At 35.4% G+C, this 72,089-nt stretch overlaps 2 pseudogenes; both read left to right on the top strand.

Annotated features, from left to right (window-relative positions):
• Positions 1-39,553: 39,553 nt before the first annotated feature.
• On the top strand, positions 39,554-39,659 carry LOC120361856 (U2 spliceosomal RNA; annotated as a pseudogene).
• Positions 39,660-44,247: 4,588 nt separating this feature from the next.
• On the top strand, positions 44,248-45,439 carry LOC120367932 (NADH-ubiquinone oxidoreductase chain 5-like; annotated as a pseudogene).
• Positions 45,440-72,089: the final 26,650 nt, after the last annotated feature.

Here is a 72,089-nt window from a genome sequence, read left to right as displayed (position 1 = left end):
ATGGCAGTTAAGAAGCAGGGCTAACATGCAGCTCCCACTTGGACAGATAGACCAACGTATGGAGATTCACACTATGGACTTTTGCTCCAAGAGCCACTGCAGAAATGTACCCGAAAACCTAAATAATTCACAGATCCTTGAAAGAAGCAGCACACTGCTGTAAGTTCTCTGTGAAATAAGCCAAGCACAGAGGAGAAAATACGGCATGATCCCACCCATATGTGAAATCTAAAGAAGCTGAGCTCATAGAAGCAGAAAGTTAATGGTGGTTACTAGAGGACAGCCTAAGAGGGGAAAATGTGGGTTAAAATCTTAGTTCTGGAGATCTTTTAAACAGCATAGTTACTATAGTGAATAGTGACATATTGCACACTTAAAAATTGTTAAGAGGGAGAATATTAAATATTCTCACCCCAAATAAATATGTGAAGTGATGGATATGGTTTATAAGTTGATTTAATCATTTCACAATGTATACATATATCAAAACACTACATTTTATACCATAAAGATATAACATTTTTGTCATTTAAATCTTACAAAATTATATGTGTTTAGGAGGGAGGAGAGTTCTCAGCATATAACAGAGTCAAAATAACTATGTTCAATTTATGTCTAACTATCTTCTTAACAGAAATTAGTTCTTCATATGTGTAAGAAAACACTTTACTGGTCCATTTTAAAGGCATGATAGGTCAAAATACTAGCCACCAGCCTGTGGATGTGACAAACCACGTGGCTCATGCACCTAGAAAGTCATGATAAACAAACAGGAGGTATAGGAAGGGTCAGCTCATGAAAGGCAATAAAGTTTTATTCTTGGAAAAGTGAAACTTAAGCAGAAAAGGGAACCAGGGTATGAACTTATAGGGGACAGTGAAACTTAGTCCATGGCCAGGAAGATTGTAATCCTATAGTATTTGACCAATGAGGAACTGGAGGAAGGACTTGCATACAAGGAAATAAATTGCCTGCTGTAACTGCCCTGGGTGTATGCCTGCCTACCAGACACCCAGTCTTGCGAGACTGCCATTAAAAGTCTGACTTTCACTGTTCTCTGTATTTCCGAGTCCATTCTTTGGGTTTGGACAGGTGAACGTGCTTCCCACAAACTTGGGCACTCATCTGGGATCTCTGTGCCTGGAATGGGACTCCAGCTGACAGTGCAGATATTTCCTACCCAATTCTAGGTGTCTTGCTCTGTTTGGGCATCCCAGCTCCCTGCAGAGGCCATAGACAAACACAAGACTATAATTTAGGAGGCAGCAGAGGTGACACAGGGAGAAAAAGCAGGCACCACAGCAACCAGGCAACCTCACGCACAAGCCATTATAGGAAAATGGGACTGTAAGTACTTCTTTGGTGGTTGGGAATTTTTGGAATGCAAGGGGTGTGAATGAGATGTATCCTAGGAATGAATGCAGAGTTCCAATCTGCGGTTTTGTTTTCCTATGAGGAAAATGGCTGAGACTGACGAAGCGATTCTCAGGGTGTGCAGAAAACCTTCAGTAGTGGGTGTTGAGTACATAGGGAAAATTCAGACACAGAGAAAAACTGAAAATGGGAAACAAATTCTAGGCCTAGAGAACAAAGAAAAGAGGGAGCCAAAGAGACTCCCTCTGACATTCCCCTGTAGTCCCTTGGTGAAAATGTTGCAGGTTTGGAGGGACAACCCTCAAACTAGAAACAAAGAAAGAAAAGTTGACAAAGTATTGTTGTTTCATTTGGCCCAACGACCCCATTTGTAAGCCTTCAGTCTTTTGGCCTAAGTTTGGCCCTGATGAGGATTGAGTGTGCCAAGCTTTATCATCTCTATGAATGATAAAACCCCATCCTCACAAGAAGAGATAGGTTGCACTCTCTATTGAATGAAAAAATTAGCCCCCATGATCCCCCTCAAAAAAGAAAAAGAGCTTAGTAAAAAGCCCTTGCCCAGTGAAAAGTCCTGGGAGTCCCTATCATGTTTGTGCCTTTCATATGTCTCTCAAGATAGGGGACAGGAAAATCAAGAAGCAGTAGGAGGATTTGAGGAAGAAAGACCTGGAAACCATGGGGGAGCCAAACCAACTTCTCCTTTAGATCCCTATCCAAATTCAAGAAAAGAATTAGAACACTTTATGAGGGATATTGAGACCTTCCCCATCTCTTTAAACAGCAGACAGGTTCCTCCTTAGGGAAGTTCCCATGGGACAGGAAGAGATTGGCTTTGTAAATGCTCCTCTTACAAGTACAAAAGTTAGGAATTTCAAAAAGGTGATGAACCCACTACAGGGAAGGTCCCCTTGGTTTAGCAAATCATCTGGACAAATTCCTAGGGCCCAGATTTTATACCTGGGCTGAAATGATGTCTATTACAAATATTCTGCTCACAGGAGAAGAAAAGAGAATGATTAGGAGAGCAGCCATAAGTATCTGGGAGACTCTCATGGGCAAGGAATACAACCAACTGAACAAAAACTTCCAAATGTTAGTTCTGAATGAGATAATAATGACCCCAGGGATCAGGCCCCAATCAAGGATCTCAGGGAATTAATAACTAAAAGGATTAAAGAGTCCACTCCTAGGACACAAAATGTCTCAAAGGAATTTGAGATTCATCAAGACAAAGAAGAAACCTCCTCTGCATTTTTGCAGATGCTCAAAGATCAAATGAGGAAATACTCGGATTAGATCCAGAGGACCCAGTAGGACAAGGCCTTTTGAAGGTCAACTTTGTAACTAAAAGTTGATTTGACATTACTAAGAAATTACAAAAAGTTGATGAACAAAATGAGAAATCAATTGAGGTATTACTGAGGAAAGCTCAGAATGTCTTTGTACGGAGAGAGGAAGAAAAGCATAAACAGTGAAAATCATAGTTTCCACTGTGGAAGAGGTAGTCAGAAAAAGGTTAGATAAATATCTCCCTTGAAAGAGATGAAGGAATGATACATTTCAACACAGAGAGAGAAGGGAAATGCAAGGAAAAGCTCCTAAAACTGTAAATGGGTGTTACAGTGTGCAAAGCCAGGGCATTTTAAAAGAGAACGTCCTGAATAGAAAAACGAAGAAAAGGTGATCTCCCTTATTACCTTTGATGAAGATTACAAGGGCCAGGGGTTCCTTCTGAGTATGTTTCTTGATAAATTTGAGGGTGACACAGAAGGGGGAAGAAGTAACATTTTTGGTTGACACTGGGGCAGCTCGCTCCTCCCTAATTTACCAACCGAGGGGTACAGAACTCTCTAAGGAAAAATTGACAGTGTCGGGAGTAAAAGCAGAGGGATTTCAAGTTCATATTCGAGAAAATGCTATTTAGACTGGGACCAGAAAAAAATTGAGGAATCACTTCTATATGTTCCTGAAGCAGAAACTAACCTTCTCAGTCAAGACCTGATTATGAGACTGGGTTTAGGATTAGGAATAGAGGAGGGACAAATAAAAGTCATGATGGGCCTCCTAAAAGAAGAAGAGGAAAGAAAAATTGACCCCTTGTGTGGTTTAGGGAAAGCAACAGTGGGTGGTTAAAAATCATGCTCTTACAGACTGAACTAAAACAACCAGGAGAAAACAATATCTTATTCCCATTGAAGGGAGAAAAGGTCTCCAACCAGTAATAGATGGATTGATTCGAGATGGAGTATTGGAAACTTGCAAGATATGATACAATATCCCAGTTCTCCCAGTTAAGAAGCCTGATGGGTCATATAGATTACTGCAAAATCTAAGGGCTAGAAATCAAATTGTCCAAACCCACCACTCTGTGATGTCTAATTCCTACACCCTCCTTCGTAAGATATCCTAAGAACATAAGTAGTTCAGTGTGGTGGATGTAAAAGACACATTCTGGGCATGTCCATTAGACTTTAGGAGTAGGGACCTCTTTGCATTTGCTTGGGAAAATCCCATAAGAGGGAGAAAACAACAGTACTGCTGGACTGGGCTGCCACAAGGTTTCATGGAAGCCCCAGACTTATTTAGTCCAGTCTTAGAAAAAGTCCTAGAGGAATTTTCATCTTCCAGGGGAAACCAATTATTACAATACTATCTTTTAATTTCTGGAGAGAGGAGGGTTGAAGTATCAGAAACTGCCGTATGCTTGCTCAATTTCCTAAGAGAAAGGGGATTGAAAGTCTCCAATAATAGATTGCAATTTGTAGAGAAACAAGCTAAATATTTAGGACACCTGATTAGTGAAGGGAAGCAGAGAATAAACCCAGAAAGAATATTGAGAACAGTGGATCTGCCTTTTCCAAAGCAAAGAAAGAACTCCAAAGATTTTTAGGTTTCACTGGCTACTATAGGTTATGGATTGGCTCACATGCTCAGAAGACAAAGGTTCTGTGTCACAAGTTACTGGAAGTGGAACTCAATCCCTTGCAATGGTTCCCAGAGGAAATTCAGGCAGTGGAAGAGTTAAAGCAGCCCCTCATTGCAGCCCCAGCCTTAGCCATCCCATCTTAAGAGAAACCATTCTATCTGTTTGTAACAGTAGACCAGGTGTAATCCTTGGGGCACTCACTCAAACCTGGGGAGGGAAGAGTAACCTGTTGCTTTTGTCTCCAAGTATATCAATCTTTTCTCTTGAGGGTGGCCTGAACGTGTGCAAGCAGTAGCTGCCACAACCCAGTTGGTAGAGGAAAGTTGAAAGCTAACCTTTGGTGGGGCCCTAATAGTGAGCACCATAGATCAGGTTTGGAATATATTAAATAAAAAAGCCGGGAGATGGTTAACAGATTCTTAGATTCTAAAATATAAAGTCAAATTACTAGAAAAATATAATTTGATTATAAGAACAGATGCTTCCCTGAATCCAGCCAGTTTCCTATGGAAAGAAGAGAAGGAAAAAAGGCATCAGACCATTACTGCTAAGATATAATAGAATACCAAGCCAAAGTTAGACCAGACCTTAGAGAAGCTCCACTACATGATGAGATAAGGCTGTTTGTGAATGGGTCTGCCTGACTGATAGACGGCAAGTGACAATCATTATGCTATCATTGATGGAAACAAACATTCTTTATGTGAGAAAGGTAGATTTCTTAATGGCTGTTTGGCCCAAACCTGCAAATTATATGCTCTTAACCAGGCTGTACAGCTCCTTGAAGGCCAAGAAAGCACTATATGTACTGACTGTAAATGTGCCTATGTGGCAATACACAGTTTTGGGAAAATCTGGACAGAACAGGGCTTAATAAATAGCAACAGAATGAAATTGATACATGGAGAACTAGTCAAACAGATCTTAAAGAGCTTTCTGCTTCCAGCAGAGAAAGCCATAGTTCATATAAGTGGCCATTAGAAAGGGAGCACTATGGAAGCTGTAGGGAACAGGCTTGCTGATGAAGCTACCAGACAAGCCTCTCTGGAGGAAGAAATTAGATTATTTAACCTAATCCCACACATCTATAATGTAATATTTATCCAGGTCACCACCTGAGAATGGGTCTGTCCTGCAGACCTTGACTCAGCAATGGATGAATAAAGTACACTGACACATGGATATTATGTTTTGCCAGTTTGGCTGAGGGTCTGTGCCCACTTGCAGGCAACCTGGAGAGTGCTGTAAAGAGACAGGAGCGACTGGCCCTCACCCACCAGAGAAACTTGCATTTAATTAGTAATGTTTAATTGACAAAGGCTTGAGTCAACACCACTAGAGTGAAGAGATTAAACGAAATTTTCCAAAGCCCAAAGCAAACACCATTAGTGGGTAATATCCCTTGTCAAGCTCCCCCCGAGAGGACCATCAGGCTGAAAGGTTAGTTTTAAGACACATGAGTAAACAAGTTAGTTAGGTAAACTCCCCCATATACCCTAGCTATTTGCTTTACTTATTAACTAAATGTAAAGGGGATTTAGGCTGCCTTCAGCCAAGAACTATAGAAAAAACCCTTAGGTCTTCCAAAAGCGTTTGAGACTATATTCTATAACTTTCTCTAATATTTTTCCCTTAATATTTTTGCCACCACCCTCAGTAAATTCCTACAAATATTAAGGCTTGAATTCACCAGAAAAGAGGAAGAGGAACTAGGCTAGATAGGGGCCACTCAGACTGAAGATGAAAGTTGGGTACTTCCTGCTGGAAGACAAATGATAAGTAAACCCCTGATGAAAGAACACATGCCTATATTACACAAAAAGAGTCATTGAGGACCCAGGCTCTGTGTGATGCAATACTTAGGAATTATGAGTACACAGTGATTTAAATCCTTGCTAAACAAGTATGTGAAAGCTGTGTAACATGCCAAAGGATAAACAAAAAAGTGATTAGAAAAGAGGCCATAGGAGGAAGTCCTACCAAACTAACATCATTTCAGAGCATTCAAGTAGACTTCACAGAAATACCCAAAGTAGGAAGACTAAAGTATTTGCTGGTGATCATAGATCACCTATATAGCTGTGTGGAAGCCTTTCTCCTTCCAATAGCCGCTGCCAGGAATGTGGTCAAAATAATATTAGAACAGATTGTACCTAGATTTGGCCTGGTGGAAAATATTGATTTGGACAATGGAAGCCACTTTACCTCAAGGGTGCTAAGGGGAATTATGGAAGGTTTACACAGTAGATGGAATTATCACACCTCTTGGCATCCCCCTTCCTCTGGAAAGGTAAAGAGAATGAATCAAACACTCAAACAGTGTATTATCAAACTAATCTTAGAAACTAAAATTCCCAGGACCAAATATCTCCCAATAGTACTCCTTAGGATTAGGACAGTCCCAAGAACAGACTTGGGATTGTCCCTCTGTGAGTTATTATACAGGGTCCTCTATTTGGAAAGGACCACAGATCTTCCTGCTATGGAAACCAAGGACCAATTCTTAAGAAACCATATACTGGCCATATCCTCTACCCTATTATCCCTTAGGTTAAAAGGACTTCTGACTTAAACTTTGCCTTTTGAGTTAGCAGTTCACTCCTTTCAGCATGGTGACTTGGAAAGAAGGTAAGCTCCACCCAAGCTGGGAAGGTCTCCATCAAGTGTTCCTGATCACTGAGATGACAGTGTGAACAACTGAATTGGGGTGAATTTACTATACTGAATGCAAGAAACTGGTAAAAGAGACCTTGGAAAGGAGGAAAAAGACCAATGGAAAGTGTACAGGTCAACTGAGGAACCCTTAAAGTTTACTCTAAGAAAAACCCAAAAAGAAAATATTGGCTGGCCCCATCTCTGGAAGTTAATATGGCTGGGATGGGTTATATACAAGGACTAGAAGTTTGAAATGAAAATTAGCAGGGGACTTTTTCTTACCCAATCAGGTTGGCGATTAATGTTAGCAAGACAATAGCACCCCAGACTATAAGATTTAATGCCTGCCAGGTTTTATCTTGTGGGAATTTAGAAAATTAGAGACAGTTCTCACAGATAGATAAACATCTTTGCCCTGAACCAGATATAGGTAACAGTAGGGCATCACCCTGCCCCAGATGGGATGATGTATGGTGGGCCACCCAATTTCAGGGTTGGACAGTAAACATGGGGTGGGTAACTCCAAGCTGGTGACTCTTGAAGAATGGCCTGCAACTGTTCAAGGACTCACCACAGAATAACTGCCAGAATTTCAAATGCAAGCCTATAGACATCACCATTGGCAATCCAGCCATTCTAGCCCAAGAACCAAAAGTAGCATCTCTGGTATATGTGTTAGGGGAAGAAATCACAGGGAAAGACCCCCAAGGAAATTTGTTCTCAAACTTTTCAAGAACTTGACCTCTCATTTGCCTGCAACTACTCAAACCCCAGAACCCAACAAATATTCTAGGTAACCAAATAATGACACTAAAAGAATAGAAATAATTGAAGTAAAGGATTTAAGGCAAACCTTAGACATTGAGACAGGGTACTTAGATGTGAATACCTGAGTGGAATGGGTTAATTTTCAGTACAAACCCTCAAAAAGAGTAACAGCTACCTGTGTGCTGTGGGGCAACCTCAGGTGCGGGTGGATCTGTTTCCCCTAGGGTGAGATACTGATCCTGAAGGAATGCATTGCATGTTGGTTTTATACCAGGACAAAGATGCATGGTAAAATGAGACCTGTAAGAGTCTGTCATTGCTCTTTCCTGCATTGTGGAGGTCAGATCCAAGAGCATACCCTTGTTCTCCGTAGTGAATATGAACCACTCCTCTTGCCTCTCTAAGCAGGGGGCAGAGTTCAATAGGCCCGTGAAGAACTCTCAACTTCAACACACATCCTAAATGTAACTGATGAGTCAGGCAATGGCAATTGCTCAGCTCTCCATATACCCTAGACTGATGTCTGGTGGTATTGCAGGAAGTAGAAACTCCATTACCTTTACCATCCAATCAGACTGGGACTTGTGCTTTAATTCACCTGGCCATTTCCTTCACCCTGGCATTCCATACAATACCCCAAAATACACATGGTCATCAAAACTGGAGAAACTTGACAAATTATTTTGATCACAATATATATATTGACTCAATAGGAGTTTCTAGCAGGGTGCCTAATGAATTTAAGGCCCAAAACCAAATAGATGCTGGGTTTGAGTCAGCACTTTTCTGGTGGTCAATTATTAATAAAAATATAGATTGGATTAATTATATTTATTATAATCAACAGAGATTCATCATTTATACTCAGGATGCCCTCAAAGGAGTGGCTAGCCAGTTAGATATCACTAGCCAAATGGTCTGGGAAAACAGGCTTGCACAAGACATGATCCTGAAAGAAAAAGGGGGCATATGTGTTACGCTGGTTGGGAAATGTACATTCATTCCCAAAAATACTGTCCCAGATAGAACCATTACAAAAGCATTACAAGGACTGACACTCTTGTCATCGAACTGGCAGAATATGCTGGGATTGATGACCGATTGACTGGTTGACCGGAAGGTTAGTTTGGGAAATGGAAAGACATGGTAGCTTCAGCCCTTACATCTCTCATAATTGTAGCAGGGGTCTTAATGGCAGGGGGATGCTGTACTATCCCTTGTTTAAGGAAACTAGCACAATGTTTAATTGAAACAGCTATTAACAAACAAATGCCCATGACCCACCAGCAAAATAACTTACTGCTTTTAGACACCAAACCAGACTGTGAAGAAGAAGGTAAACTAGTTCTAAAACAATCTGAGAACCAAAGGACCCAAAGATTAAAGTGAACATAAGACCAAAAGATCCAAAAAAAAAAAAATAGGTGGGAACTTGTGAGAAAACATTTTAATGGTCCGTTTTCAAGGCATAATAGATCTAAGTCCTGGCAGCCAGTCTTCATACGTGACAAACCACATGGCTTATGCACCTAGAAAGTCATGATAAGCAAACAGAATGTAGACAAGGGGTCAGCCAATAAAAGGGACTAAAGATTTGTTATTGGGAAATTGAAACTTAAGCAGGAGAAGGGACCTGGGTATAACCTTGTAAGGGGATAATGAAATGTAAGCAATGTCCAGGAAGATTGTAACTCCATAGTATGTGATCAATGATGAACTGAAGGAGGGATTTGCATGCTAGGAAATAAATTACCTGCTGTAACCACCCCGGGTGTGCCTGCCTACCAGAAACCCGACCCTGCAAGACCACCATTAAAGGCCTTGCTTCTCCTGTTCTTTTTATCTCTGAGTCCATTCTTTGGGTTTGGATGGGTGAATGTGTTTCTCACCATATGTTTTAAGAAAATATCTGTTATGCTAAACAGAGACATTATTCTTAATGAAGAATGAGACATAGTTTTAAGAAGTTTGGGGCATTCTGAACAATTTGAGAAATTTTATTTAGTAGGATAACGTAATTATTTTTCTAGAAATAAAGCAGTGGAAAATTCCAAGGCCCTAATTTCTTTTTTATATATTTAAATAAGCTTTTTATTTTAGAATAGTTTTAGATTTATACAAAAGTTGCAGATATTGTACCGAGTTTCTGTATATCTCACAGCTAGGTCCTCCTACTATTAATGTCTTACTTTACTGTGATACATTTGTCACAATTAATGAACGAATATGGATACATTATTGTTAACTAAAGCTTGTACTTTATATAGGTTTTCTTAGTTTTTTACCAACATCCTTTTCTATTCTGGAGTCCAATACAAAATTAACACTTTACATTTAGTTGTCATATTTCTTAGTCTCCCCAGGCCTCTGATGGTTTTTCAGACTTGTTCTGGTTTCAATGACATTGGAAATTTGTAATAAGATTGGTCAGGTATTTTGTAGAATACCTCTTAAATGAAATGTATTTGATATTTTTCTTATGGTTAAAAAAGTTATAGGTTTCTGGAAGGAAGATCACAGAGGTAAAATCCCATTTCAGTCAGATTATTTGAAAGATAAGGGTACACACTATCAATATGACTAGCTACTGGTGATGCTGACATTGGTAACGTCACTGAAGTAGTTTTTATAAGTTTTCACCACTGTAAAGTCACTGCCCCTTTTTTTATATGGTAGCCTACGAAGGAAGCCTCTATGTGTAGCTGATGCTTGTGGAATGATAACTATGTTCCACTTCCTCGAAGGCAGAATATCTACACAATTATTTGAAATTCAGTACAGGAGATTTGTTCCTTCTTTCATACACACATACAGACACACACACACACACACACACACACACAGTACATTTATATGTATTACTGATATATATACCTGTGAGTTTTACTCATGAATATTGTTTTACATATAGGTATAGATATAGCCATAATAACTCATGGGTATTTATTTTATATTTTAGATTATAATCTGATGCTATGCTATTGTTATTATTTTTATTTTGCTCAAAGTTTTCAAACTTTGGTCATTGGGAGATTTTAACTGTATGTCTTGTCTTGTATATTTCCTCACCCAACCCTGGAATCAGCCATTTCTCCCAGAAGAGTCTAATTTTAAAATGAGTATTTTACAATGACGTAGTAGATGCACTAATTTATACCATTTCTGAAAAGAATTAATTATATTTTTGAAAGTTTTGAAATTCTAAGTTCTCCAACATTTGTTAACAATTACTTTGCTGCAATTTAGAGAAAGCTACATGAGTTTATATGCATTTATTTTATTCTCTGCTATTTCATTCTTACCAATATCATTTTATCATCTTCAATTATTTTTTCTTTTATTCAAGTTGCTTCCATTTTTCTATTAAATAAAAAAGTACCGAATGTGCTTTAAAGTCTTTGTATAAATGACATTTCTAGTTCTCCATTGCTCAAGTGTTCTGTCAAAGATATTGGCATGGTGATGCAATTTTCATAGTCTAGAAATGCAAATGGCTTGGTTTAAGGCATATTACATTTGCTTTTCAGATAGATGTCTTCTATTCAAAACGAATGGAACTAGAGTGTATTAGAAATCACAGAATTACAGGCAACCGTCTTTCTACTACTTTCAGACTAAATACAATTATTGCAAGAAGTGTACATAGAATGTCATGCTAATTTTTCTCCCAACATGAAAAAAATATTGTTGACAATGCACTGCAACTTTCTGTGATGTTCTACATCAATGACGGCTTCATTTATTTCCCCATAGCTTACCAAGATTCTATTCAAATGAATCAACCTCATTTCACCTGATAATAGGAAACAAGGAGATAACTGATTATTTAAAATTCAAAGATCATCCTATAGTTACAATGTATACAATTTGCAAATCTCCTTCATATCAACCATTTGCTTTTTATCAAAGTATTTATCAGACTTGTTAACTTCTAGGAGAAATGTGTTAGAAGTGAATTACTCCTTCTTCCCCCTGCACTAAAATGTGAAAATTAGGAAAATCAAGAATCCTGGATCTTTCAGAATTGAACCAGCACTTAGGAATCATTCCAGACTTTACAATCATCTCTTCTTAAAGGGATCGTTAATAAGAAAGAATTCATTCTAGCCCTATTATGCCTTTCTAAATTTGAGGCCTAATGCTCACAGTAATCTAATTGAAAGGTGACATGATAATGTCTTCTATTTTTATCAGAGTCACTGCAAATAGAAGAGTTTCATTCTCATTTATCCAAAGCATGATGAAATTTACAATAAAGGAAAACCTAATTCTTGAATAAAAATAAATATAAATATGACTACAAAAAATACAGTCAGCTGACATCTCAGTGAACACTAGGTTTCAATCTTCACTGCTCTATGTTGATGACAAACTTTACATATTTTAAAATCTTCTTTCCTTAACTAAACAGTGAAGTTTTCAAACAGATTTAATGACTTATTTTAACATAAAAAATGAATATGTTGAGTATTAGACAATTTTTTTATTAATTAGCATACTTTCTTGAGACTTTTAATATTCATCATACAGATTTACAAACATTTCCTTCAGAGATTGCCCTCATCAGAGCTACATACTTTCATAACTTATTATAGTATCCATTTGCTGTAGAAATGTACAAGGAAAGTCCTTTTTTCTTTCTCCATCTCTCTCTTTAACATATACTTTGGTTTTCCAAATATCCTTTTTTCTAAAGTACACATTGCCTAAAATATCATATTGTCATGCTTTTTTCCTTGAAAGAGACCATTATTCTCTGAAATCATCTTGTTTGTTTATTTGCTTGCAATTTATTGTCTGCCTCACTTCATTAGATCTTTAATTACATAGGGAAAGTCTTTCCACTTTGGTTATAAATGTAGTCACAATATCTAGAACAATTTATTATGTGTAGTAGACATTCAGTAAATAATTTTATATCAACTTATGAACTAAGGGACCCAGCAAGCAAGCAAACACTATCAGAGATTATAATTCTGGAAAAGTAAAAGGAGGTTACTCACAAAAGCTAACACATTTTACATATTAATTCCTGCTTGATGTCGTTTCATTAATAGTTATGTTGGATACACTGTCATTGCAGTATATAAGAATTCTAGGCACCAGGAAAAGAATTATGAATTCAATCAACAAATATTAACACTTGTTTTCTGACCTGAATTTAGCGAGGCATTTACAATTAAGACATGGAAACAAGTGTTTTACTTTTATTGAATTCAAAATCTAAGCAGAGAAGAGACAGAAGTAAATAGACTATTATAAAAAAAATGGAAAGAAGCACTGTGTGAATAGTAAGCTTAGGGTGTTATGAGAGGAAAAGTTCAGAAAACAGGATGAAGGTGGGATTGAAGTGTATTCTCAAAAGGAGTATTGTATTAGATGGTTCTTGCATTGTTACAGAGAAATACTTGAGACTGGGTAATTCATAAGCAAAAGAGGTTTAGTTGTTTCACAGTTCTGCAGACTGCACAGGAAGTACGATGCTGAAATCTACTGATGTTCTGGGGAGGCCTCAGGAAAGTTACAATAATGGCAGAAGACAAACAGGAAGCAGGCAGATCACACGGCCAGAGTAGGAGCAAGAGAGATGAGCGAGGAGGTGCCACACACCTTTAACAACTACTTCTCTCAAGAAGTCACTCATTATTGCAAAGGTGGGACTGAAGGGATGGTGCAAAACCATTAGTGAGAAACACATCCTCATGATCCAACCACCTCCCACCAGGCCACACTGCCAATACTAGAAATCACAATTCAACATGAGATTTAGGTGGGGACACACCTGCAAACCATATCAAGTATTTTACATATTAATTCCAGCTTGATGTCATTTCATTAATAGTTATAGGTACTCAGTTGTTATTGCCTCAAAAATTCTTCAGCTCTATATTCTTTCTCTAAAATGCATATCTAACATATATTGGACACTCCCTTCTGAAATACCTGGTCTTTATATATACAGATATCATTTATATGTGGGTGTATGTGTTTAAAGAATGTATATAAAGGATTCTGTATATATAAAGTATATCTGTGTGTGTGTATATATATATACACACACACTCATAATTTATATATACATATAGACTTTATGTGTATAATTTACATATATATACATATACATACATACATATGTGTATGTATGTATATACCTTTAATCCTTTATTCTCTGTATGCTGTATTCTGAGTAATTTAATGCAGTGTTCTAGTTCATTAATTCTTCCTATTCCAATCTGTTTTCTCAATCCACTTCCAATATGACCTTTAAGGCTTTCAATTTTGATTATTGTATTCTGATCTTCCAAATGACTTGACTTAATCAGTTATTTTACTTTTTATACTATTCTATTTCCTGTAATTAATTTCAGTTTGGTTTTAAACATGAAAAGCACAGTTGCTTCGAAATCTGTTAATCCTTACATGTAAAGTTTATGCCAGTGTGTTTATAAAGATTCTTGTTTATAAGACTTTATGTCACAAACCATGAGCCTGGTAAACATTGATAGTTGATGATCCCTGACCTAGATAAAAAATCCAGAAGAAAATCATAAGAGTCTGCCTCAAAACACACTTTAAGGCTTACACATCCAATGCCAACACAGACTGCATATACTCAGAGTCACATCTGTGTAAAAGCTACATTTGAGACCACGATTTATCAGGAACAGCTTCTTCCCATTTTAATGTTCTCTTTCCTTTTCCTTCTCTTGCTTGGCTTAATCTCTTCTGTAAAGCAATTTTGGATTAATGTAAAAAGATATATTTAGTGCTGGTATTCTCTTTTCCTGAGGATATAGCTCTTTTGAGAAAGCTTAATGTTAAAAATATTCTATAAGACTTTTCATGTTGAGTTTTGCCCCAGACACTGCTGACTTGAAGCCTATGTCTGTGTATATCACTGAAAATTATATTTCTATATAGTCACATTGTGACAATAGAAATATTATATAGGAATAATTGCTAAATAATAAGGGCCTCAAATGAATTATATTTCACAGACAATATTAATGTTCATAAATTGGCCAATAATCCTTCAGTGCCATTATCTAGTCTTGAAGATGCTGCAGTAAGTTGCAGGTCCTTTCAATCATATAAAGTTGCCAAAACTTAGAGACAGCTTGAAACCCTAAACCTTTTCCTCATATAATTTTTGATGATTAGAAAAAGGTAATGGAGACAAAGAAGAGGAGAAAGGGAGAAGAGGAGAGGAGGGGAGAGAGAGGGATGGGAGGAAAGAGAGAGATAGGAGGAGAGGGGAGGGACATGGGGAGGAGGCAGGGAGGTGTAAGGGGGAAGAGGCAGGGAGGGTGAAGGGGAGGAGAAGGGAAGGGGAAGTAGGATTGGGAGGGAAGAGAGGTGGAAGGCAGGGGAGGGGAGGGGAGGGAAGAAAGGAAGGGAAGGATGGGGGAGAGGAGGGGAGGGAAGAAAGAAAAGGAAGGAGAGGGGAGGGGAGGGGAGAGGAGGGGAGGGGAGAGGAGGGGAGAGGAGGGAAGGGGAGGGGAAGGGAGGGGAGGGGAGGGAAGGGAAGGGAGACTCAGTGATAAACATATGATTGACCTCATAGAGGGGTCATAAATGTGGAGTTAAAAATTTGGTTTTCTCTATAGAATGCATCATTATCTATCATCAATTTCTAAATGTTCTGTTTATTTAAAATAGATTGTATTTTCTTTTTACAAAATAAACTATTATCATTACACGTTTAGGGTCATCTTATAAATAAATGATAAGTAAGTACATTATGAAAATAAATGCATCTTTTTGTTCTGGTCCAATTGATTGCAAGTGTATTCTTTATATTTTCCGGGAGGTTTTACAATGTAAAAGCTATAGTGAATGTAAAATATATGAAGAAAATTGTTATGTCATCTTTTGAAAAAAGGGATAATAGTTCCTGTCAATGGGGAAAAAAATCTTCAGTGAATAATTAACCCTTTCCTTTATTTCTATTCCTTTACTTCTGAGAAACCATATCTACTTGAACAAAAAAAAAAGAACTGTGCTTTTTTCCAACTAGTGTGTGTCACTTCAGTAACAAATATTAAAAGGCTCTATGAAAAAAAAGTTGGTATTTTGATAGATGTTGCATCTGTAGATATAATCCGAAATCCACATGAAAGCAAAAAAAGAGCCCAAATAGCCGAAGCAACCCTAAGCAAAAAGAACAAAACTTAAGGCATCACTTCACCTGCTATCAAATTGTATTACAAGGCTATAGTAACCCAAAGAGCATGGTACTGGTATAAAAACAGACACATGGATTCATGGAATAGAATAGAGAATTCAGAAGTAAAGCCACTTATCTACATCTAACTGAACTTTGACAAAGTCAACAAAAACATACGCTGGGGAAAAGACACACCCTTTTCACTAAATGATGCTTTCAAAATTGGATTGTCATATGAAGAAGACTAAAATTAGATATGTACCATTTTTTGCTGTTTGTTTTTTGTTTTGTTTTTAGATGGAGTCTTGCTCTGTCACCCAGGCTGGAGTATAGTGGTGCAATCTCTGCAATCTCCACCCCCTAAGTTCAAGAGATTCTCCTGTCTCAGTCCCCTGAGTAGCTGGGACTACAAGCTCCTGCCACCATGCCCAGCTAAATTTTTGTATTTTTAGTAGAGACAGGGTTTCACTGTGTTAGCCAGGATGGTCTCAACATCCTGACCTCATGTTCTGCCTGCCTTGGCCTCCCAAAGTGCTGGAATTACAGATGCCAGCCACTGCACTTGGCTGACCAGTATCTCCTATATATAAAAATAAATTCAAGATGAATCAAACACTTAAACTTAAGACCTGAAATTATAAAAACACCAGGGAAAAACCTAGAGAACCTCCCTTGAACATTGAACATTGGTCTAGGCAAATAATTCATGGCAAAGACTTCAAAAGCGCAAGCAACAAAAACAATAGAGAAATGGGACTTAATTAATTGAAAAGGCTTTTGCACAGCAAAAGAAATAATAAGCAGAGTAAACACCCTGCTGAATGGGAGAAAATATTTGCAAACTTGAATCTGACAGAAGACTCATATCCAGAATTTATAAGGAAATCAAACGATGGAAACAATAACAACAAAAATAACATCAATAAAAAGTAGGCAAAGGAAATGAATAGACATTTATCAAAAGAAGACATACAAATGGCCAAGAAGCATTTAAAAAGCGTTCAACATCTCTAATGCAAAATGCAAATTAAAATCACAATAATATATGATCTCACACTGCTCAGCCTAGCTATTATTAAATTGTTAAAAAATAACAAATGTTAGTAAGGATATGGAGAAAAGGGAACAAGTATACACTGTTGATGGGAATTTAAATAAGTGCAACCTGTATGTAAAACCGTATGGAGATTTCTCAAAGAACTAAAAATAGTACTACCATTTGACCCAGCAGTCATATTACCGGGTACACACCCAAAGGAAAAGAAATTATTTTATCAAGAAATACATACACTTGTATGTTTATCACAGCACTATTCATAATAAAAAAGAGATAGAATCAACCTACATGTCTATTAAGGGATGACTGGCTAAACAAAACATGGTGTATATGTATGTACCAAGAAATGCCATTTAGCTATTGTAGCTGAATGCTATTTAACTAAAAATGTAATGAAATCATATCTTTTGCACCAACACAGATAAAACTAGAGGACATTATCTTAAGTGAAACAACTCAAAAACAAAACGTCAAACACTACATGCTCTCACACGTAAGTGGGAACTAATTAATGGTACATATGGACATAGAGTGTGGAATAACAGTCATTGATGACTTGGAAGAATGAGAAGTGAAAGAGGGATGAGAAATTACTAAATAAGTGCAATGCTCACTACTTGTTCACAATGCTTACATAAAAAAACCCAGGCTTCATCAGGATGCCATATACCCAAGTAATAAAACTACATTTGTACCCCTAAAATTTGTACAAATAAAAAATGTAGTAAATAAAACGTCTCTGTATAGTTGCTATTATTTCTGTACAGTAGAATGGTTGCAATACTGCAGAGAAAAAGAATTGCACTAATTTGAAATGAATAGACATTTACCTGCTATCAAATTGTATTACAAGGCTATAGTAACCCAAACAGCATGCTACTGGCATTATTCCTTTAAAAATACAATTGCTTTACTGTTACTGTCTAGAAAGTTATGTAGCAGATTATGAATCCATATCAGAAATCAAGAAAGAGAGAACAAACAAGTAAATTTGCAAGTTAGGTTGTGAGAACACTCTAAGAATGGCAGGAGGCATGAATACTTTGACAACATTAAATGCATAAGCTGATTGAAGCTAGACTCATGCCTTATTAATCTCGTCATCCCTAACAGAGTGCCAGACACTTGGTAACAACAAAAACAAAAACAAAAAGTGCCAGACACTTGCTAAAAACGGATATTCGAAGATACTCTGGGCAATTGAAAGAAGGAATTAATGAGCACCTTTGATAAGCACTTCATAGGCTGTAAGAGACAATCACATGCCTTTTATCATTTGTAATTTATAACAATGTTAGGGTATATACATTTTATCTGTGTTTTGTTATCATCATTATTTTAATACATACAGCAAGAAATAGGTTGGAATAGTCACAAAGCAGGATATCTTTTTTTTTTTTTTTTTTTTTTTTACTGGGAAATGTTGCAGATAGTATGTGCGATTGAAATGGCATAACACCACCCTTCTAAGGATTCCACTCTATTTGGGAAAACAGGAAGATCCAACCCAGCCTTAAGAGGTAATTCCATATAGGTGCCTAAGTAGTATAGAAGATAGAAATAGAAAGGCAAATTTTTGAGTTGACTTTATTGTCTAGGGAGGGGGCAATAAATTTGGGTTAGAGGGGAAAGCCCATGTTTATGTTGCTGACAGCTGATGAACACACATTTTCTCAGTTTTTAATTCTAAAACTATTGAGAAGAAGTGATGAAGCAGTGTTTTGAAACAAAACTAAAAGTGATTCCAGGAGGCAGTTTCAATGACTAATCATCAAAGTTAAGGCTCAGATGCAGTTTTCTCTCAAAAACAATATCATAACCTCCAGAGATAAATCATCATTTATTGTAAAGTTGGCAAATAACAGTGCATACTGGGAGATAACAAAGAGATTAACTTTGCCTTTTCATTCAGTAACTGGAGGCAAATATAAATCACAGTGTTTCAATAACAGAGTGGCTCAACAGATACTATTGGAGCAATAGCAAATACCCATCCCCATCCCTCCCCTCTCTCGCCCTTCAACACACATATATGCTGGTAGTGGACTATGGAATCACATGAATGTTCACTTTCCAATCAAAAACCAACATTGAAATTCTTGCCTTTAGAAAGCCTTTCCAGAAGCTTCCCTTTCTCAGTACTAAGGAAAATTTTCTGTAAGTGTATCTAAATAAAATGTGTATGTGTTCTCAAATCCATAATTTGTTTTGGCCTCAGACTTAGAAATTTGAATATTAGTTGAGAAATTTTGCTTCTGAAGCAGGTTATTTCCCTCACTGCCTTCCTGGACTCATGAGAGGGATGCTTTGTTTAGTCAGCCTGCCATTCTAAACTTCTCACAGGAGGGAATGCATGAGCGAACAAGGCAGGAACTAGAATGCATGAGCGCTGGAACCAGCTAGCCACTTCAGTGCTGGCATGAGCGAACTCCATGTGGGACCTCCAGCAGCATCCCGGTGGGGTGCCTGTGCCTCCCCAAAGCCCCAGGGAGCATGCTATAGTGCCCTTTTGTTCTACTATCTGTGGCAGCTTAAGTGTTAACAGCTCAGTGGGCCCTTTGATTCATCATGTGAGGTGGCTGCCCTCTGCCAGTGAGAGCAAAGGTCCAGTGTGACAGCCTTTTGTATGCACACTAGTGGCTCCGGAGCTCTTGTCTGGCATCCAGGAAAAATAAGGTCATACAAACAAATTGAAGGATGGTAATCTCAGTGGGAAGGGAAGCAGAAAATGGGATGAGGACAGGGGTATGTAATTTTCTTTTGAAGAACCTGGTCTCTACTGGATTCTTCTACAGAGTTATGCCATCAAGCTGTCCCTTGGAAGTCAAGCCACTTTTCTCTGACATGTAGCTGCTTCTTCATTCCTCTCTGACTGAGTCTGGGGATTTTATAGGCACAGCATGGGAGGTGTGGCAGGAATGGGTAATTTATGAAAAGCCAACATTTAAGCAGGAAAACAGGGATATAAGATCTCATTTTGGTCTGTGGTTTCAGGCTTTTCAACTTGAGGGTGGGGCTTTCACCAGGGACCCACTCTTTTCTACCTGGAATTTCTCTGCCTCCTATTCCTATCACTTTCATCCAATTTCCTGGAAAACAGAATGCAATTTTTAATGTGGATAAATTTGTTCTGCTTTTCCAAAAAGGAATACTATTTTGAAAAGAAGAGTAGTCTCTTTCTTTAGTGATAGATGTAGATAAGAATTAGATATGCATATATAAATTTATATATTATTAAAACAGCATGTTCCATAGACTTTTGAAAATGTACAATATTCTGTATTTTATAAAAAGCTGTAGTCTTAAAAAGACAAAAAATATGTAATATCAGCATTGAATAAAAAAGTAGGGCTGGGTACAGTGGCTCATGTCTGTAATCCTAGCACTTTGGGAGGCTGAGGCGGGCAGATCGCCTGAGGTCAGGAGTTCGAGATCAGCCTGGTCAACATGGTGAAACCACGTCTCTACTAAAATACAAATAAATAAATAAATAAAAAATTAGTGGGTGTAGTGGTATGTGCCTATAATCGCAACTACTTGGGAGGCTGAGGCAGGAGAATTGCCTGAACCTGGAAGATGGAGGTTGCAGTGAGCCAAGATTGCACCATGGCACTCCAGTCTGGGTAACAGAGCATGACTCTGTCTTAAAAAAAAAAAAAAAAAAAAAAAGAGAGAGAGAGAGAAGAGAAGTTCTGCAGTTCTCCAGCTCATAGAAAAGAAGCTCCATTGCAATGTTGTGCTAAATTTTTCATACAAGCCTATTTTAATTTAAAATTACCTTTTTCCTTCCTGAACCCACCCCCGACTCAATCCTGCAATAATCATTTAATCAATGTAAAACACAACATTTTTTTCAGACATAATAGCAACAAATTCATACCGTACCTAGTAATAAATCTGATATAATATCTGCAAGAGATACATGGGAAAAACTATATAAAGAAAATAAGACTATACAAATATGTGTAAAAAATATATTGTATTTCCTGGTAGAAAACCTAGGATATCAAAGATATCAGTTCTTCATGAATTAATGCAATCATGGTGATGATTCTATCCTATCTTGAAACAGAAAAGTATATAGGTGTAAGAATAATGCAGTATTGATAGACAGTTGATTGGAAGGTTTTTAGCAGCTTTTTAAAAATCTAAAATTAACACATAATAAATGCATATGTGCAAAGTGTAAAACCTGATAAAATTTAACACACATGAAAAACTGTGAAACCATCACCACAATTAAGATAGTAGACATATCTATTATCAAATTTCCAGAAGTTTCCTGCAGACATTAGTGTTTCCAGAATTAACAGATAAATGACATTGGGCAACTCATTTTAGAAATATTTTCTTCCCTGAAAAATCGAGATATTGTTCATCAAATAGTATGTGTGTGAGTGTGTGCATGTGTGTCTTAAGTGATTAATATACATCAAGTGCTTAATGCAGTAATTCTAATATTTTCAACATTTATTATCATTATTGTAATCAAATGTTGTTTTTGTTTTTCATTACTCTGAAATTTGTCTTTAATAATTCATTTCATTGTAGATGCTGCATTTCCCTAGTTTCTAGTTACTGTAATTATGTCTAAAGTTACTTCCCCAACACATACTTTACCCACTAAGAACTACAAAATATCCTCTGTCATGTTAAGATAGGATATAGAGAGTAAATGCCCACTTTTAAATTTTGAGAAATGAAATTCAAATGAGAAATGCAAGTGTGTATAGTCTTAGAAGGATATGCACCCTTATCTATGTCACATTGTAGGTTAATCCCTGTGACTTTTTGACATTATTGAGAAGAAAAGACCACTCCGATATTTTGGAGCCCAGCTCCAAAAAAGTTTGGGCATAGTGTGCTTGACACCTCCAAGTCTCATGTTGAAATTTGATCCCCAATGTTCGAAGTGGAGCCTAGTGGGAAGTGTTTGGGTTGAGGGTCCAGATCTCTCATGGAAACACTTGCTGCCATGCTTGTGGTAATGAATGAATTACATATATCTGCTCTGTTGGTTCCCAGAGTGCTGGTTGCTAGAGAGAGCCTGGTCATCTCCCCAACACTCCTTTCCTCTCTTACTATGTGATTTCTCCGAGTCAGTTCCCCTTCATCTTTCTCCTAGGTTGAGAAGACCCTGAAGCCTTCACCAGAAGCAGATATTGGCACTGTGTTTCTTGTACAGCATGCAGAACCATGAGCTAATAAAATCTCTTTCCTTTATAAATTACCCAGCCTCAGGTATTCCTTTATAGTCACACCAATGGCCTAAGATACCACCCTTCTTTTTCTTTCCTTTCTTCTTGACATAAACCTTTTAAAGACTTGCCAACAGAGCTATGGCTCTTTAATAATACAAAAACGGGAATTGTCAAATTGGAGCACAGATTTCCAGTGACAGTTTGTTTAACACCAGTATTTCATTCCCTAGAGATGGTATAAACCAGAAAATTAGAGGGTCCTTTCCCTTCAAAATATGTTGGAGGTTAACCTGATTACTTATAAAAGAGAGAAGTAATGTTATCCTTAGTTATTAATCCTGGTAAGTCTGTCTGCCACAGCTTTGAAAGTAGGTTACCTTGAGATATTTTTATTGTGATGTGTATATATGTGTGTGCATATGTTTTAATGTCAACTATTTAGTCAATCATGTTTTTGCTATCCAATAGAGGTCAGCTGTCCTTAACTACATAAACCACGACTTATCAATCCACAATGTTTTTGACCTTGACAACAGTGTTCCATATGTGTAAAGAGAAGATCACCTTACCTGAAAGAGAAATTTTATTTTTGTGTTAGAAAATATGCATATCCAAAGGTATATTCATATATCTAAAATTCAAAGTGTAGAAAGAGCCAATTTGGTGGGGTACATTTACTGATGAAAAGCAATTTCCCGTTTATCTCCTCTTAGAAATTTGTGCTTCATTCTTACTTTCTGCTGATTCTCCTCTATCAGAGATTTAGCCTCTATTTATGTTGCTTAGTTCTCTGCAGTAAATTTCTCTGCATATTTTACAAATTGACTTCCTTTTTCCTTCTTACCACTGAGGGTTCTATAAAGCATTGGATGTAGTGCAAATCCAATTAAAGCCAAAGTAATTAACTATGATTTTTTTTTTTATATTCTATACAAATTGCACTTGTCTTTGGTGAAAAAGGCACTGTGTGAATTCTCTTGGACCTTCATTATTTTGTGGCATGCACTTTCTGTCTACTAGAATGTGGGTACTAATATTTTCAGTCTTTTTCAGATTCTTTTTGTTTGCATACAATACATGACTCTATGCCATGCTTCTTGGCCATAGAAAGCAAAGAATCTGCTTTGTAATGAAAATACAGCCCTCTTTAAAAGGGTTCAAGAAAATGCTTTTTATAGCAAATGAATAAATAACCTGTGAAATTCTTCATGATTGGATATTATCAAGTTGAACAGGCTTATTAAGATTCATAAAGCAATTAGAAGCATTAGGCTAAATTCTCTTGTCAGTTTCTTGTGCCTGTCCTCACATTAAAGCCAATGGAAACTGTATGCTTTTGGCCGTGGGCAAAATGTAGCCCGTTTTGAATAAGAATAGCATCTGCAATTATACTAGCTGAGATAAAAATTAAAAGGTTCATCAATTCTCATGCTTCAGAGCATAAGATTATAACCAGATGGTGCCAGAAAGTTTCTGCTGGGCATGAGGACTCACTAATGGACAGGTGCATGACGACAATTTTCCTTTGGCCTCCCTCCTCATAATGTCTCTCACACACACAGATGTGCCAAACACAAGACATCAAAACAAATGGGACATTTGCATTTTACCAAGATGAAATCCTCCCATGGCCTAACAATACTGAGACTCAAATCCTAGCAGGTGTAGAACATTTCAGTGCGAATATTTTAGAATTAAATTCAGCTCAACACCAATAACTTATCTTCTGCTTCTAGACTGGCTGGTTTTGTCTTTACAAGTGCCCTCTTAATTTTTGTTAAACTAAATTTACCTCAGGGCATAAAAATATAGGAAAATATTATAGCTAAATACATAAAACAAGAGAAGGTGAGAGTTTATGGTATACTCTATATGTTTAATAGGAGTCCTAAAAGATAATGTGTAATGAAGCAATCAGGGAAGTTCTTGATTTAAATATTATATATTTAAATATATATAATAAATATATATATTTATATATATATATACACACACATATATACATACACATATGCACATATAAATCAATGTATCGCATTTACACCTGTAATTGTGTAATTGTGGAAGACTGCTAAAATGCCAGGGGATTAATATTTGCTCCTAAATTTTTTTTGACTATCCAAAGCACTACAGCCATTTATTTTTATTTGTTAAAGCTCTATAAAAATTTCCAGTGTATATTTTCTTTACTTGAATAGTGTTATCATATATTTGCAAAATGTTATAGTGAAAAATTAATTTGAAACATTGTTTCATGTGAATATTCTCTAGACCCCCAATGAATGGTATATTATATTTTGAGGAGTTTATTTGAACCTCCTGAATTGGAGAGAAGTGCTAATCTTATTTTAATAAACCGATTGTGTATTAAAGAAAGTCAGTCATAGATACTTTACTTTTACTCCTCACAAAACCTTTCATTAGAACATATAAGTTCAACTATCTGTGCAAGTTTTGTTTCTTTCTTTAATTTCATAATCTATGTTGCCATATTTGTAGTAAATTACTGTGTTCTATGAATGCAGATAATTTTGAACAGATAGTAGAAATTCAGCACAAATTTATTGTCTAATAGTTAAAAAAATAAAAGAAAATTATAATTAGCCTGTGAGACAAAAATTCATGCTCAATGAAATAGTCTAGGCATTGAAGGATGACTAATGGGCACTGGCTTTCCTGGGGTATGTGTGAACAAGAGGTCATGAACATATTTATGTGAGTTATGTGCAATCTTTATTCATAGAAGCTATGTTCTTACATATAAAATTTAATCATATAAAAACAATATCAACAACAATCACAAAAGTTTTAAATTGTAATTGTGGTTTAAAATAACTTTAAAAAATTGTCAAAATATTCTTCTTTAAATAACTCTTTTCTATCCAGGACAGCTGTAATTACTTGAAGATTTTCCCTTGTAAAGGAAAGGATTAATAGTGAATTTCACTTAGTCCTACTGTTCCTCTTAGAGAAATACTAGAGAAAATTACCTTCTTGTCCACAATAGCAGTTCTTTGAATATGAATAAACATATTTGAACATTTATTTAAATATTTTTATGTCACTCAATCATAATGGCCAGATTTATCTGGACAAATGTCCTTTTGTTCTTTGTAAGTGGAGACTATTTAATTGGAAACCACTTATTACTTTTTTTTAATCACTGTGATGTATAATTACTTTCTGTCATAAAAACATTTTGATTTTTATTAATGCAGCTTATGTTTGGCTTTGGTTTTACATATCCAGAAGTTACTACATTTTTTAGGTGTTCAGTGTCCCAACATTGATGTTTTCCACTGGAGTCATCCTAATCTCCTTCATAGACAATGATACAACAAATTTGATTTTTTATTAAAATCTTTACATTTATTTCTGTAAATTTTACCTTGTTGATTTTATTTTGCTATTGGGATTCATCAGGTTTATTTTAAATCTTGATTAGCAATTTATCATACAGCTATTGGATTAGTTCCAGGATTCCTGCAAATAGGAAAATCTGTGGATGCTCAAGTCGCTTATATAAAATGGCATGATATTTGCATTTAATATGCATCCTCCCACATACATTAAATCCTTTCTAGATTACTTACAATAACTAATACAATGTAAATTCTATGTTAATAGCTGTTACTCTGTAGCTTTAAATCACTTGTATTATTTCTTAATGTTTTACTACTATTATCTTATTTTTAGAATTTAAAAAATTTTTTTTTATCTATTGTTGCTTGAATCCATGGATTGAGGCACAGTCTTCAATACAAGTGAAAGTGTGCTTTCTGAAGAAAAAAGGGAGGATCTGGCTTACACAGAGCAAGTTCTGTTTCAGATTCTTGATCAGGTCTATTTATGCACATGAAGTATTCAAATTGTTTAGTTTTGATTGGTCAAAATCGTTGAGCCCTGATTGTGTTGTTTCCAAGGCCCAAAACAGAAGTCCAGAAATCTCTGACAGTTGTCCAGTGGAAAGGAGCAGTGGGGATGAGAAGAGACACACATGTTTCCAGCTAGTTTATCTTGGCACCTTGGCACTAACAATAGAAACTGTTTGGCTTGATGGTGGAAAGGGAGGTTCTGTGACACTTCCACAACATTTTTCTGATCACACAGAGTACATAATCTCCCCCTCATTCAGCCATTGCTGCCTGGTTATATTTTAACTTTGAGCACCAGGTAGTCCATCTTACATGCTGGTAAAGGGAATAACTTAATATAACAACAAGGTGACTGAAAACATACTAGGTAATCTATGCTCATTTAACCTTAATACAAAGTCAATTTTCTTGAATTTTTGAAGAATATTTTCTTTTATTTTGACAGGAGCAGAAATAAACCAGGCAAGTATAAAAAAAATTCACTGAAGTTTTAATATTTTGAGTCTATAAATAAACTTATAATACACAGATTAACAGAGTAAAAAGGCATACAGATTTTATTACATGCACATGTGTGTATGGAAGTAATAGAAACTATAAAAACCTCGAAGAAAGGCAGGATGGTTTAGCTTTTATACTGTCTTGAGGCTACAAAAGAATTGGGCTTTGGGAACCTGGAAAAACAGGTTTAAACAGGTTAAAGAATCGAGAAGAGGAAAGGCCTGGCTAGCAAAAAGAGGCTTGTCATGAAGATGAAACCTCACAGGTAGCAGCCCTCAGAAAGAATAGATGCTAGCCACTAGCAAATTTTTCTGTAAGATTTTGAAAGGTGTCGAACTCTTAGTTAATCTTTCTTAGATATGGAAAGAGATGCTGGAGGCAGGGGTTCAAAGAAAGACTGTTTGCATTTATTGTTTACTGCACTTTATTTCTTCTTCATATGTAAATCTCCATTACGAAAGAAAACTAATATGTTTAAAAAGTATATTGTAGTGTGAAATGTTTTGATTTACTTGCCAAGCAATTTGTCAGTTTATTAGTACATTCTCACATGGCTATAAAGAAATGTCTGAGACTGGGTAATTCATAAAGCAAGCAGTTTAATTGGCTCATGGTTCTTCAGGGTGTACAGGAAGCAGCATGCTAGATCTGTTTGGCTTCTAAGGAGGCCTCAGGAAACTTACAATCATAGGGGAAGGTGAAGGGGGAGCAGGTAAGTTACACGGCCAGAGCAGGAGCAAGGGAGGGAGAGGAGAGGTGCTACACACTTTTCAACAACCAGATCTCGTGAGAATTCACTATTGCAAGGACAGTACTAAGGAGATGGTACTGAACCATTTATGAGAAATCTATGCCCAGGAAACAGTCATCACCCACCAGGCCCCACCTCCAACACCGGGGTTACAATTTGTCATGAAATTTGGTAGGGATACAGATCCAAACCATATCACTAAGTTACATGTAAATTTAAATAGTTAATCTCCATTATTCTGAATAATAAAAGTGTCAAATATTAAGAAAAAGTCAATTCTCACTATATTTAAATTTTCAAATATCTGACATACTTAAATTATTAAACTCTATTTCACTAAATTAAATCTCAATACTAGTATCATGTAAATATGATCTTAAAATAAATGTAAGATATTCTTCTTACATGGTTTTGTTCCCAGACCAAACTGAGGGTTGGGTTGCTATTTCTTGTGGCGCAATAATGAGATGCAGGTGAACTGAGGAGTAAGAGGGTTTTTATTTCTGTAACCAGTTACAGGGCGAAGGCCTGGAAATTATCATGAAACCAGGTTAAAAATCACAGTTTTCCAGAGCTTATATACCTCCTAAGCTATATGTCTATGTCTAAATGTGCATTTATCTAAATACATTAGTGATTAACTTCTTTGAATCTATAACTAAAATCTGAGTCCTGGAGACCTCCCTCTGATGCCTCAGGAAATTTACGCAGTCTAAATGGGTCCAGGTGCTGGAGTGATTACCTTTATCTTGTCTCCCACTAAATTACAGAGGTTTGGAGAGTTCCTTTAGAACCTCAATGAACTTGTTTGTGGAGGCCTGGGAAATTTCTCAGACCCAAATAAAAAATGTTTAATCCTAAATGGGTCCTGTTAAGTATTTCTTCATTAATTTGTCATGCTTTAAGACCGAGGAAAGGCATAGGCAAAATATTTTCTGGGCATTTGTTACATGCCAGCCTTTGTATAAGGGCACTGTTTTTTAATATTTAACTTAACCATTCAGTACTGAAGCAGTTGTTATGGAGGCCTGTGTTAGTGAGACTTGGTCTGCCATAGTTTGAGTAGATCCATAGTAGTCTCCATGGTATAAATTATAGAAAATTACTAAAAATGTATTGTTATTAAGAAGATAGTAGCATATTATTTTGTTTGTGGATCTAAAATGGTTATTAGCAGGACTGCAATAAATTCTCTCTTTATCAGAGGTCTGGAGGAATGCCCCATGAGGCATAAAAGGAAGTTGGCTTGCTCATAGCTTATTTTGAAATCTATAAGAGCATATATTTATATATATATACATGTAATAGCATATATTTTGATATATGCTATCATTTTTAATAGCATATATTTTGATATATGCTATCATTTTTAATAGCATTTATTCTGGATAAAAAGAGGTTTTAATCTGTGGAATAATTTTAGCAGGATACACCTGGGCTACTTGGGACTACCTACAGTAAGAAACCCAGTACTCTATGATTTATAAACATACTTCTTAAAAAACATTGAGTTTGTAACAATATGAATATGAAGCTGAGACATTTTGTGACAAACATCTGTTTCTTTTTGCATAAGCAATGTAGCTACATATAGGACTCAGATAGCACAAATGTTAAACTGCCTCACTTGATGCCATGAGAAAAGGTGGAGAGCTGTATTAGCATTATCAGATCTCACATTATTTATTTGTGCCTCAGTATTACTCGTATCCTTAAAATTATTAGTAAATTATATGGAAAATCTCTGATTTTTGTGAACATGATTTGACAACACAATTATCTGTTATGCCACTGGTTTTCCAAAAGAATGCATTGACCATAAGTCAATAGGGACTTTTGTAATGAGCATTCAAATAATCATTTGGTGAACTTAAATCATGAACCTCAAATTAGCTGAATCCCACATGACTTGACTGATCATGTTACTTAGAATAGGCATTGCATTACGTATTATGGAGGATATAGTGATATATATAAAGATAATCTGCCTTCCAGATTCAACCCAACGAAAGATGGTCTGTAATAGCAATCCAAAATCATGGCAAAAATGTATTCTACCACACAGATACTACTAAAAATAAAGATACAGCCAGAAAAATGTTATGGCAGAATTATGGCATGAGTTGGACCTTTGTGAATAATTTTAAGCCTGGCAGGTAAAGATGGAGGGTAGGAGTATTCTAGCTGATATGAATGGCTGCGGTGATATGCATTACATAGCATTCTAATCAGGACAGTTCAAATCATCTTTTAACTCTATCAAAATTTGCTTCCATGTGTGATAATTTTTTGAAACCTTTACATGTAAAATTTTATAATATTAATTGCATGATTGTTACGTATATTTGTGTTGCCTCCAAAGAAATATCAAAGATGACATTGCATGTATTATTGACATAAAGTAACTCCTACCTAATATTTAAATTAATCAAATTTATCATTCAGTTAAATTCATTACTGAATTATCAATGAAACCCTTCAGGATACATTTAGCATGTGACATCAAATACAGATATTGTAATATTAGAGAAACAATCCAATGTGTAATTCTGTTATAAATTAAAATAATTAATGTAATGAAAACCTGATTCAAAATAGATAAAATATAAATATTATTGGTGCACATACTTGAATGCTCCAAAACACATTTTGGCTTGGTTTGATTAAGTATTTCATCTACATCATCAAGATCTCACTGTTCTTTGATTTATCTGCCCCACCTTCTACAACATAAGGTTTATGATAAAACAGTCTTCCCTCAAGATACTAAGAAATCTGCATGAGCATGAAACTAGCTTTCAGAAGGATATAGAAATTGGTTCTGGATATTTAGATAACAAGTTATTTTCCTAGGACCTTATTTGTCTGAGTAATTAACAGATCACAACATTGGTTTAGACCTACATGAACTCAACAAATCCATGTGCTGTTTTTGAAAGCATTAAGGTAAATTTCTCTGTAGATAGGGACAGAATTAACTTCTTTCTTTCTACTACCTTTTCCTCCAGCACAATCTCACAACTGCGGAGCTGATAAGTAGCAGGGAAAAGATAGACAAAATATAGACATTTGGTGTACAAGTAGATAGTTTTCCATAAGAGAAATATCCCTTCTTACTATGGAAACCAAATAGGAAGTGATAAGGATAGAAAATGGTACAGAGAGGACTTTTAAAATACGGAGAGTGCAAGAAATTCGGGGATCATTTATAACAAGGTTGCATTATTTGTGTATGTAGAAAGAGCAATTTATTGGAAATGAACAAGATGACAGAAGCTGAGGCAGATCTTTGAGAACATGAGATGGAAGTCACAGATTGCAGGATAGAAACAGTCCAAGACATTAACAGCATAGACATGTCATATAAGTCCTGAGATGTACAGCTTATTAAAAAGTAAATTTGGCCGAGATGGCTGACTAGAAGCAGCTAGTGTGTATGGTTCTCACAGAGATAAATGTAACAGGTGAGTAAATATAGCACTTTCAACTTAAATATGCTGGTTCTTGTATTTGTACTAATCAATGAAACACACTGATTCATGGAGAACTGAAAAAAGCAAGACATTGACCCACCTGGGAGCAACATGAAACCAAGGGAAACTCCCTTACCCAGGGAGGCAGAATGTGGGACCCTAGGAACACATGCTTCTCCCATGGATCTTTGCAACCCTCAGGTTAGGAGATCCCCTCATGAACTCTCTACCAGAGCCTTCATTCTGACACAAATTTCTCTATGGAGTATAGGCAAGTAGCTGCTCACACACATGTGGAGACCCAGGAACCTTGGAGATCTGAGCTTTCTGGACTTCCTGAAAAAAATAGCTACAACTCCAGCAAAACAGGAGCTTGGACCCCCATACATATCCCTGGGAGAGAGGCTCAATCCAGGGGACCAAGCAACAATGGCCTGTGGATCCCATTTCTATGGCACCTCACAGGTTAAGACCCACTTGCTTAAAATTACAGCCAGCCATTGGTAGCAGCATTGCACTTCCCTAAAATAGAGTTCCCAGAGGAAGAGGTGGGCCACCGTCTTTGCTGCTGAGATGACTTAGCCATTCTGACCTTGGGGCTTTGGATAGTCCAAGCTTATCATGAACAGAAAGAATCCCCCACCATAGCACAGATGCCCTGCAAAAGACTACTTCGTTAAGCTGCTCAACTTGCCCTACTAGCACATGGTAGTAAAGTATGATCCTCCACACCCACTGACTACCATTGCAGTCAGAGCCTTGGGAAGCACAGAGCCAGCAAGCCCCACCTCTGGCAGTGCCCCGTTTTTGTTCTATGCTGTACAGAGAATAGGCAATCCTATTACACATTCATTCCAGCTTACTGAGCAGAGAAAGCACAGACACCTGTACTGGCAAGCACCCCACCCACAGCCAATACCACCTCCAGGGCAACAGTGACCTACACAGTCTCCAGCAGGGGCTCACCACTCCCTAGCTGCCTTGCTTCCACCAAAGTGGTGAATGCCCTCAGGGACAGGCATCCTGCATCTGCTAACACTCTACTTCAGCTGACATACTTCAGTCCTCTCAGCACAGTGGACTTCAAAGTTCAAGCAGCCAGAGAACAAAGTTGTGGCCCAATACAAGTCCCCCACAGTTAGAGCATGCAGTGCAAAATTTGAGAGCTGAGTGTTGGACCCCTAAATCTTCCCAAAAGGAAGCCAGATAGCTGAATCCACCTTATACCACAATTAAACTCTCAATGTCATCAAATAGGACCAATCAAATAGGACAAAAAAAAAACCCTCTAAAGTTCAGCAATCTCAAAGATTGAAGGAAGACAAGCACACAAAGATAAGAAAGCACCAGTAGAACCTTGAAAACTCAAAAAGCCAGAGTGTCTTTTTTCATCCAAATCACTGCATTGCCTCTCTAGCAAGGGTCTGAAATTGAGCTGAAGCTGAAATGGTTGAAATGAGAGAAGTAGAATTTAGACTATGAATAAGAATGAAGTTCCCTGAGCTCTAGGAGTATGTTGTAACCCAATGCAAGAAAGTCAAAAATCATAATACAACAATGCAGGAGCTGACAGACAAAATATCCAGTATAGAGAAGAATATAACAGCTGAAAAACATACTACAAGAATTTCACAATGCAATTACTATTATTAATAGAAGAATACAGTAAGCAGAAGAAAATATTTCAGAGCTTGAAGACTGCCTTTCTGAGACAAGACAGGCAGACAAGAATAGAGAAAAAATAATGGAAAGAAATGAAAACCTCTGAGAAATATGGGATTATATAAAGAGACCCAATCTACATCTTACTGGTGTGCCTGAAGGAGATAGAGAGAATGGAACCACCTTGGGGAATGTATTTCAGGATATCATCTATGAGAACTTCCCCAACTTAGCTAAAGAGGCCATCATTCAAATTCAAGAAATGTAGAGAACCTCCATAAGATACTCCATAAAAAGGACATCCCCAAGACACATAATCATCAGATTCTCCAAGGTCAAAATGAAAGAAAAAATGTTAAAGACAGCTAAAAAGAAAGCCAGTCCCCTACAAAGAGAAGCTCATCAGATCAACAGCAGATCTCTCAGCAAAAGTGCTATAAGCCATAAGAGATTGGGGGCCAATATTCAACAATCTTAAAAATGTGTATTTAATTCCAGAATTTTATGTCTGGCCAAACTAAGCTTCATAAGCAAAGAATCAATAAGATATTTTTCAGACATGCAAATGCTGAGGTAATTTGTCACCAACAAACCTGCCTTACAGGTGCTCCTGAAGGAAGCACTAAATATGGAAAAGAAAGATCATTACTAACTACTGCAAAAACACACTAAAGCACACAAACCAGTGACACTGTAGGGCAATCACATAAAAAGTCTGCAAAATAACCAGCTAATAGCATAATGACAGGATCAGACCAACATATAAATACTAACATTAAATGAAAATGGCCTAAATTTTCCCAATTAAAAGACACAGAGTGGCAAGGTGGATGAAGAACCAAGATCCATTGGTATGCTGTCTTCAAGAGACCCATCTTACATGTAATGACACACACAGGCTCAAAATAAAGGGATGGAGAAGAATATAACAAGCAAATAGAAAACAGGAAAAAAAAAAGCAGGGTTTGCAATACTAGTTTTTGATAAAACAGTCTTTAAAACCACAAAGATCAAAGGAGACAAAGAAGTGCAATGCACAAAGATAAAGAGTTCAATTCACCAAGATCTATCTGAAATATGTATGCACCCAACACAGGAGCACCTAGATTCATAAAGCAAGTTCTTAGAGACCTTCAAAGAGACTTTCACACACCACTGACAACATTAGATAGATAAGACAGAAAACTAACAAAGACAATAAAAGTGTCAACTCTAACAACCCACTGACAATATTAGACAGATCGTCAAGATAGAAAATTAACAAAGATATATAGGACCTGAACTCAGTACTATATCAAATGAACCTGATAGATATCTACAGAAGTCTCCATCACAAAGCAACAGAAAATACATTCTTCTCATCATGACAGAGTACCTACTCGAAAATTGATAACATAATCAGAAGTAAAACACTCCTCCGCAAATGCAAAATAACTGAAATTATAACAAACAGTCTCTTGGATCATATCGTAATCAAATTAGAAATCAAGACTAAGAAATTCTTTCAAAAACATACAAGTAAATTGAATAACTTTTACGGAGTATCTATTGAGTAAATAACAAAATTAAGGCAGAAATAAAGAAATTCTTTAAAAATAATGAGAACAAATATACAACATACCAGAATCTCCGGGACACAGCTAAAGCAGTGTTAAGAGGGAAATATATAGCACTAAATGCGCACATAAAAAAATTAGGAAGATCACAAGTTAACAACCTAAAATCACAACTAAAAAAACTAGAGATCCAAGAGCAAACAAATTCCAATGCTAGAAGAGGACAACAAATAATGAGAATCAGAGCTGACAGCTGAACAGAAGGGGATAGAAACATGAAAAACCATCCCCAGGTCAATGAATCCAGAAGGTGTATTTTTTTTTAACAATGAAATAGATATACTGTTACTAGACTAAAAAAGATGAATGGAGAGAAGATTCAAATTAACACAATCAGAAATGACAGGTGGGATATTACCACTGACCCCACAGAAATAAAAACAACCATCAGAGAATATTATGAACACCTCTATGCACATGAATTAGAAAATCTAGAATAAATAAGTAAATTCTTGTCTAAAACACCCTCCCAAATCTGAAACAGGAAAAAATTTGAATACCTGAACTGAAAAATAATGAGCTCTGAAATTGAGACAGTAATGAATAGCCTACCAACCAAAAAAAGCCCAGGACCAGATGGATTCACAGCTAAATTCTACCAGATGTACAAAGAACAACTCGTTCCATTCTTACTGAAACTATTTGAAAACATTTAGGAGGATGGACTCTTCCCTAACTCATTCTATGAGACCAGCATCATCCTGATGCCAAAATGTGGCAAAGATTCAATGAAAAAAATAAAAGACTTTATGCCAATATCCTTGATGAACACTGATGCAAAAATCCTCAGCAAAATACTGGCACACCAAATAGAGCAACACATCAAAAAGCTTATCCGCCACAGTCAAGTAGGTTTATCCCTGGAATGCAAGTTTATTTCAACACACACAAATCAACAAATGTTATTAATCACACAAACAGCACTTAAGACAGAATCCACATGATTATCTCAATGGATACAGAAAGGGTTTCAATAGAATTCAATTTCCATTAATGCTAAAAATGCTCAATAAACTAGATATTGAAGGAACGTACCTCAAAATAAGAGCCATATATGCAAACCCATAGCCAACACTGAATGGGGAAAAGCTGAAAGCATTTCCTTTGAAAACTGGCACAAGACAAGGATGCCCTATCTCACTCTCCTATTCAACATAGTAACTATTGGAATAGAGAGCCCAGAAATACAGCCATATGCCTACAACTATCTAATTTTTGGTAAAGCTGACAAAAACAAGCAACTGGGAAAGAAATTCCCTATTCAATAAGTGGTGGTGGGAGAACTTGCTAGCCATACACAGAAAATTAAAAGTGGACCCCTTTCTTACAGCATATACAAAAATTAACTCAAGATCGATTAAAGACATAAATGTAAAACACCAACATATTAAAACCCTGGAAGACAATCTAGGTAATACAATTCAGAACATAGGCATGGACAAAAATTTCATGACGAAGACACCAAAAGCAATTGCAACAAAAGCAAATGTGAACTAATGTAAACTAAAAAGCTTCTACACAGCAAAATAAACTATCAACAAAGTAAACAACCTACGAATGGGAGAGAATTTTTGCAAACTATGCATCTGACAAAGGTATAATATCCAGCATCTATAAAGAACTTAAACAAATTTACAAGAATAAAACAACCCCACAAAAAGGTGGGCAAAGAACATGAACAGACACTTCTCAAAAGAAGACATTCATGCAGCCAACAAACACATGAAATTAAGCTCAACATCACTGATCATTAGAGAAATGCAAATCAAAACCACACTGAAATACCATCTCACACCAGTCAGAAGGGCTATTACGAAAAAGCCAAAAAAAAAAAAAAAAAAAAGAAAGAAAAAGAAAAAAAGAAAAACCAGGTATGGCCATGTGGAAAAAGGAACACTTTTGCATTGTTTGTGAGACTGTACGTTAGTTTAACCATTGTGGAAAATATTGTGGCAATTTCTCAAAGACCTAATACTATTTGATCTAGCAATCCCGTTATTACTGGGTACATACTTATCTGAATATAAATTATTCTATTATAAAAACACATACATACATATGTTCATTGTGGCAATATGCACAATGGCAAAGACACAGAATCAACCCAAATGTTCATCAGTGATAGACTGGAGGTAGAAAATATTGTACATAAACATCATGGATTACTAGGGAGTCATAAAAAGGAAAGAGATCATGTCCTTTGCAGGGACATGGATGGAGCTGGAGGCCAGTATTCTTAGCAAACAAATGCAGAAACAGAAAACCAAATACCACATGTTCTCACCTATAAGGGGGTGCTAAGGTCATATGGACACAAGGGATGAACAACTCTCACTGGAACTTATTGGAGGGTGGAGGGTGTTAAGAGGGTAAAGATCAGCAGAAATGATTAATGGGTACTAGGCTTCATAACTGGATGATAAAATAATCTACAAAAAACCTCTGTGATACAAGTTTACCTATTAAACAAAACTGAACATGTACCCCTGAAATTAAAAGTTAAAAAAATAAAAATTTGGATTAAAAAATTACAATTTGAAGAAAAGGATCACACTCAATGTTCATTCAACCAGACTACACAGCTGGTACTGGACTAAATTGTGATTTCAAAATTAATTTACAAATTTGACAAATGTTCAAAAATGTAAGAGCTACCTCTTTAGAAGCCTATGTACTAAACTTTCTGAACACTTATATTTGTTATTTTCATTCCTCTGAAGTAGGTATGACTATTTTCTCAAAGGTGTCCAAAAGTATAATTTTATATAAATTTTATATAAAATTATTCCATGGCAAAATATTGAGAAAAAAATAAAAATTATTTCATGGCAAAAGATTGAAAACCAAGAAGTCTAACTCTAAAGTTATGCTTTTATCCACTATCTTTCAACTCTCTCTTTCTCAAAAAAAGCTGTTTTCGGAAATTAAACAATTTGTTAGGCTTTAAAGAATTGCTGTACATTTTTAAATAATGTCAGATGACTTTTCAACCCACAGAATGTGTGTGTGTGTGTGTGTGTGTATACGTGTATTTGATATTCCCAATCATGCAGTTGCTAGCAGCATTATTTACAATAGCAAAGATATGGAGTCAAAGTAAGTGTCCATCCACAGGTGAATTAATCAAGAAAATGGGGGATATATACACAATGGAATATTACTCAGCTGTGAAAAATCATGTCTACATGAATAAATCTGGAGGATGTTATATTAATTAAAATAAGCCATGCACAAAAATACAAATACTGTATATTTTCCTGCATATTTGGAACCTAAACAATTTGATCTTATAGAGGTATTAGAATAAAATGATTGTTACCAGATCCTGGGGTTTTTAAGAGGTAGGGGATGTTGTGAAGATATTGGTCAAATGATACATAATTACAGTTAGATAAACAAGTTCAAGAAACCTATTGTACAACATGGTGACTATAGTTAATGATGATACACTTTATTCTTGAAAAATATTAAGACATCCATCCATTAAGTGGATGTTAAATGTTCTCACAAGAAAAACAATGACTATGTGAGATAAGCTAAATTTAAGCATACAAAAATGTATACATGCTTCAAAATATCATCTGTTATATGATACATACAATTTTACCTATCAACTTAAAAATAAATTAAAATGATTAACAGTGAATCATTCTATAAAGCTGCATGCTTTTTTTTCCAGGAGTGATTAGATGTTGATTTTCAAACTATGAAGGGTTGATGTCTTCTATGATGAATGATTTGGTGTTTTGCTGGGTGTATATACCAGAAAATAAAACAGAAGAAATTAACTGGGGAGGGCTGGCAACAAAATTATCGGATTATCGGATTGCTGAGGAGTATTAAACGGAGTACGTAGGAAAGGAAATGCTGGTAGGAGCAAAGCATTAGTTTTGAAGAAAATTGTAGATCCTTGTACTGGGAGCACAAGAGAATAAGGAACTGAAAAAACCATAAAAATAAAAGGAAACAATATTAGAGTTTATGACTTAAAAATTGAGAATTATGTTAAAATTCAGACTGTGGCCATGCATATGGAAGTTAGGGTCATTGAAATGAAAAACAAACAAAAAAAAAAAAAAACAGAGGATGAGATTGTTGAATCAGTAAGCATAGTGGTTTTATTTTAGGTTGTAAAACAATAGAGTTATGTTAAAGTTAGTGACAACTTAAGCAGGTTTTTCACATATGTAAAATACTATGGTTTAAACCTTCTATAAAATGACTTATCTGATTGTGTAATGTTTACCTGAGTGCTCTGTTTAGTGATAATAGTAGCAAACAGTTATAACAAATAATTATAGCAAATAATTTTTAATATAAAATGTTATAGATGTATACCAGATATTTTGTTAATTTTGTTTTGCAGAAGCCAAATACACCTATTTTTTTTCCTTGCCCACACGTGTGATTTTATTGTGGTTAACACAGTAGAGTGTAGCATGGTCTAAAACCCTGGTCTAAGGCTGGGAGCAGTGGCTCATGCCTGTAATCCCATCATTTTGGGAGGCCAAGGTGGGCAAATCACCTGAGGTGAGGAGTTTGAGACCAGCCTGGCCAACATGATAAAATTCCACCTCTACTAAAAAAACAAAAATTAGCCAGGCATGGTGGCAGGCACCTGTAATCTCAGCTACTCAGGAGGCTGAGTCAGAAGAATCCCTTGAACCCGAGAGGCAGAGGTTGCAGTGAGAGGAGATTGTGTCATTGCACTTCAACCTGGGTACCAAGAGTGAAACTGCATCTCAAAAACAAACAAACAACAAAAAACCTGATCTAAAATTAACATTATATTTTTTACCTTAACCTCTTTTCAATCTGTTTCCTTGTTATATGAAAATGGAAGACACTACTGATTACCTATTCAATAGCAACCCTCAAATCTTTATATTTCTAGCTAACAAAGTCATTTCCCCACGATAGAGGTCAGATACATGAAGACTCATTTTGGTTTCTTTTTTATGTAAAGTTTGGCTATATGAGCAAATTATGACCAGTTACTCTCGAGAGAGAGCTTCTGCTAGGAGTGGAAGTAGGAGTGCATGTGGAAAGCAGCTCCTCATGATAAAACAGAAAAATGAAAGAAAAAACAACTTCGTTTTAGAGAATGCCTTGTGTGGGTTTGATGGGTGTTTCTGCAGCTGCAATATGAACAAAGAGAGATATTACTGATACACCGTAGGTAGAAAGAGGTAGGAAGTTAAAACTAAACTAGAACTACCTACCTGCAGACAAATTGTAAGGAAAAATTGCACATATTATGCAATATAACTCATCATTTTATCATAATCTACACTTGTATTACCACTACCTATAATCATATGGTTAGTTGAGCTTTTAAAACAGTCATAATACAACACTGAATGTTATTAGTTTTGTTTACCAGGTTAAGTTAAAAAATGAAGCTCTGTATTAGGGCTAAAAGAGAAGATGAAGTGTGTGAGTGGTAATAGTAATACAACTTTGGAAGAGAATAATGCATTTTCAATCAAACAGTAAGTGTTTGATCAAAAAATAAGATTATACCTAAATATCTATGCCTTTTGACTAAGATCAAGTGTAGTATCTGTTCTCACTTATCAACAAGAGTTACTGTTCTTATAAGTTAAAAATATTAAAAAAGTGTTTTTCTTCATTTTAAAATAAGAACATAACCTTACCTTCCTTCAAAATGACTATTTTCATATAATGTTCATTTAAAAATAATTTAAAAAGACATTTATTAGGCAAATTGCATTAACTGCATTGATTGCAAACTATATTAATTCTATTGAAGATTAAATCCTATTCTTTCTTTTTAACATCTGGTCCTACATTTTAAATACAAACTTAAAATGCAATTAATATTGACACCTTTTGATCCAAAGCTTTGAAGTGGAAAATTGGAATATAGCTAGAGGATGTTTGCTATGTAACCTTTTAAATGCTCCAGCTTGAACTATAGACCCTTATGCAAGCAGACTAAATGTACTATTTGGGGCATGCCAGCCTATTTCTAGGAAGATGATTGTCTAATCATTTCAGAGAAAATGTCAGAGCATTTTCCCAGCAGATATTGGTAACAACACAACACAGCTGCAAATGTAAATTCTTCCAGACATGACTTCAGCCTTGAGAGTCAGCTTTACTTCCTTCCTTAAAAGCTCTTTGTAATCAAATAGTAAGTATGCATGTAGAGGCGATATGTATGTTAATTAGCTAGAACATGATTATCACTTCACAATATAGAGGTATATTAAAAACGTTAACTTGAACACCTTAAATACATACAATATTTATATTTCAATAATAGAAAACTGTCTAAAAAAAGAAAAAACAATCAGCCCTAAGGGGAAAAAAAAAAGATTTTACCTGCCCTTAAAATATTTGGAATAATTAAGTCCCAAAATTTATTATAAACTATAATAAGTTTACAGATACCTTTGAAAACTTTATTTATAAGCCAAGAAAAATCTTGAACTCAAAAATGAACTTAGATATTTAAACTGGATGTTTGAAAGTCTCTAATTTCTTGCAGAGTAAGAAATGACACTTGCTATTTCTTTGTCTGCCAGGGTAATATACAAACAGTAATTTCTTTAAATATGTAGTTAATTGTGTTTGTGATAGAGAAAAGCTGTGGCCACTTAATTATTTTATTTTAGAGTTAAATCTTTTACTGTAACTGTGTGTTTGAGAATAAATACTATGCAGTTTTTGTAAGACAAAGTTGACTAATCCTCAGTGTATTTCTTAGAAAATGCCTTTTTATATAGGCCTCCATGTCTTTCCTTTCCAGTCAGAGATACTTCATGGTGAATTTAAGCTTTGCCTTTTACTTTTGTTGACATGTGACTTTGAAAGTTACTTACTGATAGATGGGACAAGTGAGTTAAGAAGGCAGTGAATTACTAAGATTACACTTTGAAGCCATCAAATAGAGGCTATGGATTTAGCTATAAATATCTTTCTGATTATCCATAAAAACATTGTTTATACACATATTTTTTACTTCAATGATGTTATTTCTTTTATTTTCTAGTTGATTTAAATCCTATCTTCTTTCACGTAACACATTATAGTAATTAACATGATAATGAGCACATAAAAAGTACATAATATATTTTTGTTGAATTAAGAAACTCATGATGTATGACCATGAAATGAGAAATTGATTAAAGAGGTGAAGGGTTGTCTTCTATTCCTGGCTCTGTTTCAAATAAACAGTCTATTGTCTAGTTTTTGTTTACTTTTTAAATTATTATTACTATTATTTAACTGGATTTGCCTTTAAAACATTTTTATGAATGTAAGTTTCATCTTTTTGCGAGTTTATGTTGTCGGTTATTTTATTAAATGTTACCTATGTTTTATTTTTTCTAGGTGAACTAGTAGAAAACTTAGGCACTTTAAGATACCTAATTTATTTTTTTTATTTTTATAACTGTCATTTATTTACAAGCTGCATTCTCAAAATTTTCTAGGTCACTAAATATTTTTTTCAAATGTATCTCCCCTAGATGATTGGGGTAATTATTTTTACTATTATGATTTTGTTTGTTTCCAGAACCTCTCCTTAGTTCTTCATCTAAATTTACTATTTATGATTCAGATTTGTGATGTTCTCACTTATCAACAGGAGTTACTGTGGTATTGGTTCAATTTCTAACTACTGTTGTCCTTCTTAACTGTCCTTTAGTTATGGGTATATTCATTGGATTTTTCCTAGAGCACGTATTCCATAAATAGCACCTGCTATTTTATGACTACACTTCATAACCTGCTCTTTCATGAAGAGATTTCATAATCATTTATTACCTTTCCATATCTAGTTAAATTTTTTGCAGGTATTCTGTTAATTCAAGAAAAATTTCAACTATATTTTTATTATTGTTATTCTCTCTGTAGAAACTCTGAAGAATTTCCTGAATCAGGTTTTCTTTATCATTCATTCAGTTACGAAAAAAAAAAAAAAGGTCTAAACTTTCTTCATTCTCCTGGATCTTGCAATGTTATGAAAAGCACAAGGAATCTGGCTCTTCTTCAATCCCCAAATATATTTAAGGTAGGTTAATTTTGGCAGTTCTTTGGTGATTTTTATTATGTATGTTTAGTTTGGACTCTACTATTTCAAGAATGCTCTTGAGTTAATCCTTTTATTTTTTCATATACTCACCAGATTTGTTCTTTGCTCTTTCTAAAGCTAACACCATCTCTTGAGCTAGGTATTTATGTTCCTTTGAAACATACTTTAGTTACTTCTGTTGGAAGGTAACATTTTGGCTTAGTTCCCATGCCAATCTGAATCTTCTTCCCAAGGCATTTTGAGTATAGGCTTTCTTCACTGAATACAGGCTTTCCTTATTAATATGTGCTTCTTGGCATTGTTAAAATCGTATTCAAATTTTTATTCACCTTGGTGTCTACTGTGCATGCATGACTTTTTACATAATAAGTATTTGTTGTGCATCTTACTAAGTGGTATATAAAATTTATCACAATCTGGGTTATCACTACTTAGGACCATGAACACACTATGGTGATGGAGTTAGAGTTTGTTTAGATATGCAGAGCTGAAAACATATGGGCTGGGCATGGTGGCTCAAGCCTGTAATCCCAGCACTGTGGGAGGCCAAGGTGGGCAGATCACCTGAGTTCGAGAGTTTGAAACCAGGCTGACCAACATGGAGAAACCTCATCTCTACTAAAAATACAAAATTAGCTGAGCATGGTGACGCATGCCTATAATCCCAGCTACTTGGGAGGCTGAGGCAGGAGAATCACTTTGAATCTGGAAGGCAGAGGTTGCAGTGAGCCAAGATCTTGCCATTGCACTCCATCCTGGGCAACAACAGCCAAACTTCCTCAAAAAAAGAAAGAAAGAAAGAAAAGAAAGAAAGAAAGAAAAAGAAAGAAAGAAAGAAAGAAAGAAAGAAAGAAAGAAAGAAAGAAAGAAAGAAAGAAAGAAAAAGAAAGAAAGAAAGAAAGAAAGAAAGAAAAAGAAAGAAAGAAAGAAAGAAAGAAAGAAAGAAAGAAAGAAAGAAAGAAAGAAAGAAAGAAAGAAAGAAAGAAAGAAAAGAAAGAAAGAAAACATAGACACACACTCATACTACTGGGATAAACTTAATTTTCCCTGGTAATATTTAAATAGATACAGGAAAGTTTCCCAAATGTTGAGAATCCTAGAGGAAAGTAGAAAGCCCTCTTTTTGTTGTTGTTTGTTTTTTTCTCCAGTAGCAGCTACAACAAACCAATTTAAAATTACTTATTGCCTACTCCTCCGTAAGCCACATAGCACTTGTTATTACAGCTATCCTAATTCAGAACCCTTGAAGCTTTACAGGTGTGGTCACCCTTCTGAGTGCTCATGAACTCTCTTCATTCTCACTATTCTGCCTATCAAATTCAAACTACGAACAAGTCCATAGCTGAACTGCATTACTTACCCGAGGCTTCAAACACTAACAGCCTCATGATGACTTCTCACAAATAGTACTATTCTTGCCTTGCCCCCTACCATTAATCTAGTAGGGAAACTCTTTGTGACTATGGCCTCATTCTCTTGATCAAATATCACTTTTATACTTATAGGACTTAATATACTAATTACAGCCCTTTACTCCCTGTATATGCTAATGACAACACAAGGAGGGACACTTTATTACATTAACAGTATCAAACCTTCCTTTACATAGGAAAATATATTAATACTTATACATCTAGCGCCTATCTTCCTATTATCCTTAAATCCTAAAATTATTTTGGGGTTTACATGCTGTACCTATAGTTTAACCAAAACATTAGATTGTGAATCTAACAGTAGAAGCCTGCAACTTCCTATCTACCGAGAAAGTATGCAAGAACTGCTAACTCATGCCCCCATGCCTAACAACATGGCTTTCTCAACATTTAAAGGATGGTGCAACTCCAAATATAAGTAACAAATATGTATGCTTCCACTGCTATAACAGCCCTAATCCCCTAATCTTATCAATTATTATTACCTTAACCCCTGCAAAAAAGGTTCATACCCATATTATGCAAAAACATCTATTGCATGTGCCTTCATCATTAGCCTCATCCCTACGATGCTTATATGCACAGACTAATAAGTCATAATCTCAAACTGACATCGAATGACGATCCAGACTTGCAAACTCTCACTAAGCTTCAAATTAGGCTACTTCTGTACAATATTTATCCCAGTAGCACCATTATTTCCTGGTCTATTGTAGAATTCTCAATATGATCTATAAACTCGACCCTAACATTAATCAACTTTTCAAATATTTACCTATTTTCCTCATCAAAATATTAATTCTGGTTACTGCCAACAACCTCTTTCAGCTCTTTATTGGATAAGAAGGCATAGGAATTATATCTTTCTTACTAATTGGCTGATGGTAAGGACAAGAAGATGCTAATACAGCACCCTGCCAAGCAGTCCTGAACAACCGCATCAGCAATATAGGCTTTATTTTAGCTATAGCATGGTTCCTCTTGTCCCCCAACACATGAGAATTTCAACAAACATTCTAGATCCTACCCCCAACTCTCTTCCATTGATTATCCTTCTCTTAGCAGCAACAGGAAAGTCAGCTCAATTTGGCCTCCATCTCTGACTTCCAACCACCATAGAAGGTCCAACCCCAACCTCAGCCCTACTCTACTCAGGGACTGTAGTTGTAGCTGAAGTTTTCCTGCTCATCCACTTCTACCCTTTAATAGAAAATAATTTATCAATCCAAAAATTTACATTGTACCTGGGGACTGTTACTACCTTATTCACAGCAATCTGTGCTCTAACGCAAAATGACATCAAAAAAATTGTAGCATGTCCACTTCAAGTCAGCTAGGATTTATGATAGTCACAACTGGCATTAATCAACCATACCTAGCATTTCTTCACATCTTCACCCATGCCTTTTTGAAAGTTATATTATTTATATGTTCAGGATCCATCATCCATAGCCTCAATGATGAGCAGGACATCTTGAAAATAGAGGGCTATTCAAGACTATACCCTTCACATCCTCCTCCTTTATTATCGGCAGCCTCGCACTTAGGTATGCCTTTCCTCACAGGCTTTTACTCTAAAGACTTCGTCATTGAAACTGCAAATGCATCACATACCAATGTCTCAGCCATTTTTATTACTTTTATTGCCACCTCCTTGACAGCTGTCTATAGTACCCACATTATTTTCTTCACTCTAATAGGAGAACTTCATTTCATGACTCTGATTACTATTAATGAAAATAACTTGTTTCAAATTGACTCAATTAAGTGCCTAACTGTCTGCAACATCTTCACTGGATTCCTCACCAACAGTATGATTCCTGCTTCATCCCCACAAACAACCAACCATGCCACTCCACCTGAAACTCACAGCCATAGGTGTGATCACCTTAGGCTTCTCTCCAGCAATGGAGCTTAATTTTATAACTAATAACCTTAAAGTAAAATACCCATTACAGACATTCAAATTCTCCAATATATTAGGATTTTACTCAGCAACAATTCACTGTACAACCCTCGCCCAACTCAGGTCTATTCATAAGCCAAAATTTGGCCTCAATTCTACTAGAACTAATTTTACTAGAAACATTTCTACCAAATACCACATACCACTACACAAACCCAAATTTTCAACATCTATTACCATGTCTACTCAAAAAGGCCTAATTAAAAATCTACTATCTTTCCTTTTTCATTCCATCCCTCTAACCCCACTCCTAGTTATCTAATCTATTACCCCAAGTAATTTCAATTGCAACATAAATAATAACAAATGATGATAAAACAGCAACTACCACTAATCAACACCCATAACTTTGGAAGGCAGCCATACTCACAGAATCTTCACACAATGACCCCACCCTCTCACCCTCAAAATGCATTCAACTCTCTATGATATTGAAATCAATTGTGATCCCCACTCCATTCTGCTCAACTATTCACCAAAAGAGCATCAGCTCTATTATTAGTACTAATAACAAAGCCCCTCAGATGCCAATACTTGATCCTCATGTTTCAGGATACTCCTCAGTAGCCATTCCTGTAGTAGAGCCAAAAACAACCATCATGCCACCCTAATAGATAAAAAAGACAACCCCTCAAAAGCCCCACTAATATTCAACACAATACCACAACCTAAAGCACCACTAAAAACTAGCCCTCGACATCTGTAAATAGAGGTTTCCAAGAGAAACCTACACACTCTATAACCAAAAGGACACCTAATAAATATATAGTCTATGTCATTATTTTCATATGGACTATAACCATGGCTAATAGCATGAAAAATCATTGTTGTATTTCAACTGTAAGAATGCTAATGACCAATACCTGCAAAACACAGCCACTAATAAAAATTATTAATTGTTCTTTGATCTTCCCACACCATCTAACATTTCTACATGATGAAACTTCAGCTTACTTATTGGTGCTTGCCTAACCCTCCAGATCATTACAGGACTGTTTTTGGCCAGGCACTACACAACCACCTTCTCTTCAGTCACTCAGGTCTGCTGAGATGTAAACCACAGCTGAATGATCTGCTATTTTCATGCTAATGGTGCATCAGTATTTTTCATCTGTCTCTTCTTATACGTTAGCCAGGGCTTATACCAGGGATCATTTACACTTCCAGAAACCTGAAATATAGGCATTATCCTCCTACTCACAACTATGGCAACAGCATTCGTAGGCTACGTGCTCCCATGATGTCAGATATCATTTCGAGGCATTACAGTGATTACAAATCTACTACCAGTCATCCCATGTATTATTGGAACTGACCTTGTGCAATGAATCTGAGGTGGATTCTCAGCTGACAAAGCCACCCTTACACGATTTTTCCCTTTCCATTTCAACTTATCCTTTATTATTACAGCTCTAAAAGCTGCTCATCTTTTATTCTTACATGAAACAGGATCCAGTAACCCTTCAGGGATTTCATCAGACCCTGACAAAATAACCTTCCACCCCTATCATACAACCAAAGATATTTAGGTTTAATTTTTCCCTTCTTCCTTCTGATAACTCTAGTGCTATTTTCCAAAAATATTTTAGGTTTAATTTTTCTCCTCCTCCTTCTAATAACTCTAGTACTATTTTTGCCTGACCTCCTGGGCAACCCAGATAACTACACTTTAGCCAACACCCTCAACATCCCACCCCACATGAAGCCAGAGTGGCATTTTTTGTTTGTCTAGGCAACCTTATGATCCATCCCTAATAAACTAGGAGGCATATTGGACCTTATATTTTTCATTGTTAGTCTAGAATTTATATCTGTACTTCACACGCCTACACAACAATGTGTAATATTCTGACCATTGAGTCAATGCCTATTCTGAATTTTAGTGACTGACTTATTTACCTCCATATGAGTTGGAGGACAGCCAGTTGAACACCTTTCCATCACCATCAAGCAGACAACATCTATTATGTACTTTTCTACCATCCTCACTCTTATACCACTCACTGGCCTAATTGAAAATAAACTACTGAAATGAAGATGCCCTTGTAGTATAATTTAATGCTCTGGTCTTGTAAACCAAAAATAGAGGATCCTCTCTCCAGGACAACTTGGGAAAAGAGCATCCTGCTTCACCATCAATACCCAAAGGATCCCGCCTCACCCAACACCCAAAGCTAAAACAACATTCCCTGAATTCTTTCTCAGCATATACTTCAACTACCATGTCAGTATTAATCAACTAGCACTATTATAATAGTGCTTTTATGTACTTCATGCATTACTGCAAGTGCCCATGAATAATATATAGTACTGTAATTGTTTATTCACGTCTAGTACATTCATACATAATACATTAAAAACTTAGTCCATATTCATATAAGCATGCATTAGCAATTTCTTAACTGTCACATATCATCATTATTGATTGTAGAAGATCTGCCCCACATAAGATATTGACCAATACTGTAAATTCTTAATATTGCATAGTACATGTATTCATTCATCGGACATAGCACATTTCAGTAAAGATGTCCCTCATCAACATGAATATCCCCTACCAATTTTTGGTCTCTTAATCTACCAACCTCTGAGAAATCATCTTCCCACTTGGGAGTGCTACCCTCCTTGCTCCAGGGCCATGGCATTTGGGAGTGACTATACTAAAACTATACCTGGCATCTGGTTCTTACTTCAAAGCCATAAAATTAAGATTGCCTACATGTTCCCCTTAAATAAGACATCTCAATGGACTAATGACTACCACTCTGTTAACCAGTAATGAGAGCACTGTCATGCATTTGGTATGTTTTAACTTTGGGGGTGCTGTGACTCAGCATGGCAGAAGCCTGATTCCTGTCAAATCCATTGTACCTGAAATTATATTGAATATTCCAGACTGACATAAGAATCATAAGGTGTTAATTAATTCATGGCTGAAGGACATAACAATTAATCAGTAGACACTCATGCATGCACATACAGTCACACATGCACGTACACTTATGCAGGCATGTACACTCACACACGCATGCTCTATTTCAAGAACTGTTTCCAATTAAATTTGCAACCCCCCTCCCCATCTCTGACTTCATCATCAACCTAGGCAAATATACCCTTGGCAAACCCCAAAAACAAGGAACTAAAATGCAACCAAGTCAGAGCCAGACATCATATTTTAGCCATGAACACTCCAACAGCTACCCCTTGATTGACGTAATTTTCTAAAAAATCTTCAGGCCCTCCTACTTAATAAATCCTCCATTATGTATAATAAATATATTAACTAAACTTTTGTCCTAATACTAACATAATACCTGGAGCATACCCCTCTGAAAGCACTTTCCCAATATACCATACCCCTAAATCAACCATACTCTAATTGTGAATAACCCTATCAGCCAAACTTCTGCCAATTCAACTTTAAAAACCCTGAATTTCTCAAGCTGTAAATAACTATTTACATTTCTTTCTTTCTCACATTTTAATTTTTCACTTAAGTATTCTATGTTGTTAATATATAGACCATTAACTTGCTTAACCATTCAAAGCAAGACACTGAAAATGTCTAGATGGGTCCACACAACCACATAAACAGATAGGTTTGGTCCTGGCCTTTTTAATTAGATCTTACTAAGATTACTCATGCAAGCATCCCCTACCCAGTAATATCAGTATGGTGCAGCAACCATAGACCAAAGAGCCTTTAGGTCACTATGTGATGCTTTAATCCTGAAAAGCTGTCCCTATGTTTAATCTTGCAGCAAATTTTGGTGGAAATTTAAGAAAACCTAGTCAATTGTTACCTTGAATCAATATCTATTCAACTGAATCTTTAAATAGAAACTATATGAGTACCCAGCTAGAGTATCATCTTTAGTATCTGCTGCATACTGGAGAAAATGGCTTAAGACACAGATTGAAATGGAGCATTTTACTATAATGTCCATTCTTCCCCAAATTACTAGACTAGTATTAGAGCCTGCCTGTGCAGAGAGACCCCGACTGCTATAATGAAACTTACATCCCATTTCATAAACCCATTTGCTATCTAAGAGTTGAGGAAAATAACAGATAATCAAATAGCACGCAAAAGGTAAATATAAAGCAAGCACTCACTCATTGTTACTCAAGGAAATTGTAAATTCTTGGACTGAATAATTGAGACCTTTGACAACATAAATTGTAAATTGTTTAAGCTAGTACTAGCTCTCAAAATTCTTTGCTGTTATTTTTTAGAAAGCAGCATTTCCTTTTTTCTCCATATAAAAATTTAAGCATGAAATTATAGAAATATGTTTTTTACTTAGTCATATGCTTTTGTGTTTTTTGTTGTTTGTTTTTTTGAGATAAAGTCTCTCTCTTGTCCCCAGGCTGGAGTGCAATGGTGTGATCTAGGATCATTGCAACCCCTGCCTCCTGGGTTCAAGTGATTCGCTGCCTCAGCTTCCTGAGCAGCTTGGAATGCAGGCACCTGCCACCATGCCTGGCTAATTTTTGTATTTTTAGTAAAGTCAGGGATGCACCATGTTGGCCAGGCTGGTCTTCAACTCCTGACATCAGGTGATCTGCTCACCTCGGCCTCTGAAAGTGCTGGGATTATAGGCATGAACCACCACGCCCAGTCTGCTGATATGTTTTTTAACTATTATTTTTGCTTTTCAAGTACAATTAGGAGATGAAAAGATACGGAAAGAAATGATGGAAGAAGGTACTAACATAGTCTCCATTTTCTAACAGTAGAAGAAATTATAAACAGAAATGAGTAGTGTTCTGATAGCTCCAAGGCAGTAATATTATTTTATTTATTATATGGTGTTACATAACATAGAATTAAAGTGGAATTATGTGATACTGTTGTGTTCTAAAGTCATTGTTGGGTGTTATCGGGCATAAAGACATTCCTTAAAGTGGTGGTGTGATTTTCCTGCAAATAATTGTTATCTTGGGCCATAGTTACCATCATTGTGAAAAGGTTGATGATCAGTACAAAAATAAGGACAATTGAGGTAGGGCTTAAATTAAATAGACACAGCTGCTTGCAGTGGCTTATTCCTGTAATCCCAGCACTTTGGGAGGTCCAGGCAGGAAGATTGCTTAAGGCCAAGAGTTCAAGACCAGCCTGGGGAAAGAAGTGAGACCTTATCTCTACAAAAACTGAAATAAATAATTAAAGAAAACAAAAACTGGGTGTGGCGACAAACATTTATAATCCCAGCTACTTAGAAGGCTGAGGCAAGGGGATCACTTGAGCCCAGGATTTTGAGGTTACAGTGAACTATGACCATACCAGTGTACTCCAGTCTAGGTGACCTAGTAAGATCTGTCTTTTAAAAAATAATCAAATAAAAGAAAGGTAAAACCTTTTTCTAGAATCTCACTTTCCAAATGGGATCCAAAGTACATGAAGGTACCAATATATTATTTTTCAATAGGAGGGGACACCTCTGCAATACATTAACAGAATAAACTTTTGAGAAATAGTATAGCCACATATTTGCTTTCTTTGTTGTATTTACATGCTTTTTATAGAAAGTATCTGGTTCTCCGCAGTCATTGTAGTGATTGAAGGGAAAGATATGTAACTGTTTCTGGAAAAACAAAATAAATATTAAAAATTAGAAATCAGGATTTTGTCAGATGTTTAAACTCCCCCATAAGTATCTATACAAGAATCCCAAAAATTGTAGGAGAAGGAGAAAAAAACTCAACTCCTTGTATACAGCAGCAAAGAGTTCAGTGGCCACTGAAATTCAGTTTATTTAGGGAAATAGAATTTTTCAGCTTGATGAAATAAGATCATATATTATATAAAATTGTGAGGAGATTAATTAATGTCATAGAATCCATTTTTAATTAAAATAAACTTAATCACAAGTGAAAATAAATTTACAGCCAAAAATCTTGCAATGAAAAGGTCTGTAAAAAGATTAAAATTAACCAGAGATTTTGTAGGAAGGGATTAGCAAATTTATTTTTCACTACTCTACATCTACAAAATGACAAAATATGCCTTAGATTTAGAATCAAAGTCCATTTTTGCTGATAAATGCCATTGTCCAGATAATAATTCTATATTTGCCGCTTTTACTGTAAAAGGTTCTACAGTTTCTTCTTCATTTTGTGTGTAACTACCTTGATCCATCCACATTCCCTGTGATGCTTGACTTCTGAATGACTACCACTGGGACAGAGTTTTTTGTTCATCTGTTAGGTTTCTAGTCCTTTCTAATGCTTCTGGTTGGCTCCTTTATTTCTTTGGCAAAGCCTTAATGCTTGTGACATTTCAACTGGTTGCTGTCAATTAGAAAAATACAAGCAGGGCAAGAAGCCTTCTGAAGATAACTCTTCGTTCATTTTAGTTCAATATTCACACCCTGCTCTCTCTCTCTGTCTCACAAACACCACACACACACACACACACACACACACATACACACATACACACACACACTTACTTTTAACCTTTCTGTTTATACATAATTTACACTGAACTTCCCAGGCAGTAAAACATGGCTGATCATTTGATCAGTTCTTAAAATCATTCCACTGGGATTATCTACCAGGCCATTTTAAGCACTCATTTAGAAAACAGGCATAGGGAAACTCATTTGTAATAAATTCCAATTATTGTAGAGTAGTATATAGTCCAGATATTCTTGAACTCTGAAATACTAAGCATGATTAAGTTTACCTCTTTTAGCAGCTAAACATCAGTGGAGTTATCTGCTGAGTCATTAAAATGAAGTATTCTTTTTTGAAGAGATGAAATGTTGATGTGCTTTCAAAGTTTCCTGTAATGAAAGCTGATTCTTAAACTTTGTGTCTAATTTGTTTCTGCTGATACATATGAGCTCCAGGCCCCTACATGGCCTTTAGAGTTTGCTCAGTAACACACTTCAGTATTTACTACCAACTTGATAGCATTTTTAATTTAGTGAAGCAAAATGGTAATGTAATAGTGTCTCTAAAGAAAAAACAGCATCATTATTTTGTGGGTGTTAAATTCCTCTAATGAAATCAATTCCAATTTATGCTCCTTTTGTTATAATATATAACTTTCTTTAAAGTACAAATATTCAGCTGCCTGTAGTAATGGCATTGCATGCTTCCACTCACAGTGTCCCTGCTATTGAGATTGATGACTGAGAAATAAAGCCAAGATTGGAGGGGTTGAGTGTAGGCTAAGCATATTTGCTTTGAATACAAAAAACATTGCCAAAGAGATCTTTTCTTTTTGCTTTGAAGAATGCAGGAACACCTTCTTTTCAACAATGGATTCAAATAACAGAAAACCAGGAACTGGGGAGAAAGCTGGTATTACTGAAAACCAAGGTAATGGCAGAACTGTGCTCATGTGTCTCACCATTCACTTTTTTTAGAGATGCTGCAGCTGTTTTTGATGGGTCATTGGTGTTTACTCTGAAAAGAAAATAAAGTCTGATGTTTTCTGTGACTAAAAGCATCATAAACTGGATTGAATGTGAATAACAGTTACTTATTCAGTCATTTGCAATGTGCTTGGGTACCAGGCATAGGAATATAATGAGGGCCCTGGTGCCATTGAACTAAGTAAGTTATAGATATTAAGGAAATTTCCACTTACCTAGTAATTATGCAATATGCAAATTATGAGGCTAGGTAAATTATTTCGCTAAATTTGCCTAAAAGGCAAAGCACAAGATGGAAGATTCTGGCTTTGTACCATCTGGCACACAAAAAAACACGGTTAAAATATTTTATTTCCCTTATAACATGTTGCCTAGACAAGTTGGCGCACAGAAACAAGATTGTTCTCTGCAAAATTGTCAAAGAATGAAATTTGTATTTTAATTACCTATCTCTTACCTAAACAGCGGTCATGATCCCATGCCACATGACCTGTGCTCAGTGACCTTAAACTTGCCTTCTTGCTGCTGAGCGTAGTTTCAGGTCGCAAGGTCGCAATGCACAAGCTTTTTCTCTCCCAGTTCTCATGTACTTATTTCAAGGAAAGTTTTACTTACAATTATTTTAGTAGATTTGAGTGCTTTAAACATGCATACAGAAGCTCTAAACTCTTCAATATGTTTGGAGAGAGGAGAAATTTCCAATGTCTCTGCTTTATTCTCAGCACTTGTCACCTCATTCTGCCTTTTCTTTTTACTAATTAGTATATGGTTGCAAAAGCATTTGGTGCTTCTTTTTTTCAGGAATGTGTCAATCTAAGAGCCGAAAAAGAGTCCCACGTGCCCTAGAATGCCCTGGTCATGATGTTAGCTTGTTGAAATCAATCCCATCAGTGGTTTACAATCAACCCACTGCAAATAGTTAAAGATTAAGTACATAAAAGTTTTTCTCTGAATTAGCACATTGTATTTTATGCACCTGTCTGATGTCATATGAAATATTCTTTAATGGCAACATAAAATAATTGCCAATCATAAGTTAATCCTATAGTAGCAAGTACCTGCTCTGTGCAAGGATATATACTGATCATCCCAAACACATATCAGGCCACTTTGTCAAGGACCTTAAAATATAGCAGAGTTGTGAAATGAATAGGTACAAATTGTGCTGAATACCATGAAAGAAGTATATGACTACTGATTGTTATGAGTATTCTGAAAGAAACTCCATGGGAACATGAAAGAAATTTTAAAGAAGACTTAAAACAGAGGAGCAGAATGGAGGTAGACCTGAGTTATGATCTGAATGTAGAGTCATTGATACTTTGTGATGCATTGGGAATATGGAAATGTTGATTTCAAGTTCTGGCTTAAATAACTGCATGTTTGTAGGTATTCTTTGCCGAAATATGGAATCACAGGCAGACATTTCATGAGTTAAAGAATACCCAGGGTTAAGTTCTTAAGCTTGACATGCTTATGAGATACTTGAGAGGAGAGGTAAAAATGAATTTGGGAGGGGATCCTTAACTAAATCCTCTAAATAATGAATATGTATGATCTGTATGAACAGTCCTAATATAGACCAAAAGACAAATGTAAATATATTATTTCTTGTGGAAATATGCCTTTAGCTATTTTCAAATGCAAATTCTCCACTCATTAATTTTTGTTATGATTATTGCTTGGTAATGTTGTCAATGTTTTTAAAGAATTTTACAGCAAATGTAATTACATGTTACATTTTCTATCTTCTCATTTTGGAGCATTATCTTTCTACTGCACTTTTATAATTTATAGGTTAACAGAAATGTAAAATATGGAATCCAAGCAATTTCCCCTTATGATCTTGTGTCTATTGTTCTATTAATTGAATATATTTGTACAAAGGGAAATTCATAGATTAAATTGAATTTAGTGCTTTTGGAGGCAATTTTATCTACCTACAAATTACTGAGAAATTTTCATAACAGTTTAAGCAACACTTTATTCACAGTATCTTGACATTAATTTCTGATTATTACTTTTGTTTGGAATTGTATGAACCTTGTTAATGTAGAATCTCTAACATAATCTATATAGGCAAATCTTTTCAATTATTGTTTCAGGACTATTCTATACTCTAGGACATTTGTATTTCATGTTTTAAATATCTGGCCCATTTTCCTTGAAATTTCTTCTACCATTTCTTTTTTATGTTCTTGCAGTCTCAAAATATTCTCCAAGTAATCTTCTATATTGCTAACCAGGGTTTCTATTTTAAGATTTTTCAATTTTCTAAGTGAGGTTTTATTTGAACTACTATTTTTTTTATTTCACTGATTCTTATTCATAATATTTTTAATAATGCATATTTTATGTAGGTGTTTTTGAGAAATTTGCCTCTGTTTCATAAAGAAAATACTTTCGAAAGAATTACTTCTGAGACCTAAAAGCTTAAAATGTCTTCTAATGTAAGGAATACTGTTTCATTATTATAAAATTATTTTTCCATTCAATTTATCCTATTTCATTATTGTCAAGTATGCATTTAGATGCTGACTTTGCATTCTCCATTCAGTTTTCTCTCTTTTTCAGAAAACATTCTTTCCATTTCTTAATCTGGGACCTATGACAAAGTTGCTCACAGAAAAGGAACTACCTCTGGCTTGGGTGCCCCAGATCCATAGATGGACAAAGTAGGGAATGTAAATTGGGTTCTAGAGCAATCTGTTGGGGAGTTAGTGTCCTAAGTTATAGTCAGTTCCCTAAGTTTTAGTTAGCTCCCTAAGTTTTAGAGATCAGGAAAAACTAAGATAAAATCTTTTGGTATTAAAGGCAGTTAAATGGGCTCTATTACATCTAAAGAGCTAAGATAAAAGAGAGGGTGAAACACAGAACCCCACTTGATAAAAGCAAAAGGAAAATGTGTGTTGTGTTTGTCTGTGTTGTTTTCTGGCACTTGAAATACCCTCATGCTTCAGCTTCTCTGCATCTGCCTATTTCAATTTGGTTTACTTTTATCTTCAGTAGGATTGGTCTAAGAACACATACAGATGTGTGTTGAATTACTGGTTTATTTTTAATTCTATGACCTAAGAATAATTTTAAATGTCTTTCAACCTATTTTTTCTTATTTGCAATATGAAAATAATGACTCTAATTTTCATCATAGACTTAAGGACAGGTTTCAAGGGAATATTTACAAACATTATTTAGGTTAGTTGGCTCAATAAATACTTTATTAATGTAATTATTATTAACTGTATAACAATAATAGTGATACTACTTTAAAATCTATTCTAAAAATGGGCTACTTTAATATATTTATCAAAATGCAAGATGTTAAGTTTAGGTTAAACTTGATTAAATGCATTTTTATGTTTATAAATAGTAGTACTAATTCATATGTAAATTCATAATTCAAGTCATAAATTATATATGTACATATGCAAATGCAATAATAATTACATAAATAAAAATATTCATATGATAATATAATGATTATATTAAAATATTATTAATATTTCTATGTATAGAAAGAAGGACAAGAAGAAAATCCACCATGGCATTAAAAAGGCAATCACTGTATCATAAGAATATAATTTGTTCTTGTTCTATTTTTTAGTGCTTCAAAACTTTATTTTATAATAATAATAAACATTTTAATTCAGGTGAAAGTAAAAGAGAAGGTCTTGGAGAATTTATTAACTTTTCTATATTTTTATGTATTTCAGAATATCTTGATGTAATAATGTATTCAAGCAAAATGATCTGTTTTCAGAAATAAATCTAGTTAATATTACTCAGTTTTAGGCAGCCATCAAGCAAGTTGAAAGAAATATCCATTCTTAATTTCATAGGTGCTTTACATTTTGCTGGAAGTGACTTTTAGAAGTTTATTAGAAAAAAAGTAACATAATGAGAAAAGCGCAGCAGCCATTAGGAGGTATCACAGTTTATACTCCAGTTTGAAAATATGGATTGCTTAAGAATTGGGAGACAAGGCAAAGACATAAAAGTAAGAGAAGAAGAAGTGAAGGAGTGTACTGCAGTTATTCAGACAACTTGGCTGATTCAGATTCTCTCTAGAAAACTGTTAAGTTCTTTAAAACTTACTTACACAGAGACAATTCCATACATTGTATCTTTAATCCCATTAATTTTGCACCATGCCCAGCATCCCAATATTGGTGATCTGAGTTTTGGCATTATCAACACAGTTATCTACTACAGTGTCTGGTATTTTTATATTTCACTGGCATGATAGGGCAGACAGATAGAAATAATGGAATATGTTTAGAGAACTTGAGCAAACGTGTTTACATTTATTCATAACTCAATTTGTTACTTTGGAGATCCAACCTTTTTTAACTACATTAATTGTTGTTCAAGAGTGTGTTCATGATTTTTTGAAGATATGGGAAAAAACCCAAAAACTTATTTCCCCAACACCAAATGCTATTTGATAATGATCTTTGCTTCATCCTGTACTAATGCTAGGTAGAATACAAACCGAAAAACTAAACGCCTATTGAGAGTAATGATAGCTTTGCAGTTCTCCATCTGACAAGAGAGGTCTCCACACTTTCCATCTAATAGAAGAAATAGAAGATAGACATTTCTGAGACAACCAAGAATCCTCATTTCTGTGCTTTTGTTTCATTTTAATTTCAGGAATCACGAAAAAATAAAATTAAAAGCTAGAAAGAAGTTTAAAGATAATTTGTTGTACCACTCTTCTTTTACGTGTTTGTAAATATGAGTTCTCAAGAGAAAATTATTTGCTAAGTAAGAGTCTAATAATTTGTTAGAGTTACACAAGTCTTCCAGCTGCCTGCCAGTCAATGAATGTTCTATTCTTCATGCAACATAAGCAAAGTCTCTGGGGTGCATTTATTACAGAGAGAAAGATTTAGTATACATACATTACATTTTTTTCTTTTTAAACATAGTTTGGTATTACTATTGACACAAAGTTGTATTCCAGTCAGTTTCAGGATAAAGTCATTTACATATTAATGCTAACAAACACAAATCTAATATTTCTCCTGCTTGATTACATCTTTTTCTATAAAGATAACCTAGAGTTATTTTCCATAATATTCAGTTATATGATTTACACACTGTGAGTTTACTTGAAATATATTCAAAATATGTATTCATTAATATACTGACAACTAATTATTTGCAAATCTAAAACTGGCAACCTATGTCAAATGGCTTATATATTCAAATGATTCTAAACTCTGGAGAGGTCCTAAGAGGTCAAACTACTTCTGAATTAGACAGACTATAATTTTTTCAGGGTGGCATAGCATATAATGAGTATTTCTCAATCAAAACCCATGCTGCCTGTTGTGACATTAGATTTTATTGCCTTCTATATAACACTACCTTTCATATTCCTGGAGCATACAATTTAAGAAAAAAGAGGGAGTCTCTCAAACAGTCACGCAAGATGAAGACTAGAACTGAGATTAATAGATTCTTGCATATATTCAATATATATTTTTAGTACTATATTTTAGGGATAATTCTGAGCTCTGTGGACACATAAAAATACAAGACCCTATCTTGGAAGAGATAACATGTTTATTAGAAGACACACAAATATGCAAATAGGTGATTAAAGCAAAGATCCATTCTTGTTTTAAAAAAGGTAAAAGCAAAATTTTGTGAGACTACAGAGTAAGAAAAGTTCAACATAGTTATCACAGAAAAGAAAACTTTTAAAGTGAATCTTCTAAAAACTTCAAAGAGATGATATAAGATTGTGCTAGAGAGAGAAAGGGTAAGGCAATTTAGGCAAAAATAATCAAAGTCTGAGAACCTTGAAAGAGCATGAAACATAAGGGAAATAATTAGCAATTAAATGTACCTAGACCCACTTGGAATCATCATGCATAATATTCACATAATTAGGGATCTATTATCCAGAGCCTTGGATGCCACTTTGATGGATATAGAATATCTAGCAAGATTTTCTTTTTTTTTTAAACTGTGTTAGGGCTCTAGGGTACATGTGCACATCCTGAATCCTGCAGGATTGTTGCATAGATACATATATGCCATGGTGGTTTGCTGTCTCCATCCCCGCACTCCACCGCTCTCCCCCAGTTGCCTACATCAGACATTTCTCCCAGTGTTATCTCTCCCTATCCTCCCCACCACCCTCTTGCTGTCCCTCTCATTCCCTCCCCTCCACCCCGCCACCTCACCCTGTGTTGTTTCCTTCCCTGTGCCCAGATGTTCTCATGGTTCAACACCTGCCTATGAGTGAAAACATTCGGTGTTTGGTTTTCTGTTCTTGTGTCAGTTTGCAAGACACAAGAACAGAATGATAGTTGCAAAAACTAGAATGATAGTTTCTAGATTTATGCATTTCATGAACTCATCATTTTTTATGGCTGCAGAGTATTCCATGATGTATATGTGCCACATTTTTTGTCCAGTTTATCATTAATGGGCATTTAGGTTGGTTCCAAGTTTTTGCTATTGTAAACAGTGCCACAGTGAACATACGTATGCATGTGTCTTTATAATCCTTTGGGTATATACCCAGTAATGGGATTGCTGGTTTTCTAGGTCCTTGAGGAATTGCCACACTGTCTTCTACAATGGTTGAACTAATTTACACTCCCACAGTGTAAAACTGTTCCTATTTCTCCACATCCTCTCCATATCTGTTGTCTCCAGATTTTTTAATGATCACCATTTTAACTGGTGTGAGATGGTATCTCAATGTAGTTTTGATTTGCATTTCTCTAATGACCAGCAATGACGAACATTTTTTCATGTGTTTGTTGGCTGCATATTTGTCTTCTTTTGCAAAGGGTCTGTTCATATCCTTTTCCCACTTTTGAATGGGTTTGTTTGTTTGTTTGTTTTTCTTGTAAATCAGCTTTAGTTCTTTGTAGATTCTGTATATTAGCTCTTTGAAGTGTAGATTGTGAAAAATTTTTCCCATTCTGTTGGTTGCCAGTTTACTCCAATGTTTGTTTCTTTTTCTGTGCAGAAACTCTTACGTTTAATTAGATCCCATTTGTCTATTTTGGCTTTTGTTGCCATTGCTCTTCCTATTTCAGTCATGAAGTCCCTGACTGTGCCTATGTCCCGAATGGTGTTGCCTGGGTTTTCTTCCAGGGATTTTATGGTGTTAGTTCTTTAAATCCTTAATTTTTAAATCTTTATGTTTAAATTTTTAATCCATCTGGAGTTAATTTTTTAATCAGATGTAAGGAAGGGGTCCAGTTTCAGCTTCCTGCATATGGCTAGCCAGTTTTCCCAACACCATTTACTAAACATGGAATACTTTCCGAATTGCTTGTTTTTCTCCGGTTTATCAAAGATCAGATCATTGTAGATGTGTGGCATTGCTTCCGAGGCCTCTATTTTGTTCCATTGGTCTATATCGCTGTTTTGAAACCAGTACCATGCTGTTTTGATTACTGCAGCCTTGTAGTATAGTTTGAAGTCAGGTAGCATGATGCCCCCAGCTTTATTCTTTTTGTTTAGGATTGTCTTGGCTATGCAGGCTCTCTTTTGATTCCATATGAAGTTTAAAGTGTTTTTTCTAGTTCTGTGAAGAAAGTCAATGGTAGCTTGATGGGGATAGCACTGAATCTATAATTTACTTTGGGCACTTTGGCCATTTTCACAATATTGATTCTTCCTAACCATGAACATGGAATGTTTTTACATTTGTTTATGTCCTCTCATTTCATTCAGGAGCGGTTTGTAGTTTGCTTTGAAGAGATCCTTTACATCCTTTGTTAGTTGTATTCCTAAGTATTTTACTCTCTTTGTAGCAACAGTAAATGGGAGTTTGTGACAATGGGGTCTTCTAAATATAAGATCATGTCATCTGCAAGTTGGGACAACTTGACTTCTTCTTTTCCTAATTGAATGCCCTTTATTTCTTTTTCTTGCCTAATTACTCTAGCTAGAACTTCCAATACTATATTGATTAGTAGTGGTGAGATAGGGCATCCTTGTCTAGTGCCAGTTTTTAAAGGGAATGTTCCTAGTTTTTGCCTATTCAATATGCTGTTGGCTTTGGGTTTCTGATAAATAGCTTTTGTTGTTTTGAGATACATTCCATTGATACCTTATTATTGAGAGTTTTTAGCATAAAGGACTGTTGGATTTTGTCGAAGGCCTTATCTGCATCTATTGAAATAATTACGTGGTTTTAGTTTTGGGTTCTGTTTATGTGGTAGATTATGTTTATAAACTTGCATATGTTGAACAAGCCTTGCATCCCTAGGATGAAGCCTATTTGACGGATAAGCTTTGTGATGTACTGTTGCAATCAGTTTGCCAGTATTTTATTGAAGATTTTTGCATTAGTGTTCATCATGGTTATTGGCCTGTAGTTTTCTTTTATAGTTGTGTTGCTGCCAGATTTTGGTATCAGGATGATGTTGGTCTCATAGAAAGAGTTAGGGAGGATTCCTTCTTTTTGTATTGTTTGGAATAGTTTCAACAGGAATGGTACCAGCTCCTCTTTTTATGTCTGGTAGAATTCAGCTGTGAAACTGTCTGGACCTGGACTTTTTTTGGTTGGTAGGCTATTAATTGCTGCCTTGACTTCAGCCCTTGTTATAGGACTATTCAGGGTTTCAACTTCTTCTTGGCTTAGGCTTGAAAGTGTGCAAGTGTCCAGGAATTTATCCATTTCTTTTAGGTTTACTTGTTCACAGGCATAGAGTTGTTTGTAGTAATCTCTGACGGTAGTTTATTTTTCTGTGGCATCAGTGATGATCTCCCTTTTATCCTTTTTTATTGCATCTATTCGGTTCTTCTCTTTTCTCTTTCCTGAGTCTAGCTAGCAGTCTATTTTGTTGATCTTTTCAAAAAACCATCTCCTGGATTTATTGATTTTTTGAAGTGTTTTTTTGTGTCTCTATCCTCTTCAGTTCAGCTCTGATCTTAGTTATTTCTTGTCTTTTACTTGCTTTTGAGTTTTTTTGATCTTGCTCCTCTAGCTCTTTCAATTTGAACAACAGGGTGTCGATTTGAGATCTTTTCTTGTTTCTCATGTGGGCATTTATTGCTATAAATTTCCCTTTAGACACTGCTTTAAATGTGTCCCATAGGATTTGGTACGTTGTGTCTTCATTCTGGTTGTTTTCAAAGGACATTTTTATTTCTGCCTTCATTTCATTGTTTATCTTTTCATCCTTCAGGAGTTAAGTTGTTCAGTTTCCATGTGATTGTGCAGTTTTGAGAGCTTTTCTTAATCCTGAGTTCTAATTTGATTGTGCCGTGGTCTGAGAGATTGTTCACCTAGGTTTGTTTACTCAAAACTCTTGGTTTAAATGTTGCCATGGTTTACATTAGAATTATGAGAGTTATTCAGAAGACAGAGGCCTTAATCATGTCCGCTACTCCTTGTTGATTTCTTCTCTTCTCCATAAAGTGACTGCCTCATGTGCTAGACCATAACTGCATATATCTGTAAGACAGCTCTTCTTACAAGATGGAGGGACATTTTTCAGTATTTCTATTTCATTGACTTATGCAGATATTCTCATTCAAAGAGTCTCTACTCAGACTTTTGGTGCTTTGATGGTTAAATACTGCCAGCCTACTCAGTGAATTCAATCTTAATACTTTCCATTGTTAGACAAAACTTTCTGCTTCTTTGACCCCATTAAATTTCACCAACCTTTTGTCAGCTCTGATCCAGGTGCTAACAGATAAAAATTTTCAACAGACTAAAACGAAAAAAACCAAACTTCTGTCTCTCACTACAATCAGTTATCTACATAAGGACTTAAGATATGTCTAATGTAAGTTACAAATTTTAAAATGAGTGATGAATAAATAATCCAGTATCACAAATACAAAGTGATAAGAGCAGAAATTCTAATAAAAATTGCTATTTATGTATTGCGGTACTATTGCTGTCTTTGGCTGATATTACAATGAAAAACTTTAAGATACAATTCTTCCTGGAAAATGTAACTACATATGTCAGTCATTCATTTATATACAAATCAAGCTTATTTGTGTAAGATCAGCATGAGGCCAAATCCTCTGGATATTTGAAATAATTGGTTCAGCACAGTATCTGCATGTAGGAGTAATCTTTGTTTGGTTCTAGATATTTATAAGCACTAAGTTTAAAAACTTGGGCACTGATGAGATTCTATCAGCAACAAAGAAAAATTTAGGCAGCAAGTGAATCCTACTTACAGGCTTATTTTCAAGGCTTACGCTAATGTTTACAGCATATCTGAGGAAACCCTCAGAGGGAAGTTGTTTTATATGTGTAGCATCAGCCTCTGAAACCAATGTGTGGCAGGAAAAGACTGTCACTTTTTCTAGGCTGTTAAAATACAAGTGAAACATTTTCAAAAACCAGTCAGACAGATGTTCCAGGTACATTTTCACAATTTTACATGTTACTGTTTCTTATTTCATCACTTCATTAATTCAACTCTACTAACAAAGACATTTATATTTCTACTTCTGCTCTCAACCAATCACTCTGAACACAACACACACACAGGATTTCACTTCACTTCCTAGTAATCCGTTTTAAGACAGGCTCTCTGGGTGTGCTTTGCATCTAAATGTGGTGACATGACAGCCTTACCAAGAAGTTAAGAATTCATATTAGGTGAGGGAAATTAGCTTTGAAATCTTATTCTTGTTTCCCTTGTAACTTCCCTCACTTCCCAGCTTTAATAACTAATCTTTTTTTTTTTTCTTTTTCCTCCCATAGGCTTTCTCTTGTCAAGATCTTGTCTGTCAACTCAATTGGATAGCATATTTATCTCAGTTTCAGCTTCAAATTCTCACTTGGACATATTTTATTTCTCTACCAGAGTATAACCCAACGTAAAGACTGACAGTCAAGCTCTACTGCACCTTTTTGTCAGTTTCTCCAGATAATAATGAATGCCATACAAGTACATAGGCCGTGTTCTAAAGGATTCTCAGAAGGCATACCCCTTTGAAGTTATTTTGTCTCCTCTTATGCTAAATTTTCATAGTAGAAATGTCTGACTTATGCTATTAAGCTTCTCAATGCATCCTCAATTAAAATTCAAAAGTATCTATGAAGAAAAGCTTGGATTAAACACTTTAATTGCTTTTTAGAATGAGATTTCAGAGAAAAAATTTTGCTGTAAAGGGTACACAGGCTGAGTGTCCAGAAATCACACAGTCTGAGGAATAAAAAAGTTCAGAAGAAGGGTGGGGACATGTCCAAAGCCACTCTAGCTGTTTCACACTGCTTACCAAATCTGACATATTGAGGTGAAAATATTAAGTATGTGTTATTGGAAAAGTAACTTTAGTATTTCCAGAGAATAATATGAATGAAATGTACAAAAATTTTGTTAGCAAATGCGTAACAAAATATGTAAAATACTGTTGCTTTCATTTTAGACATTTTCATGATTAGATTATGACTGATTTTTAGGACCAAAAACTGAAAGTGATAGAGTAAGAAAAAAGATATTACAAATGATATGGTAATTCAAAATGTCTTATCATAGCATATTAAAGATTATTGAGTAACTCCTCTATTTTATCTTTTTATTTCCAGGTCATTTGAGACTTTTTCTAAGGATGTACTTACAAGTTAAGAAAATAAAAATGTTCACCAGTTAGGGCTGAAAAAAATCTACCATTTACAAATAATCCTTCCTTTTTACTAACAATTGTTTTCAGATATTTATTAAACTTGTCTGTAATAAATTTACACAATCATAGATCTATATGTATGTATAAAGGCAGAAGAAAAAGTCTGAACAATTACCAACAAAAAAATTCATGTGGCTGACCGAGGTAGGGGAGGTTTGAAATCAAAGGTTAATTTGAGGTAATCTCTGCTCATTGAAAGCTCAAGATTTAGGCTAAGGTTTAGGTACAGTGGCTCACACTTGTAATCCCAGCACTTTGAGAGGCCTAGGCTGGCAGATCACTTGAGGTCAGGAGTTCAAGTCCAGCCTGGGCAACATAGTGAAACCTCATCTCTACCAAAATTACAAAAATTAGCCAGGAATGGTGGCTCATGCCTGCAGTTCCAGATAGCCATGGGGCTGAGGCTAGAGAATCGCTTGAATCTTGGAGGAGGAGGTTGTAGTGAGCCAAGACTGTGCCACTGCACTCTCTAGCCTGGGCAACACAGCAAGACTCTGTCTCAGAAAAAAAAGAAAGAAAGAAAAGAAAAAAAAAGGAAAAAAGAAAATAAAAAGCTCAAAATCTACTTAGAAACATAAGGAAGATACTATGATATAATGGAATAAAATAAAAAGAGCTCACTCAGATAACCTGGGGCACTTTAAAAAAATGATTTGAGCTATGATGTCATCAACTGTAAATAGGCTATTAATAATTGTTATAAAAAACAAATAAATTCCATATAAAATAATTGATACTAAGTAATATGTTATTAAAATAATTATCATGAATGACTCTATACTCATACCTATAGTCATACTATCATGGCAGTTTTAATAGCAATTCCACATGTTACAGATATATAAAGATATGTGGGAAGGCTTTTTGTGGATGATGTCTTTGAGAGAGGACTTGAAAACTTACCAAAACCAGTTTCTACGTCCCTGGTGTATTACATTTATTAGTCCAAGGTTTCCAAACTGTGTTTTGTGAAAAACTAAATTCTATGTGTAGGTATTCTGTGATTAAAGATTTCTTAGAACACAGAAGATTAGATAGCACTGAACTAAACAACACAAAACAAGTATATATTTGAGGTTTTAATTTATATATCAGTATTACAAATACAGGTATGGTTGTGGGAAAGTAGCATAGAAAAGTGTATACAAGCTTCAGAATCCCATTTTACTATTGAAAGAGTACTTTTCTCTAAAGAAAACCTCGAATACTTTGTAAAAAATGCGTTTGCAATTTGGAAAATGGTGGTCTACATTTTTGCTTCTGGAACATTTAGCTAAGTATCAGAGAGCTTCGTGTATTTTCGTTTCTATAGGCAAAGGTAGCACTTCTGGCACACTACATGTAAGTAAAATCAGAATTTGTGTTTCATTAGGGTATTTAAACCCAGGCAAATCCCTTCTAATCACTGGCAAATAAATACAAAACATTAATCTGGAGGTAGTATAAGCTGTCTAGGAAGCAGCAAAAGGGAGACTAACCCATCAAGGTAATTAAGACTATCTGTTTTAAATTCAAAAATAGAATATAGATACATGATCAGGCCTCGTTATAGGTATAGGATTGGGTGGGGGGAAAGGGAGAAAAGTCAGCAAATGGTGGCTCACATGACACATAACTGTCAACCTGTCAAAGATTGTCCCAAGGGAAACTGCTGACCACCTGAATAATTCAAGAAATCCTAATAAATTTACCTGAAGTAGATACTTAATTTAATAAAGTTGATCATCTGTATGTTATGCAAATATAGTGTATTTTTCTGTACCAGTGAAAGCACAAAAGCCTTTGAAAGATTGTCCCTACCATATTTTCCATTCTGTGTTATACAACTATAAGCATTTTTCCTAAAATTATGAATCAAGATAATATTTAGGCAGTTCTTTAAAATTTTATTATAATTGCTTCCTAGTGATTTGTGGTTATATACACACAAAAACACATGGAGACACATGTCAACATAGTGAAATAAACAACAACAATAAAAACTATCTAAAGGTGAAAAGCTTGAAGGGAATTTGTATAATAAAGAGAGTATTTTTGGCTTTTCAGGATGTTATGAAAAAACATAGAGATGGTGAATTTAAAGAGGGGAGCAACAAGCTCTGAGAATATTTTATTTATTTATAGTTTATTTTATATTTTAGTTGACACAACAATTGCACATATTTGTGGGGCTTATAGTCTTTCTATATAATGTATAATAATCAAATCAGTATTATTAGCATATCCAGCATCTCAAATGTTTATTATTTGTATGTTGGGAACTTTCAATATCCTCCTTCTAGCTATTTGAAACTCTGTTATTACTAACTAGAGTCAACCTATAGTGGTATAGATAGAACACTAGAACGTATTTCTCCTATCTTGTATCCTGTAACAAATCTCTTCCTATCTCTCTCTTTGTTCCACTCTTCCCAGTATTTAGTATCCTCTGTTATACTTTTTACTTCTATGAGATCAATTTTGTTTTGTTTTGTTTTCCTCACATAAGTGAAAACAGGCACTGCCTTTCTCTTCCTGGCTTACTTAACAAAAGTTACATTCCTACTAACAGTGTATAAAATTCTTCTTTTCTATGCATTTCATCAGCATTTGTTATTTTTTGTCTTTTTGATAATCATTCTAATTGGGTTGAGATGATACCTCATTGTGGTTTTGATTTGCGTTTTCCTGACGATTAGTGATGTCGAGAATTTTTTCATTTACTGGTTGGCCAGACTGTATGTCTTCCTTTGAGAAATGTCTGTTCAGCTCATTTGCCCACTTTACTTTTAATCTCACTCTTTTTTTGGCAGTTGAGATGCTTGAGTTCCTTGCATTTTCTTAAAATATTTCCCCAGCCAAATGGGTTGTTTGCAAATAGTTTCTACCATGGTGTAACTTGTCTTTTTACTTTGTGGATATAATTCCATTTGCTTATGTTTGTTTTTGATGACTGTTTTTTTTGTGATCTTATTTATAAAATCTTTTTCTAGATCAACATCCTGAAGTGTTTTCACTGTATTTTATTCTGGTAGTTTTATAGTTTTGGGTCTTATATTTAGAAGATTGATTCATTCTGAATTGTTTTTTAATATAGGGAGAGAGGTGAGTGTCTAGTTTTATACTTCTGCATATGAATATCCAGTTTTTTCAGCATCATCATTTATCAGAGAGACTGTCCTTTCTCCAGTGAGTGTTATTGGTACCTTTGTTAAAACTCAACTGGCTGTAGATGTGCATTAATTTATGGATTCTCTATTCTAATCCACTGGCCTATATATCTGTTTGTTATGCTGCTATCATACTCTTTAAATTATTACAGGTTTGTAGTAAATGACTTAAGTTGGTGCTTAGGATGGGTTGAAAGAAGTACCACCCAAAAATGTGGAAATCTACCTCCAGCTAGTTCTAAGGAAATTTTAGGAGGTAACAGATGGAGAGAAACATGCAAAAAAAAAAAAAAAAAAGTAAATCAATCTTTTTAAAGATGTAAAAGTGTGATAGATATCATACTAGATTTCTTTATTTTGATTTACTCTTCATCATGTCTTTGGTAATTCCTATAAACAAAGAGATGATTCATTCACTGTAATTAATTGGTAAATAAATAATAATAACTTGATCCAGCAATCCAAAGCAATCTGCTAATGCTGTGCAGGTCACTCATTGAATAATTGCTATAATTCATCTTCTATGTAATAAAGTAATACACTGTCTATTTTGGTATCATAATGTTGCTTATGTATGTTGTCTTCAATAGATTCATTTATTTATATTACAACCGAAGTGGGAGACCTAAGCATCTAAGACTACTTCCCTCTTGACTTCCACATTTCATTTCAACAAGAGAAGTAAAGGCTGGCAGACTGGTACCACCGTAATCACCATCCTACAGATGGCAGGCATGGCATGGAGGCATCTTTCTGGAAGATATTGTTTTTACTTAAATAGGATGAAACTTCCACCTCATGCCTACTCCATGGACCGAAACCCTTTCATGTGTAATTTCTAAAGCTGTAAACCCAAGACCCTTTAATGTGTATTATCTAGAGTTGTAAGCCTTTATAAAGGCAGAGATTTCCTTTGTTAGACGAACTTGGCTGTTAGGCAGCTATGCCGTCTTGCTCCCTGCTCCCAGCGGAATAAATCACCCCTTCCTAGTTCGGTGTCTGAGAGGTCTGTTTCTTGTGGTTGCTCCTGCTTCACAAGCAAGTAGTCAATGTCAAGAACTATACCAAGTGTCACATATAAAACAAAAGATAATAAATTATTTGCTCTCAAGTATTGCTCAGCCTGTTGTAAAAAATTGGCACATAAAGGGTGTGCCTTCTCAGATCCCTCAACTACTTTCCATTTTCCTTCTCTGGTAATACCCACTCTCACCGAGTTGACATTCCTTTTTAGATGTGCATGAAGCAGCACACCAGGGAGAGATGGAACTCTATTTCCAGATTGTCCACTGAGCAGCCAGATGATTGAACTCAGAAATGGGACATGTTCTCTCCCTATGTAGTGAACCTATATCTGTGAGGCTAGGAAGCAGGAAGTATCCAGGTGCATAAACTTCCCTACTGTAGAAGGCTACTTTGAGTGATGCTTGTCTCAGTTCATTATAAGTTCTACACACTAACTCATCTGCTATATCTCATCACTGCTGCATGTGAAATGCTAAGCACAAGAGTGAGGAATTGACTTTCATTGTATCACATCTGTTGCTTCTTTCTATTTTTAATCATTCTCATCACAATGGGCTTGTGCTTCCTAAGTATTTTTAGTACATTAATTCTTCTAACCTACTCTATTTCTACTGATCCTGCAATAATAAACAGTCATGGAGGCAAAGGGATCCATTAAGAGATGAAATTACTACTATAAAAATAGGAAGTTAATTGCTAAATATTAGGAAGACTAAACAGGAACGAAAAGATTGCCTAACACTTATTGAGTATATCCTATGTGCTAAAAACCTTTTTGTGTGTGTTTGCACACAGTATTTTATTTTCTGCTCAATGTGTAAAGGGTCAGGAAAGGCTTGCCTGGGGATGTGGCTTTGGTAGTTTAAAAGTTCACTAGAAAAAAAGGACTTTTCAGGCTGATGGAATAATATAAATGAAGGGGCATGTATAATGTAGGACAACCAGAGTGTCCAAATCAGAGGACAAGAGCCTCCCTTGTTTGCAATGCTGCCTGCAACTTGGACACTACTACTGACCACACCACTACAAGAAACATAGTCCAGAGAAACAAAGTCAAAATTGAGAAGTAAATTTCATCTTTCCAATGAAGAATTAGAATGCCTTACCACCACCTGCTGATTTCTTACACTTTTTTTTAACATTCATGAAAATATTTAATACAAGAATATTTGCAAAAATATAACCTAAAATATAACATAAACTTTAATCAAGTTTCTTCTTAGATTTTGAATTGCTCTATAATGTGGGCATTAACCTGATGGATTAGGGATAAGAAATAACTATGTTGTTTTAGGAATGTCAAGGTCACTGCTGGAATGGCATTTATATGCTGATGAATAATCTGAAGTTTGCTGAGCTGGAAAAGTCTCAGAACTGTCGATGCTTGAATAAATAAATAAATGAATAAAAAACAAGAGTCAACGGCAATGATTCAAAAATAATAGAGTTGGAGGAATAGAGACTTATTTTTGGAGTGGTTGAATAGCTTTCTTATGGAAGAGTGTGCCCTATCATGGAATAATATGCAAAGGCCATTGGCTTTCTCTCTTTGTTATTTTTTGCTTTTAGATTGTTATTTTAGTGAGCCTGATTGATATGAAAATTTATCCATTATGCATAACACAGGATTGTGCTATTTTATCAGATGAACTATGATCCCCTATGCACCCTGACAGCTCAGAAGAGGGTAAGTTATGATACTTCTGTCAGTGTTGTTGAGTGGAAGAAATCTAAAGGAAAAGATAAACATTCATAGATGTAAAGATACTGGTAGGATGGCAGATCCACAAAATCAACAAGTGTCACAAAAGTTTGAAGTATCTGGGAATACAATAACTGGATTTATGGAGGACATGTCGGCATCACTTCACGGGTAGCTCAAGTCATTTTTGCCATAAAGCATTGCATAAAGAAAAATTATCAATTCAAAGGAGGAAAGCGTGAAAGGAAGGAGGAAAAGAGGATGAAATCCTTCATGTTGCTGCTTCTAGTGATTCTGTAACTATTACATATTGCTCTATGACTTTGGACAAGTATATAACACTCATTATCTTTAATTTTTCTCACCTGGAAAATGAAATTTAATATTTTATATGCACTGAAGCAGAGAACTAAAAGAGCTGATTCTCAATTTTCTAACTCTCTGAAAGTTATTAGAGACAGCAAGATATATTCAGAAAGGCAGAAAAATGAATTTATAGTGAAGCAGACACAGGTTTGAATCTTGTCTCTTTGCTTTTCTGGTTGAATTAACCTGAGTAAGTTATTTACATGTTTTGGGCTATTTTGATTCTATTAAGAAGTAGCCAAACTGCTACAGAAGATGACAGATGAGGTATAAGAGGAATAGCAGAGCTTAGAGTTAATACACAAATATTCTATTTTCAAATAAACGTCAATAAATAAAAATTTGTGTTTTTTTTTAACTGTCGGTGTTCATGGTCTTCATGTTTAGCTTTTAGAACCTTCAGTTTGATGAATAATTTCACAGTCTGCCTGGGTTTCTCTTCTGTCTTTTTTCTGAATATAATTGATTTTAATTTTCTCCTATTATGTTGGAGATTCTGATTGACAGACTTGGAACAGAATCTCCTTTTGAACAATATGTGATGGGATCATTTCATAACAAAATGCCAGAACTATAAATTGTGTACTGCAATTCTGGAAAATCCTTATCCCATAAATCCTTGTTCTCTTATACCTGGCAAATTGAATCTGTGGAAACTACCACAAAACATGTAATGACGGGCTTACAAAGGTAAGTTAGAACACCAAAAACTGCTCATAACCATAGCTACAGATCCGTAATTCCTACCACATGTTGGCCTAGCCTCTCTCATTCTCTACTATGATTAATGACTAGTATTCACATAATCTCACCCCTGAAGTTCTAAGTAAGTGGTCTCATACCTAGAGTTTTTATAGCTGCCTTTGGCTCCCTTACTTTATGTGTTTCTGCTCAAATGTGTTGCTGTCCAAATTCTATAGACCAAAACTAGCTCTGATGGCAGTACATAATAAACATGAGAATAATAATGTAAGATTTATAGTTGATAACATTGGTAGTTTATGCAAATTCTTAAAAAATTAACACTAGAGTAAAGGAGGACGTATAGAGGATCTGAAAAGGAGGGAGCAAAATAAAGTTCACACTTTAGAAAGATCTCCCTCAGAACTAGGAAAATAATCAATTAAATATGAAAGTAGGTGAGTTTATGAAAGAAGCAAAGAAACAAGCTATATAGAGGTCATACAAGTGAAGAATTAATAGAACACTGTTGAAAAATTACGAAGAAAAAGAAGTAGGACTAAACAAGGTTCATTAACGGAGTAGAATCAACATGAAGTTTAACTAGACATGAGAAGTGAGGGAGAAAAATGAGCTAAGAATGTGCTGCAGGA

Source organism: Saimiri boliviensis, chromosome 1, assembly GCF_048565385.1.
Source record: "Saimiri boliviensis isolate mSaiBol1 chromosome 1, mSaiBol1.pri, whole genome shotgun sequence".
Classification (NCBI taxonomy): Eukaryota; Metazoa; Chordata; class Mammalia; order Primates; family Cebidae; genus Saimiri; species Saimiri boliviensis.
The sequence above is the reverse complement of the archived record's forward strand: the minus strand, read 5'-3'. Positions and strand labels throughout refer to the sequence as shown.